Raw genomic sequence first — 60,948 nt, 5'->3', positions numbered from 1 at the left:
GAGTGTGGAGAGTATGACAGTGGGCAGTATGGACATGAGAGGAGTGTGGAGGGTATGACAGTGGGCAGTATGGACAGGAGAGAAGTGTGGAGGGTATACAGTGGGCAGTATGGACAGGAGAGGAGTGTGGAGGGTATACAGTGGGCAGTATGTACAGGAGAGGAGTGTGGAGGGTATGACAGTGGGCAGTATGGACAGGAGAGGAGTGTGGAGGGTATGACAGTGGGCAGTATGGACAGGAGAGGAGTGTGGAGGGTATACAGTGGGCAGCATGTGTTTTTTTATAGAGCACTATAAAGCCAAAAAAAATTCACCATCATTGGATATTAGCTCCATTTTTTAATATGTTTCTTAATGGCTCTCCTAATATCATGATTTCTCAAGCTGTAGATCAGAGGGTTAAATAACGGTGTCAGCAGGGTGTAAAGCAAAGACAGACCTTTGTTGACATTAAGGGAATTGTCACTTGGTGGAAAAATATAAAGGAAAGACAAAGTTCCATAATAAAGACAGGCAATGGTCAGGTGGGAGCTGCAGGTAGAGAAGGTCTTCTGTCTCCCAGTGGCAGACGGGATCTTTAAGATGGCCTGAAGAATGGAGATGTAGGTGGCCGAGATAAATATAAATGGAAAAATAAGGACAGGGAAAGACAGTAGAGAGGTGACCAACATAACAAGGGAAGTGTCCGAACATGAAAGCTCTATGACTGGAGCAATATCACAGTAGAAGTGGTTGATAATATTCGGACCACAGAAATCCAACTTATCTAAAAGAATATATATTACTAATGAGAAAGTGAAGCCCACCAACCAACAGGAGAGGACTATCTGAACTTGATGTCCAAAGGTCATGATGATGGTATAATGCAATGGTTTACAAATGGCTGAATATCGATCGAAAGACATTGCAGCCAGCAACAAACATTGATTAACAGTAGGGACACCCAGGAAATACAACTGACATATACATCTGCTAACTGACACTTTCCCACTACCAAGTAGGATCAGCCATAACATGTTGGGCACAATGTTGGCAGTGAAGAGGATTTCACACAAGGAAAGTTGACTGAGAAAGAAATACATGGGAAAGTGGAGGCTTTGGTTCACGAAAACCAAGACGATGACAAGAAAGTTCCCCGTTACAGCAGTAATATGAATGAACAAAAATAGGATGAAAAGTAAGATTCTGAGTTCATGAAGATTTCCAAATCCAAGAAGAAGAAATTCTGTAACTAAGGTCCGGTTCCTCTCCAACATCTCCTGAACATAAGAGACGGCAAAGTCATAGAAAGGTAGGAGAACAAATAAAGGAAAAAACGTTTTATAGATAAAATATCTAAAATATGCAGGTCTATATAGACAATTTATCACATATTATACTATAGCAGATATTACAACTTCTGAACGTGAAAATCACTAATGAGCAAGCAATTGTAAAGTTCATTCTGATATTTAACCACTTCAATACCGGGCACTTTCGCCCCTTCCTGCCCAGCTACTGTGATCGTAACGCCCCCCCCCCCCCCCGCTCAACAACCTTGATCGCGGTCGCCCCCCCCCCCCGCTCAACAACTTAGATCGTTTACCCCGCCCAACAACTTCGACTCCAGGGGGCCCCCTCAATCAACTCTCAAGCCCAGGGGCCCCCACCACCCTAAGTCCTGCCCTGGCGCCAATGGGGTTGCACTGATCATCAGTGCCCTTATTATCAATGTAAATAATGTACTCACTGTGCCCTGACAGATTGACTCCACTTTCCTTGCATGCTGTCTCTGTGTGAGGAAAGGAGAGCTGATAACCGGCAAGTCTGTTTATATTTGTGCGAGCTTTGATTGGACGAAGCTGATCACATGGTAAACGTACGCTGTGATTGGCCCTTTAACCAGATCTGTGATCTGCTGCGTCCATACTAGCACATTATGTGCCACTTACTTGCAAACGAAGTCAGCGCCATCCCCATTGCAGGCCGCATCCATGTACGCACCTCATCCTTCCGGGGCCGCGGACTCTGGCACTGTGACTGGTCAGAGCCACGTGATGTCACTCCCGTGGGGAGCCGCCAGTCATCGGTACAGTACAAAGTAAATATCTCTTAAACGATGCACGTTTAGGAGATATTTACAGTACCTATAGGTACAACTTGCAAATGGAGGTTTGCAACCCTTTTAAATAAGCCTGGTAATGTTCATTGAAGTGCAGCTGATATTTTCCTTCCCATCATTTTTAACATTAAATTACTTGCCGACCGCCGCACAAACATTTACGTTGGCAGAATGGCATGGCTGCGCAAAGGGATATACCTGTACGTCCCTTTGAATCTGCCCCTGCCGCGAGCTCCGTGACCGCGGAATCAATGTCCCCCGCGATCATAACGGGGAGCTGCATGATGATGGGGGGGGGGGGGGGTCCCTGTGGAAACAAGGCATTTCCCTGTTCTGCCTTGTGACAGGACAGAGATCTACTGCTCCCGGGTGCAGCGATCACTGTCGTGTTACTTGTAGCCCCACACAGTCAGAATCACTCCCTAGGACACACTTAACCCCTTGATCGCCCCTAGCGTTTAACCCCTTCCCTGCCAGTGTCATTTACACAGTAACCAGTGCATTCTCATAGCCCTGATCGCTGTACAAATGACAATGGTCCCAAAATAGCATCAAAAGTGTCCGCCATAATGTCTCAGTCATGATAAAAATCATAGATCGTTGATATTTCTAGTAAACAATTATTAATACAAATGCCATAAATCTATCCCCTATTTTGTAGACTCTATAACTTTTGTGCAAACCAATCAATATACGCCTATTGTGATTTTTTTTTTTTTTACCAAAAATATGTAGAAAATAACTATCGGCCTAGACTAAGGAAAAAACGTTTTATATATTTTTTGGGATATATTACAGCAAAATGTAAAAAATATAGAATTTTTTCAAAATTGTCGTCTCTATTTTTGTTTAAAGCACAAAAAACAAAAACCGCAGAGGTGATCAAATGCCACCAAAGGAAAGCTCTATTTGTGGGGAAAAAAGGACGTCAGTTTTGTTTGGGAGCCACGTCGCACGACCGCGCAATTGTCAGTTAAAGCGACGCAGTGCCGAATCGCAAAAAATGGCCCGGTCATTGGGCAGCCAAATCCACCGGGGGTGAAGTGGTTAAAGGACATCTATAAAAAAAATAAATAAAAAATAAATACTTTTAATACAGTACAACTTACTAGACCACAAACATCCTTATATTAGTTGTGTAAACTACTAGTCTTCTCAATTTAGAATGTAATGGAGATGGAGGAAGGCTGACATGTTTGATGTCCAGCCTGAGAGACAACCCTGGCTTCTTTCAAAGACACAATGGAGGGGAAAAAACAAACTCAAAGTTCCAAATGTTCCAGTAAATGATTTCTCATGCGATATCACATTTAAACACCTACCGTGTCACTTTTCATATGATAAATGTTCATATCTGTTAAGGTGTTTTTATACAATTTCTGTCATCAAGAGGATGAAATCCCCAGATACCTAGACAGATGAATCATTTATTATCAGGAGACTTATTAGTGAATGTTATTCCTTAATAGCCAAGTGGATTGTTGCAGAGACTACCTAAAAGTGTCTAACAATCTATTTAGTATGCTGTACATTATGTGTAGCTCTAACCTCACAGGGGCTGGTGAATGGTCACCCTATTCTTGTACAGCCAGACACCAAGCATTTTCCACTTGCATCCAGCCATTGAGCTTGGTTTTGTTTTCTTAGAGTGATAACTTGTATGGGGTAAAGGGGTTATGAGATTCCCAACTTGACTGGGATGACAAATGGAGACAACGTCCCCCTATGTTTTCTTGAGCCGACCTGTAAGTATTTATTTTATTTATTCTAAAAGGCAGTTACCTATTGTAAATTTTATATATAATTTTTAATTCTTTAAATTTTACCTAGCATCAACCTTCTGACGAAGCGGACTCAATCCACGAAACGCATTAAGCCTCAGGACGCCAAAATATTTTGTCTATTAGAATGTGTCTACCATTATCAATTATGAATGTATTCCATTTATTATGGATTTCTTATGTCGGTTTGTATTTTTATTTCGTTTTTACCATAATGGAATGTTTAATCATGACTGTCTTAGAATACATGTAGTTACATATTTATTATGTATGATTTATATTATTGATTTAAGTGACATGCCTCAATTAAAGTCTCAGAACCTTTGCTAGATTGTACAAAACAGGGACGGAGACATGTTGCCATGGGTGTGCTGGGTCACAACTTGTTTTTTCTGTGTACAAAAATCCTGTTCTGTTCTCGCTCCTGGCCTCCAACAGTCTTTGACGCACAAAAGCCCCTTAACCACTTGCTTACTGTGCACATACACCCCCTTCCTGCCCAGGCTAAATTTCAGCTTCCGGCACTGCGTCGCTTTAACTAACAATTGCGGTTGTGTGACGTGGCTCCCAAACAAAATTGACACCTTTTTCCCCACAAATAGAGCTTTCTTTTGGTGGGATTTGATCTGCTATGCGGTTTTAATTTTTTGTGCTATAAAACAAAAAAAAGTGTAAATTTTGGAAAAAAAAATATATATACATTTTTACTATAATAAAATATCCCGTTAAAATAAGCGTATAGTGACTTGTTTGCGCAAAAGTTATAGCGCCTACAAAATAGGGGACATAATGATTTTTTTTTATTACTAGTAATGGCGATCTGCAATTTTTTTATTGGGACTGCGACATTATGGCAGACACTTGACACATTTTTGGGACCATTCACATTTATACAGTGAACAGTGCTATAAATATGCACCAATTACTGTATAAATGTGACTGGCAGGGAAGGGGTTAACACTAGGGGGCGAGAAAGGGGTTAAATGTGTAGCCTAGTGAGTGTTCTAACTGTAGGGGGAGGGGACTGACTGGGGAGGTGACAGATCTGTGTCCCTATGTACAAGGGACACAGCATCGGTCTCCTCTCCGACAGGACGTGGAGCTCTGTGTTTACACACACAGATCCACGTCCCTGCACAGTTACTGGGCAATCGCGGGCACCGTGTTCCCAGTAAAGCGGCGGGTGCACGCCCCCTAGCAGCTTTAAAAGACGAGAACGTCATGTCAGAACAACTGAGCCAATATGCCGCCGTCAATTGATGGCGGCTGGTAGACAAGTGGTTGTACACCCTACCCTGTACAACCACTTTCACCTACAGTTAAGCCTAGATTAAGGCTTAGCTGTAGGTGCAACAAATATTTCCTAAAACCTACATGGTTTAGGAGATATTTCCAATTCCCTGTGCGATCATTTATTCAGCGCAGGTGCACTTTAGAAAGGGCATGCTGTGCCGTTTATAGCTGGGGTCATGCCGTGACCGACGGCTCCCGCATGCATGTGCGGAAGTGAAGTCCTGCGAGTCCGGCCAGTCAGAGCCGGAGTCCACGGCCCCAGAAGGAAACTGAAGAGGATGCTTCCTGCAACAGCGGACACCGGTGACATTGCAGGCTTTGGTTTCAGGTGACACTTTTACCCTAAATAAAGTAGAAAGGGCAAAGTCCACCTTGGGATGAACCCATACTATGAAGGATGGGGTGATTAACAAAAGTTAGTTTTTACTAGTTGGTCAGATCTTTGATCTAGTACCCTTCAATTTCCATTCCCAATCTAGAGTACATTCCCTTCAGGGGTGGAGGAACTTTTGACCTTTATAAAATTTAAATGTAGCGCTGGTCTCCCAACGAGTTGGGTGCCATTGTAAATTTAGCAGTGTCTGAGCCAATAGTTGGGCTCAGACTGTTAATTCTATTTAAATTAGCCTCTGTTCTGGCTATGGGTGTGAAGTTTTCCCTTGTTGCCTGTAGGTGTCATTACCACTTCAGGCCTATGTTGAACTCAGGCAAACAATAGTGTGTTGAGTGCCCCTTCTTGGCAGCAGCCCAGTGGGAGTGGAGCCCAGCTGAGCATGCAGGGAGGGGATACTTAAGGGGCAGACACCATTTTCTGGGGTCCTTTGCCTCGTGGACCTCCTGGCGCGAGGTGGGTGTGCGATTACAGTCTCGGGACCACATTGGTCTGAGGCAGTGTTCCTCAGAAGTAGGTCCAGCTATGCTACAAGGGATCCCAAGCTGTCCATCTAAGTGAAGGAAGCTTCTTAGCAAAGGAAACAAGGGGAGGACCTGCCCTGGAGGAGACAAGCCGATGTCTCAGGATAGGCCTGGTAACCTTGTTAAGGAACAGGGATCCACTATGCAAATGGTCTTACAGTCCGCCGGATTGGCTTAAAGGCTCTTTTGCCGCAAGGCAGGAAGTTCAGGACTTTAAATCCTGTGGCAGAGGATTCCTGACTATCCATTTTGTGTTCTCAGACAGTCTGTGGCAGAAACTGTTTCTCTACTCTCTGTGCATCATTCCGGCTGCTAGGCCATGTGAGAGGGGGTCTATCTGGGTGAGCAATACTCACTCGTGAGTGGCGAATATTGGAACTTTGAATACCTTTGTGCATTCTGTACCTGAACCTTCCCCTTCTCTCTATACTCTCTTCACAAGTTTATGCAGCAAAAATAAACTGAACAGTTGAAGGTTTTACATCTTGTGTGGACATTGCAATTACTAAAGACTTTCTATCCTAGACAAACAAATCCCAAAGTCTAAAATCGAAACCAGCAGCTCATTTGGGGGTAATGCTACATACAAGATTTGTGATATAGCACCCCCCCCCCCCCAATTCTGTCCTCTAAAATTAAAAGCAATAGACAGGATGAAAATTTGTTTATTTTTTCATAGACAGCACATACTGTGGCTTTTTCAGAGATTTCCCAATGAACACTGCACACACCATGACAACAAGAAGACTAAGACATCCGACAGCCACCAACACCCAGAGCTCCGCAGGGGCAGACTCTTCCCTCGTCACTGCAGCCGCAACATTCCTTTGTGAAGGTCCAATCACAAGCAGAGGTCCCAGAGTGGTCCCAGTTTGTCCCTCTTCTGTGTGGGGTTCTTAACAGGAGAAAAGTGAGAGGTCAACAGACAAACTGCATGGAATTGTACAGAAATGTAAGAACTTGCAGTCAACAATCTAGCTTTTACACACACACACACACACGTCTAGAAGTTAACACCCATTTTAGACCCTCAAATCCTAAAATAGTTTCTTCAGTCAATAGTGGACAGAACTGGGAAGATAATGCAACTTCCTAGGTTGTGGTATGAGCAGTTGGAGATTCCCTCCCCAATCTAGTCATGTTAGAAGTGGGAAAGCTTCCACTAGTGACAAATATAAAGCCATCAGGATTCTAGCCTTACCATCCAGGTTTTGGATCTTCCACTTGTCTTAGTGAAAGATTGTCAGCCACAGAGGCTCAACTAGAACCTTGAGGGCCCTGGTGCAAGAAACCAAGAAGGTCCCCCCTGACTACTGCTGGGGCCCCTTCCATCAGTTTATAGGGCCCTTTACATCACACGACTTGGTTGTTAGCCGTGTGAACCAAGTCCTATGATCCAGCATCTTGGGGCTCCAGCACAATGGCAGAGCACCAGGGCCCAGCCACCAAGTGTAACCTTGGTAGCGCCGCTACTGGTCAGCCATGTTAATCTGTACGAGAGAGATTCTCCAATTCTTAAACTCGAATTTAAAAGCCATCAGAACCCTGGTGAAGAAAGATGCATAGCAATTTAAGAATTTAGAACAAACATCCTTTGTCCTGAAAGGACACTTTGTGGCCAAGAGGCAATGCTCCAACAATGAATTAATATTTAGCAACATGAAGCACTCTACGTTCTGGGCTAGACATTAAAATTAGCTTATAGTTCAGACAGTATTTAGGACAATGATAGGAAGCCATAGGGAAACACTCTTCAGCCTCCAGACAGACACTTCAACCTCAGGGAAGCCAAGCCACAGCTCAACAAGATACCATTTTGGAAAGACAGCCCTTTTAGGAGACTTGCAAGCCAGCTGCCATTTTATAAAACGGCGATCTTTTTATGAGTCATTGCTTACTTTGTTACACTGTAACCATTGTGGATTTCTTGTGATACTTAGATTGTTCTTCCCAATATAATAACCATTTAGATTTCCTTAGTTTATCCCATTTTGAATGTTTGGAGCTATAGTAATGTACCTTTATAGTTTAACACCCAATCCTTGTGCAGGGGAATTACTGTTGGGCTTCGTAAAACAGACCATAGTCTGATAATTACACGGTTAGTTTGTCCATGGGGAGAAATTGGTCCTTTAGTTTATATGCACCAATATACCTTAGCGAGTGTTGCATACGATCTTGTTATTTTATGCAAGATTGTGGTCTCTGCCCATCTACAAATTTGTGAATGCATGTCTAGTGAATATTAAGGGGGTTACAAACCCTCAAAGGTTTTACCTTCCTGCCGCTTTTACTTACCTGAACCCGGTCTTTCCAGGAACATGCACAGCAGCTCCAGCCGCTGTCTCAGGTCCTCATTGGATAGATTGACAGCAAGAGGAGCCAATGGCTCCCCTGCTTTCAATCAAATGATGTGGGAGCTGGGACTGAGTCTTGCCGTCAATGGATGCAGCAGGACTTGGGAGCAGGCCTGCATGAGTGCCACTAGGGAAAGCGCTTCTGTGGGGGGGCACTCAAAATGAGCATAATGGAGGGACCTCAGAGGAGAATCAGGGCCACTCTGCAAAACCCTTCCTTGCACAGAGAAGGCAAGTATAGGCGTGTTATTTAAAAAACACCCTTTATAACCTATTCAATATTGATCTGTGTTATTCAAAGATTTCTGCTTTGGGCAAAATTAAAAGTTGTTCAGGAAATTCCTGACGCAAATGCATTACTTGAAACCCCTTGGCAGGGATCCAGCCACAATCTGTACCCCATTGGTTTCTTCCATTCCTGTATCAAAAGTAGTCTGACATCCCCAATAGAGTTCCCTCTAGTCCTGTTCTGACACATTTCTCCCCCTCACAGGTCACCAAGACCAACAAACTGAACAGGGGGGGGGGGAATAAAAAATTAACTACTGTCCAAGGGGAAACATTGCTTTAGGTAGACTAACCCCTTAATTGGAGCAAAATGCCAATTTAAAATGTTATGTCAAAAGTTTAATGCGTTTACTGAAGATCACCTTTAGGAGACATCTCTAGCGATCACCTACATTCACAACATGGCTGCAAGTTAAACTCACCATTCAAGACTTCTCTCCTGCCTCTTGGTCTTCCAAATCTGCCCCTTCCTCCAGAAACCAGAGCAGTAGGGTTGCTGCAGGTGCCTGTACCACAACACTGGCAGATACTGCTGGGGCCCTCAACTGCAGACCAACTAGAGAAGACAATTGTTAGACAAGTCTACATTTAGAAGACTTGAAGTTTTAGTGAAAAAACAATGCTGTAGAATCGTACAGTGGGGGGGGGGGGGGGTGGGTGGGGGTGGATGCATTTGATCCCCTGACAAAAACACCATTAAAATGCAGACTGATTATTTCAGACAGTAAAAAATTTGTGAAATTTTTGATCCCCTTGCGAACAAGGGTTTTGCCACCAAGTACCGAGGGCAGATGTTTCTTGTAGTTGGCCCACAGGTTTGCACAAATCTCAGGAGGGATTTTGTCCCACTCTTTGCAGATCCTCTTAAAGTCATTACGGTCAAGGCTGACATTTGGCAACTTGAACTTTCAGCTCCCTCCACATATTTTCTATGGGATTAAAGTCTGGAGACTAGGGCACTCTAGGACCTTAATGTGCTTGAGACACCTTGTTTCCTTGGTCATGCATTTTGGATCATTGTCATGCCGAAATACCCCATCCATGACCTGTTTTCAACGCCGAGGGAAGGTTCTCACACAAGATTTTGACAGAACATTGTCCATTGTCCCTTTGTGTGTCAGGAACACTTCCATTACATCAGTTTCCACCTCCATATTTGACAGTGGGGATGATGTTCTTGGGATCATAAGCAGCATTCCTCCAAACATGGCAAGTTGATGCCAAGGAGCTGGATTTTGGTCTGGCCACAACACTTCACCCAGTTCTCTGAATCATTCAGATGTTCATTAGCAAACATCAGACGGCCCTGTACATGTGCTTTCTTGAAAGGCACTTGTGCTCAAAACACACACCTGAAGTTTGGACTTTGTGGGCGCAGCAGGATTTCAGTCCTTCAATGTAGTGTTACCAATTGTTTTGGTAGCGAGAATGGACCATAGTCTCAGCTGCCTTGAGATAATTGACAATCCCTGGATCCGAGTTCTGCAGTGAAACTAGCAGATTAAATCTGAAACCAGCACAGCTAGAACAATGAAAACCACCACATTTGTGATGCAACACAAGTGGCAAGGCATTGAGCCAACTTGTAGGCTCTTGGATACTGGGAACAAGGCTAGGTGTATGAGCACATGTGCATCTGCCATGACACTGAAAAATGTAAGCCCATCATGATACGATCCAGGGAATAGAACTAAGCCAATCCTCTGCCTAGGGGGGGGTGGATAAAATATACAGTAAAGACACATTCAAGAATTCCAGTCTTGAGCAGAAAGTCAAAGCCCCATTAGATATGCCCCATGCATGCTCTACGTTCCTGAAAATGGTCCACCAAGCAGTGCTCATGTGATCTACAAGATTCTGATCAAGTGACATCTGTGGAGCTGCATGCACATCACAGCAGTGAGCATGTGCTCTGGCAGATCACCCAAAGGCTACACTTTGAGATGACAGGTGTAGAACTGCCACCTGTGCATAGACTTCTGGGTTGGAGGCAGGCATCAGACACCATTGCAGATGAATTATCACCAGGGTTAAGGAACTGAAGGCATTATTTTTATCATGAAACAGAGCTAGTGTATGCTCTTACACCAATGGGGGAGTAAGCAAAATGTAGTTTTACTATATTCCAAGGATTAAAGATTTATCCCTCACTGAGAAGAAAATATGGAGTTACTTACCGGTAACGTCCTTTTCCAGGAGTCTTTCAGGACAGCCACCTTAGAGAGATCCCGGCTCCTCCCCTCTCAGGAAACACCGCCTTCAATCAGAGATTTAAGCCTCATCCTCCCACTGGCCCTTCAGTTTATCACGAGCACCTCCGGCCAACTGGGGAGACACAAGAACACGTCATACAACACAAACATTACAATCTTACCTGACGGTCTTATGTGATGAGTCCTCAGACGTCCAGTACCTGGGTGGGTACCGGTGCTGTCCTGAAAGACTCCTGGAAAAGGACGTTACCGGTAAGTAACTCCATATTTCCCTGGATCGTCTTTCAGGACAGCCACCTTAGAGAGGATAAGCGAGCACCTTACCTTAGGGTGAGACTACTGCTTGCAGAACTTTACGACCCAAGGCTTGGTCCTTTGCTGACAGCAGATCCAATCTGTAGTGCTTGACAAACGTGTTGAAGCTGGACCACGTTGCAGCCTTACAAATTTGCTCAGGAGAAGCACCAGCCCATTCCGCTTGTGAAGCTGCAGCCGCTCTAGTGGAATGTGCCCTGATCCCATCTGGGGGGGTCTGACCCTCCTAACTCATAAGCTTGAACAATAGCCGATTTAAGCCATCTGGCTATAGTCCGTCTGGACGCCCTGGATCCTTTCTTAGATCCTGAAAATACAAAAAGGGACTCTGACTTTCTAAATTGTCTAGTGCATTCTAAGTACTGGAGAATGCACCTCCTAACATCTAAATTATGGAATGAACGTTCCTGTTCCCTCACAGGATTAGAACAAAAAGTAGGTAAGATGATTTCTTGGCTCCTATGAAATCTTGAAGCCACCTTTGGCAAGAAGGCCGGAACGGTTTTGAAAATAACCCTATCCGGAAAAACTTGAAAATAAGGGGCCCTGATGGAAAGGGCTTAGAGTTCGCTGACTCGTCTTGCCGTGGTAATTGCCACCAAAAACACAGTTTTGAGGGTAATTCGTTTCAAAGAACAGGATTCTAGTGGTTCAAAAGGCTCTTTTGTAAGAGCCTGTAAAACCAAAGAGAGGTTCCAAACTGGAAGCGAAGAGGTTCTAACTGGCCTCTGTCTACTTAGACCCTTGGGTAGCAAGGTTCTTCAAGGGTCTAACGCTAGTTGTTTTTCTAGAAAAACGCTCAACGCAGAAACTTGTCCTTTCAATGTGCTAAGTCTTTGTCTGCACCTGACTGTAGGAATTCTAGCACTGCCACTGAACTATGAACGTCAAAGGAGCCTTCTGAGCACCATATGTTAAAACGTCTCCACACCTTACAGTAGATGTTTTGAGTTGCTACTTTCCTACAATTTAGGAGAGTCTTAATTAGACGCTCAGAAAAACCCCTGCCCCTCAACAATGACTCCTCAGAAGCCAGGCTGCCAGGTTCCACCTGTCTATGTGAGGGCAGCAGAATGGACCCTGAGAAAGAAGGTCGGTCTGGGCCGGAAGGATCCAAGGAGGTTCTATTGCCAGGTTCCTTAGAATGGAGAACCACGGTCTCCTCGGCCAATAAGGAGCGATCAAGATGAGGATCGTATTCTCCCCTTGCAACTTCCTCAAAACAGCCGGAATCAGGACCGGAGGGGGGGAAGGCATAGCACCTTGAAAATGCCCAAGTCTGGGCGAGTGCGTCTATTCCTAGCGCTCCGTCCCATCTGTTTAGGGAGAAGAAAAGACTTGTCTTGGTATTGTGTTTCGAGGCAAAGAGGTCTATGCATGGTGTTCCCCATCTCTGAACAATCATGTTGAATACCTCCTGCTTTAAGATCCAATCGCCTTCCTTCAGAGTTGTTCGGCTGAGGAAGTCCGCTGTCTGGTTCCGATCTCCCTTCAAGTGGGTTGCAGACAGGGACAATACATTGAGTTCTGCCCACTTCAGGATGGCTTCTGCCAGAAGCCATAGGGAGCAACTTCTTGTACCCCCCTGCCTGTTGATGTAGGCTACTGTTGGGGAATTGTCCGAACGGATTCTCACATGTTGTCCCTGAAGTTCCCCCTGAAAGGCTCTGAGCGCTAGTTCTACTGCTCTCAGCTCCCTCCAGTTGGAGGATCTTAGAGCGTCCTCTTTCCTCCAGGTCCCCTGGACCCACTTGGGACCCAAGTGTGCTCCCCAACCTGAACCGCTGGCATCTGTTGTGACTGTCTTGGTCACTGGCAGGATCCACTCGAGACAGATTTGCTCCCTTTCTCCACCACCAGAGTGACCTTTTGACCTGATTTGGGATGGAGATTAAGGCATCCAAGGAGGTCTGACTGTGGTCCCAAACCTTCAGAATAAATAACTGAAGAGGACGAAAGTGCAGTCCCGCCCAATGTACTGCCGGAAGTGTGGATGTTAGTAATCCCAATCCTGACATGGCCTCCCTGACTGAAACCTGACTGTTGCTCTGCAACCGCAACATGGTCTTGTCCACCTTTAGGACCTTTTCGGAGGGAAGAAAGACCCTTTGAATCGTTGAGTCCACCACATAACCCAGGAAGGTGACTCTCTGGGCTGGGACTAAACTGGACTTTTCTAGGTTCAGAAGCCATCCCAATTTCTCCAGGATGTCTCTTGCTACCTGAAGATCCTGAACCAACTGATCCGCTGAGGGTGCAAACAGGAGGAGAAGATCGTCTAGATATGCAACTATCGAAAGACCTTTGAGTCGCAGAAAGGCCAGAACTTCTACCATCACTTTTGTGAAGATTTGGGGAGAAGATGATAGCCCAAAGGGGAGAGCTTTGAACTGCCAATGCAGTACCCGATTCCCAGTCCTTACTGCTAGCCTCAGATATTTTTGATGATCCTCGGCTATGGGAATATGCAGATATGCATCCTTTAGATCGATCGATGCCATGAAGCAGTTTGGCGGGAGTAACGCTCTGACCGAATAGATCAAATCCATTCTGAATCTCCTGTACTTGATGGAGACATTCAGAGGCTTCAAATTCAGGATGAGCCTGAATTTCCCTGATGGCTTGCGGACCACAAAAATGTGGGAGTAAAAGCCTCTGTTTGTCTCCGGACCTGGCACCTGGACAATCACCTCCTGCTCTTCCAATTCCTGTAAAGAGGATAGAAGAGCGGAGGCTTTTTCCCCGCATATTGGTAGGTTGGTAATTAGAAACCTGAGAGGTGGGGGATTTGAGAACTCCCAACCTGTAGCCCCGTCTGATGATCCCCAAAACAAATTGATTTGTGGTGATCACCTCCCACTGTGGGAGAAAGGCCCCCAACCTTCCTCCCACTGTTACCGTGTCACTGGGCCTTTTTGGGCTGTTCAGGAGGGCGAAAAATCGCCGCCCCACGCCCTTTCCCCTTAGGTCCCCAAAATTTCTTTTGTTGACCTGTTTTAGGGGTCTCAGATTTCCTCGGAAACTGAAATTTTCTTTTTGTCTGTTGCCCAAATTTCCTTTTAAGGGGAAAAGCCTTTTTATCAGCCGTCCTATCCAGGACGGCTTCCAGACCAGGCCCAAATAATAAATCTCCGGTAAGCCACAGAGTTTTATCTTAAACGCACTGTCCCCCTGCCACGTCTTAAGCCACAAGGCTCTCCTGGCTGAATTGGTCAGGGCTGAAGATCTGGCGGACATGCGTACTGATTCGGCCGAGGCATCTGCCAGATAGGCCACCCCTTTAAGGAGCGTGGGAAAAGAAGCAAGGATAACATCCTTTGCTGTATTAGCTTCGATATGTGCCTTGATTTGCGTGAGCCAAAACTCCATATTACGGGCCACTACCGTGGCTGCCATGGCGGGTTTGAGATTTGTCTGTGATGATTCCCAGGCCTTTTTCAAAAGGGAATCCATCCTCTTATCCATGGGGTCAGAGAGTACCCCCATATCCTCGAAGGCCAGATCTGTATTTCTGGATACCTGAGAAAATGCTGCGTCTAGTTTTGGAGTTTTATTCCAAACTAAACTATCTTCACCTGCAAAGGGAAACCTTTTTAGTGCATTAGAGAAAAAAGGTTTCCTCTCTGGGTCCTGCCATTCTTTTTTAATGGCATTGACCAACACATCATGGACTGGAAAAACTTTTTTTCTGTTCCTCCAGACCCTTATACATTTGGTCATGTAATGACAACATTTTATTTTCCTCCTGGATACCTAGAGTGGTGTGGATGGCATCTAAAAGTTCCTCCACATCCTCTAGAGAAAGTTTGTACCTTGAGGCTTTGGAGGACTCCCCGTCCAGCCCCTCTATATCTGATTCCTCCTGGGAATCAGAAATGGCGCTACCCGCTTCTTCCTCAATGTCCTCCGCTAGACCCTCCGGTTTCTCGCCACTACTAGGGAGAAAATCCGTGGGATTAGGTGAAACAACCTGCTGTGCTGGTGGGACACTGCTTTGGGGCTGGGGCAGTTGAAAAGAGGAAAAAAAGAGCTTGAAAGGACTGAAAGGTACTAGAAAGCTCCTTAACTGACGCCGCTAGATCTGCCCCCTGTTCTGCTGTCTGTTCTCTTAAAACATCCCCAATACAACGCTTACAGAGCGTTTTCAACCAGGTTTCCCCTAGTGTTGATCTGCACACAGGGCACTTCCTTTTAGAGCCATGGGCTGATTTGCTTGAGGCTTTCTGAAAAGAGAAGCAAACAAAAGACAGCAGCACATTAGCTGGGGCCCACCAGCAATAAACACAGGGATCACCAGGAGTGCCCCCCAGGACCAACCACCACCAGGGTCCCAGAAACTCCTATCCCCACCGACCACCAGGAAGGGAAAACACCCGTGGAGCTAATAGGGTATAGGCAGGTGAACACCACCCCAGGGTTCACTTACCTGCGGCTGGCTGGCGCTTTCCTCGGATGGAGCTGTCCTCGAGACCTGTCTCCGACATTGCTGCTTAGCGGAGCGGTGGTCCGTTGTCTCCTTTGCCGACACCTCAGACTGGAGAGACTGCACCAGCCAGCGTGCGTGGTCCGCTTTCCTAGGCCGCGTCCGGAACCGGAAGACGCGGCCTCGTGTGGCTGTCCCGCCCCCAACCGGAACTGACATCGCCCATCTCCGGACCAGCGAGCTCCAAGCTGGCTGCAAAGCAGGGGGGCCTGAGACAGCCCACAGCGCCACCCTAGGCAGAGAAAACGCCGGACCTCCCAGCTTACTCTTTTCCCCAAAGAGACGCTGGGACGCACATGCGGCGCTGCAGGCGACGACTCACTAGCCGGCCTGAGCGCCAAATTCAAACCATAAAAAAGTAAACTTTTTAGGCAGAAGAACTCAATCTTCTAAAAATTGCCCAAATAAGCCTCAGCTTCCCCAGCCATCGGCTCCTGGTTCCACAGCGGTGTCTCCCCACCGGAGGAAACACCATAACTGAAGGGCCAGTGGGAGGATGAGGCTTAAATCTCTGATTGAAGGCGGTGTTTCCTGAGAGGGGAGGAGCCGGGATCTCTCTAAGGTGGCTGTCCTGAAAGACGATCCAGGGAAAAACACCCTATGTCCAACAGTGCTTCAGTAGGGGGGGGGGGGTTCCCAAATTTAACAACCAATTTTTCCTAGGTTGTGGCACACATGTGCTACTGGGTCAGTCAAGACAGATGCATGAGCTTTTTACCCAAAACATTATAGGTTTAGTAGTGAGCCACTTGATGCCCAATAAGTGTGAATCATGATGCCCAGAAAGTGTGGATCACAATTTGCGAGCATGCAAATCTTTGACACAGAACAGCGATACCTTATACATTGTCCATACTCCCTCATCCTTGTAATGTGGTCAATCAGAATTTGAAAATTACTGTCCAAAACATTAGCAAGACAAAGTAGTAGAGAAGCACATAGGCTTATCCCACCCAGATGTTTGCCCTTTCCTACATATATTGCGCTTTACCATCCCTATTCCCCAATCCATAAAACTGCATAGGCCATTAAAACCTGAACAGCTGAAGGCAGCTTATGTCCAAATGGTTGTTCCCAACCCTTCCCCCAAGCTCAGACTGGCCATAGGGCACACCAGGCATTTGCCTTGTGGGCCAGGGCAGCATATACCAAGATGGCCATTGCAGGTGTCTAACATTGACAAAAGGGGGCACAACACTGACACGGCAGTGATGTCACTGAGGGGCTTCCTTCTCCCCTGGCTAATAGGAGAAAGGAGTGGGGCATGTGCAGTAGGGTTCCTGGCGTGAAACCGAAAGGCTACACTGCCGCCATTGTGGGCAGGGGAACCCGGCAGTGTAGCCTTTTGGCTTCACGCCGGGAACTCTGCCAACATGGCTGGACTCCAGGACAGGTAAGTGTCCATTTATTAAAAGCCAGTAGCTGCTGGCTTTTATTTTTTTATTCAACCAGCCCTTCTCTCTAAGGCCTCATGCACATTGGATGTTATAAGAGACATGTAGTGTCGGAATTTTAGCAAGAAAAAACACTCAAGCTATGCGATCAAAACCCCATGGTTAGCCACATTTTGAGCTGTAAAAATGGCAAGACTCTAGTTCTTGGGTGCCCCCCCCAGATAAAAAAAAAAAACAAAAAAACCTGCAACCAAAAACTGCCAACAGCCTATATGTGCATGACACAGGATAACATGCTGGGGATTTTTTTGGTATCTTTCTACAGCCAGTAACCAAAGCTGTAAAAAAAAGTGGCCAGTGTGCATGAGGCACCTCCAGTCCTACTGTTGGGAAGTGCAACCACCAAGGTTTCCGTTCCAAACAGATACACTGCACCATACCCATATGGATCATGCTGGCAGCAGGCATGAGTTATCCCATGGATGTCCCCCCCCCCACATGTACAATGATTGCTGGCCAAGACATGACAGCAGGTGACCTGTGTACACTTGCCCATCAAAACCTGCTGTTTAAACCATCAATTTCAGAAATCCACTAGGTTATTGATCCACAAAGTCATTGTTCTGTGAAACTGGACCTTGCAATCAGTAACTAGAAGTTTGAATGTGCAGTAATCCATGAAACCACAAGCAACCTCACCTTTGTGTGGCTTTGCTATAGGAACAGGCCTTGGTCATGGCATCAGGGACCTGGGTAGTTGCAGCAGCTCTCAGGTAACAGGTTATGTAGATCTGGATTGGGAAGTATTTAAATTAGGTTATCGGTTCTTACAAGGCACCCATCTGTACCAGTCAATGCAAACTGTCCTCACCAGAGAGGCATCATTTCCTAGAAATCGGAAAGCATCCACTGTGAACTGGAGCTTGTCTGGCTCAACCCTCGGGGTGATGAAGGCTGAAGAGGAGTCATCTTGCATTCCATCAACTAGACAGCTGTAGAAAATGGTCAGTTAAAAGTAAGGCCATTATGGCAGCACCCCACCCTTCCCCCGGAGAAAAAAAAAAAAAAAGAAAACAAACACCCCATACCCATTGTTTGCAACAAGGTCATAACTGGGATTGGAGGTGGAATCAGGAGATATGGTGGTCACACATCGGTCAACATACAGGATCAGTCCAACATGGTTCTGAGTGTCCACAGAGGCCTCTATGTAGAGAATATCTCCAAGCTGATAGATGGGAGAACTTCTAGGGCCACTCCAGTCCTCTATAGACAAGACAGGAGATTACATGTAAAGTTCAGACAAGACCCCCCCCCCCCCCCCTCCCAATTATTTTCTTAACTCACCAGTCATTAGCCTCAAGGAGAAGGACAGCCTCTCTTCTATGGACACTGTGGTGCTGAATGGAACCCATGTTGGCTCAATGGCTTTGCTGCTTACATTGGCATGCCTATACAGGAGAACAGAATAAAGTGTCAGTGATGAGCCGGGGTGAAATACTAATTTCAGAGATCCATATTAATGGCAAGTGTCACTTTTCAAGGGAAAAAAAAGTTAAGACAGCAGCATGCTAGCTGCCATTGTCAACCTGCAACTTACCGACATAACCAATATGAATGATGGCAATTCAAAAAACGGATCATTTCACAAGATAGTGATGCCAGATTCAAGAAAACATACCTTAGGTTTATACTTCTAGAGTCAAGTGAGCAAGCGCCTAAATTTTCAAAAACTAGGTGCCATGAGAATATGAAGTGGTTATTTTAATATGACCACTCTTGCACCAAGGAACTTGGATAATCTAGATCAGTGGTTCTCAACTGCTGTCCTCAGGACCCACCAATAGGCCAGATTTTAAAGTGGTTGTATAGTCCATTTTTACACTTTGACCTACAAGTAAGCCTAAAATAAAAACGTACCTTAAGAAAAAAAAAAGAGATATAGATATAGACACTAGACCTTTACAGTTTAGGAGATATCCCCCTTGCAATGATCCTCTGACTGCAGCAGCACATGTGCACAGGGGATTCTCGGCTGAAGGCCCGGCTGACCTTGCCAGAAAGAAGTCTTGTGGGAGCGACAACATCGCAGCTCCAGCCACTCACAGCGCTGGAGCAGCGATACTTGGAAGACACGCCAAGGCAACATTTCAACAATAGTGACCAACAGGAATGAACCCAAGGGAAACCCCCAAACATTTTTTGGAATGGTCAAAGAGGCCTAGGAGGCAATCACCACAATGGATGCACTTGCAGTGGAAAGTCATTGAAGAGATTCTCATTTCCTGTTTCATTTGTCAAAACAGAATGTGAAGGGGGAATGCCTTAAATTGGGACAGTAGCAGAAAACTTGACAGGGGGGGCTGTGTATCTGTGCAAATGTTTTTTTTATCTCAAGATATTTACCAGGAAAGATGCATTGTTAGGACCTGCATTTCATCCTAGTGTAGACTCACCGGTAGTAGTAGCACATTATGGGGACCACGGCTGGGTTGGTTCTGATGATTGGAATGGAGGAGGTTGGGCTGTAGGTCAAGTTGGTAGCATAGATCACCCAGTCTTCCATCATCTGTAGATAAGATCAGAACATTACATACACTGGGGTAATAGCTAGAACCTTCAGAGCCCTGGTGCAAGAAGCCATGATGGGCCCCCCAGGCTTACAATTTTGGGAGGTGTCCATGGGATGAAATCTGCAAGCGGTTGGGATTGATTGCACTGGCAATTTGTCACTCAAGTCAATCTATGCCCCCTCAAGAATTCCATGCCTCCAGGAAAGCCTTGGTCTAATGGGGGACTCCTCAGAGTGGAGAGCTCCTACCCTTCACACGATTTGTGTCAGCTGGCTTTCTTTTGCCGTGACCAACCCCGACTCCCTACATGGATTCTCTGGAGTGGAGATAGGCAGGGCAGTCCAGACTCAGCTCTGCCTCCCCTCTGCGGCCAGCAGGCAAAAGACACCCGCTCCGTATAACAAATGGACAGGCGGGCCTCAGTAGCACAGCCAGAATGGACAGATGGGCCCCTCACACTGGCAGATGGTTGAACAGGCCCCCCTGAAGTGGCAGAACTCCAGGGCCCAGTCGCATTTGCGACCCTGACACACATACCGCAGGGCGACTTATGAGTTAAACATGTGACACACCCATAGTCTGCATTTCCAAAGCCTAGTCACCCAACCATCATGCTTATGAGGATTAACATTCCGTGATTAATAAAAACAGGCTAACAACTCAGAAAAATCCAGGCAATTACATTTCTAGACTCCAACAGGTCTGCTTTAAAATGGTGTCAGGTTCTAAAGACACGGTCACCTACTTAATAAAGCAGATGCATTGGTCAATAACTTTTAAACTTATTTGAGAACAGGTTAACTCTAGCAATTCCCTCCTTACACCTTGTAAGTTGTAGCCCTCTAAGAGAAAAAATAAAATTATGCAGGATACCAAGTAATGGCACCTAGTCTGCTGACATCACATCCAAGATGGCAGCAATAACACACACGCAGCCACACACACACACGCAGCCACACACGCAGCCACACACACACACGCAGCCACACACGCAGCCGCAGCCACACACGCAGCCGCAGCCACACACGCAGCCGCAGCCACACACGCAGCCGCAGCCACACACGCAGCCGCAGCCACACACGCAGCCACTTATTTTCCGGCATATAAGACGACTTTCGGGATGCAAAAAAAATGCATCCAAAGTCGGGGTTCGTCTTATACGCCAGGTACGGTCTCTGCCATCACTCACTTTTTTTCTGAATAGGCGGTGCGGTGACAGTCTGCGTGCGTCAATGATTTAAAAGACGCTCCTTCTCAGCGTGTTCTGTGATAGGTGGAACACAAATCTTCCCAGCAGCGCCTCTGTTCTGTGTTCCTCCTATCACAGATGCCTTCTCATCCTCGGACGAGATGAGAAGACGTCCCTGATAGGCGGAACACAGAACAGAGGCGCTGCTGGAAGTAATGTAATGGCACAGTGAGATTTGAAAAAGCCTGTTTCTGTCAGCGGTTCTGGCTCCCCCTCAGCTTCCAGAAATACTAGTAAGAAGGGGGTAGTATAACACACACACACTTTTTTTTATAGAAAGGAAAGCATTTAAAAAGAGCCTTTTGCCAGACCATTGCAACAATCTTCCAGTAAAAGGGTTCCCAAAAAAAAAAAAAAAAAGTTCTTGAGCTACTAGGCCCATACTTAGGAACCCAGCAACAAGATAACATTCAGCAAGAGCATTGTGTGCTTAGACTACTTTTCACAGCTTTGTTACACCCCCCCCCCCCCCATTGTACATGTGAACAAGGTCAACAGCATACACACAGGTCCCCCTCACAGAAGTAAAAGAGCAACAAGGGTTTTTAACAGTGGAAAGTGAAGTGAAGTCTTGAGGCCAATCATCTCCTGCTAATTTGCAGAGCCACGGAATATCAGCTACACAGTCCTTAGGACTGCACTGCGGTAACCCATAACAACCAGGTTTTTAGTTTCCTAAAATAAATACAATTATGGAATGGAAAGGGAAGGGAATTACCTGCACAGTGTTGCCACAGTCCTGGAGACTAATCTGGAAGATAACTTCATCAGCGCTTTGTGTGTTGGGCTTGCAGCCTTGGGGTCCCAGGCTCAGATCAGAAGATTTCACCAGCTTTCCATTCCCATAAAAATCCATCATGACACTGACCACCATGCGGTCCTCTTCACACTGGACACTAATGGGGGAACTAGATGAAATTACAGTCGGGGGCTGCTGGCGGAGCATCCCACCAGCACGTCCACCTGTTGAACCCCTCTGAGCCCCACCTCTAGAAGCCCCAAACCCGTATACCGCATTAGTGCCTGAGTAAGTCCCTCCAGAACTCCCTCTAGAAGACCCCTGGCTCTGGCCAGGTACAACCCGCTGGTTATTCCTCCACCAGTCTGATTGGCGCCTATGTCTCACCAAGGCTCCATCCCCACTACATCCAAACCCTGGTCCATAAACCAGGGCCAAAAGCAACAACCAACTACAGCAGCTCCTCACTCCTAGACCCATCCTGCCTGCAAAACCAACACCACAATGAGGCAGGAAGACAGAGCTTCCCTTTATACCCCTCCCACCAGTCACTAATACCCCCAGCTGGGGCAATTCATCACCACACCCAAATGGCTGCCTCATTCAGCATTTGGCTAAACTACACAGTTGATCTTTTGATGCTGAGACAGTTAACCACTTGCTGACAGTCACCTCATGTGAGTGGAGCTACACAGGAGAATTTCAGTAGCTTATGCCGCATACACAGGACCATTTTTCAGGTTGTAAAAAATTATTATTTTTTTTTAATGTCATTAAAAACGATCGTGTGTGGGCTCTAATTTTAGATACGCCGTTTTAACTCTGAATCTACGCCGTTAAGCGTATTCTGGAAACCAGATACGCTTAAATTAGGCTAAGATACGAGCGGCGTAAGTCTCCTACGCCGTCGTATCTTAGGGTGCATATTTACGCTGGCCGCTAGGTGGCGCTTCCGTTGTTTTCCGCGTCGAATATGCAAATGAGCAAGATACGCCGATTCACGAACGTACGTACGCCCGTCGCAATTAGTTATGCCGTTTACGGAAGACATACGCCGGCGTAAAGATAAAGCTGGTCTCTAGGTGGTGCAGCCCATGCAAAGTATGGACGTCAGAACAAGCGTATCTTTTTACGTTGTTTGCATAATTTGTACGCGAATAGGGCTGTGCGTAAGTTACGTTCACGTAGTTGGCAGTGTTCGACGTATCTTAGGCATTCTATCCGACGCATGCACACTGGGATACGTCCACGGACGGCGCATGCGCCTTTCGTTCAAAACCTAATTTACGTGGGGTCATGGTTTATTTACATAAAACACGCCCACCTCAACACAATTTGAATTAGGCGGGCTTACGCCGGCCCATTTGCGCTACGCCGCCGTAACTTAGGACGCAAGTGCTTAGCGAATACAGCACTTGCTTCTCTAACTTACGGCGGCGTAGCGTATATGAGATACGCTACGCCTGCCTAACGTTAGGCAGGTCTTACTGAATCTGGCTAATAGTTTCCAACTTTGTTCCTGTTCACTTGGAAATGTTGGTTTTCCCTGCTAACCTTTCTGTGTCCTAGCTCCTCCAGTTACTTTGTCCATTATAGAAAATCTCAGCAGGGATGGTGAAAGCTCCTCATAATGGACCCAGCAGCTGTGCAGACCTGGGAAGTCAATGCAAGGATGGTGGGAGCCCCTCATGATGGACCCAGCAGCTCAGTAGACCTAGGAAGTCAGTTCAGGGATGGTGGGAGCCTCTGATAATGGGCAACATAGCTCAGCAGAGCCAGAAACTCTGGAAAGTCCAGAAAGTCCCTTATAATGGGTACAACAGGTGTTCAGACCCGGGAACTCAGCACAGGAGTGGTGGGAACCCCTTGTAATGGCACAACAAGTGTCCAGACCGCTCAGACCTGAAACTCCGCACAAGAATGGTAGGGAGCCCTTCATAATGGGCACAGTGGCTGTGAATACCTGGAACTCAGCACAGGAATGGTGGGAACCCCTTATAATGGGCACAACAGGTGTGCAGACCTGGGAACTCAGTGCAAGGATGATGGAAGCCCCCTGATAATAGACTAAATAGGTGTGCACAGCCAGAAATTCTTCTGCGGATGGCGGGAGCCCCTCATAATGGGCAAAACAGGTGTTCAGACCTGGGAATTCAGCACAGAAGCGATGGGAACTCCTTATAATGGGCACAAGAAAAGAAGTTTGGGACTTTAAATGAGATGCGATTTGATGCAAACAGTAGTAAAGTAATAAATGCGTAATAACCAAGCTCAAACTTACCACCCAAACAGCAAGCCACCTTCAACTGTCTAACTGTATGTTAAAAACAGAGGATTGGTTGCACACATTTGCAAATGCATGGATAAGCTACAGGCCACTCCACGGCTCTCTGCGTTTCTGTAGTCCTAACTAAACTGATATAGTTTCCTCAATAGGAGGCATACAAATACTAATGAGTAGATGGAGGACAGGTATGTGTCCCCGCCTCCACCTAAGAATGGTATGGTAGTGAGAAGCATTGGAAAAGACGCATTAGGGTAAATATATAAAAAAATATCAAAATCGCATCTCCGTCCCTGTAATATGACATAGAAATGGTTGGGGACTTTGAATGAGGCATGTAGACTGCCGCACCAGCACATGTGCTGGTGCGGCAGTCTACATGCCTCATTCAAAGTCCCCAACCATTTCTATGTTATAATGGGCACAAGGGTATAGACCACTCAGGCCTGGAACTCTGCACAGGAATGGTGGGGGGCCTATATAATGAGCTGTGAATACCTGGAGTGCTTAAAGCGGAAGTTCCAATTTTAGGGAGCCAGTTTCTGGAGTGCTTTACGTACATAGTGAAGGAGAACACTAGTTACAGACTGCAGGTTTCTGGAGTGCCTTTTGCATAGGGAGCAGGGTTCTGGAGTGTGTTATGCACTGAGTGCAGGGTTCAGGAGAGTGCTAGATACAGAGTGCAGGGTTCAGGAGAGCATTATGTAGAGAGTGCAGTGTTTTGGAGTGCGTTATGTACAGAGTGCAGGGTTCTGGAGTGCGTTATGCACAGGGTGCAGGGTTCTGAAGTTATGTAGAATGCAGGGTTCTGGAGTGTGTTATTCCCAGAGTGCAGGGTTCTGGAGTGTGTTATGTACAGAGTGAGGAGTTCAAGAATGTGATATGCACAGGGTGCAGGGTTCTGGAGTTATGTACAAAGTCCCGGGTTCTTGAGTACATTATGTACAGAGTGCAGGGTTCTGGAGTGTTGGATCCAGACTGCCAGCCCCTCACATCTCAGGCAGGACACGCAGAGGGCCTCCACGCTGCCACTCTTGTAGAGCACAAAACACCCCCGCGTCTTCATGCGGATCCCAGTGTCCATCAGCGAAGCTCCGGTTGGAGCGGGACTTGCGCTAGCTTCAGTGAAAGACATAATAGGCCTCAGCCTCTCGGATGGCGTTGGATACACTGACATACTTGCGGACGATCCTCTCTCCAGAACGGGCAAATCACACCGTCTCTTGGCGCCAATCTCACCTATGTCTCACGCAGGGGTGGGTAACTCCTCCCACTTTGAGTTCTTTTCTGGGCACGTCGCTTGAGCACGTCACTCTGTTGCACGTGCAGCCAACATCTTTAGTAAACGACCTGACCTTAACCCCTTCTTCACAAGCACAGTCCAACACCTCAATAAATTTCAGACTTTCAATGGCGAAATAAAGTCTTAGTTCCATTGCCAGAGGTAACAGCCAATCCTGGATGAGCCCTCATGTAGCACTACCCCGAAGGAGCTGCTGAATAGTTTTGGGTGGCATGTTACCTCTATTCCTTCGCCGTCTAGGGTATACGATGAGAGTTGAGAAGAACTGCAATGTCCACAATTTAGGTGTCTTTTTCTGTGCTTTATTACCCAACGGGGTATAAGGTTAAAAGGAGTAGTAGTTGAAGAGGTAAAAAAGGTAATAGGTAGTAGGTTCAGGTGTATAACTTTGTTCGGAAACAGTCCTGCTTCCAGCAATGTAACTTTCATCGGCACTCTAGCCAGGGTGGGTATTGGGCACCTGGATAGGCCTCTCTCACCAGCCTAGCAGCCAGAGTGTCACACGGAATCTTTAGCAAAGTCTCTGCCACAGACCTTCCCAAAGATGTATTCCGTCCAGAATCCTTCTCAACACAGGATTAAGCACCCGGATCTCTCTTGAATAAACTTTGGCGAATTCAGAACGGACAGGCGACCATCATTCAGCCTTTCAGTAAGCGTGCATCCTTTGATGAAGTTCCATGCCTCTTCTGAGATACCAGCCCTGTGCTTGGTACTCTCCCAGACAGGTTCTTCATTGGGTGGACAGACAGCACAGGACCACTCTGCGATTGTCTGACTACCAGGCCTACACAGTAGATCACAACCCCGGACCAACCTGGTCCCGGAGTCAGGAACACTTGAACACGCACCCCCGGCCATGAGGGCCACACACGGGGGGTGGTGGGATGACAGACCAGCGATCAACGACCGCAAACGAATGACGCCAGTCCCTTAAGTACTCTCCCCCAGCATGCACAGCGAGGTGATCAACGCCCACTGATTGGCTGCTGAGGTAAAACACCCAATACGCCCTGACTTGACTGCTGCCACCCTTGGCCTGGGGTGGTACCAACACGCCAGACAGCAATAATGGACACTCACAGTACAGCCATAGCTGGAACAAAGGCCCAAATTTGGTAAAACAATACGGTCAGAGGTAATTAAGTATCGGACTAATCTCTAAATTTAAGGCACCGCCAGCTATAAAAGTAGCAGGGCGCTACATACCTCATACTCATTCATATAGGGGGGTAGGGATCTGGGGGCTCCCTTGTTAAATGGAGCGTCCAGATTCTGATAAGCCTCCTGCCTGCAGACCCCTACAGTCCAGGGTCGTGGGGAAGAGGCCCTTGTCCCCATCAACATGGGGACAAAGTGCTTTGCGGTATGGGGCGCAGAGCACCCCCATGTTGAGGGCATGTGGCCTGGCATGTTTCTGGGGGGTGCCTGCCAGGCTGCATGCTTGGATAAGTGTTTGGGATGGATTTTGGAGGATTACACTTTTTTACATATTGGCGTAGGGTTCCCCTCAAAATCCATACCAGACCTAAAAGTGTGCTCATTATGAGGGGCTCCTGCCATCCACATGAAGAGTTTCTAGCACTGCAGACCTAGGTTGTCCATCATCAGAGGCTTCCATCATTCTTTCCCTGAGTTCCCAGGTATTCACAGCTGCTGTGTCCATTATAAGAGGCTCCCACCATTCTTGTGCTGAGTTCCAGGCCTGAGCAGTCTGAACACTTGTGCCCATTATAAGGGGTTCCAACCTCCCCTGTGCTGAATTCTCAGGTCTGCACACCTGTTGTGCCCATTATAAGGAGCTCCCGCCATCCACATGAAGAATTTCTGGCTCTGCAGACCTATGTTGTCCATTTTCAGGAGTTTCCATGATCCTTGCACTGAGTTCTTAGGTCTGCACACCTGTTGTGCCCATTATGAGGGGTTCCCAGGTATTCACAGCTCATTCCTGTGCTGAGTTACAGGACTGAGTGGTCTGGACACTTGTGCCCATTATAAGGGGTTCCCATCACTCCTGGTCTGAATTCCCAGGTCTACACACCTGTTGTGTCCATTATGAGGGGCTCCCGCCATCCACATGAAGAAATGCAATATAGCGATATAGCACATTTAGGAAATGCAATGTGGATTTTGCGGAAACAATGTGCATTTTGGGGTCTGCAGAAACGAATGGTAATGCACAGGGCCATAACTAGATGTCAATTCCTCCCCTGACACAGAGCACTAATTATGTCCAAACCAACTGTGTTTCCAAACTATATTCAGTATAAATTCCATTTATCAAATGTATTTGCCAAGTGCTCTGGCTGTATAAATCACTGTGCAGCCAGACAGAGCTGGGTCCCCTGTGCTCCTGGGCCACCTATCAGTCACAGGGTCTAATATAGATATTCTCACACTCTTGGTAATGTAGTTTAGCACACATGGAGTATATTTTACAGTGGTGTACTATATGACCAGCAGACAGATTTTCTTATCTGGACAATCAATGCAAATGGAGGCAAAACACAACAATGCAATGCCACTATCTATGTTATAACTACACAAGTCTGCAAGCATATTCACAATGCAGAATGTGAATCCATGCAAAGGTCCTATTCACATATTGTATATGTTCATAAGTATTATTTGATGTGCACACATGGCAATGCAAGAGTTTTCTGTTGGGTGCACTCATAGACATGAATGGGTGGGCACCCCATAGCGCATACAACACATGTTGCTGCAAACAGCTCAGCAATAGGTACAGAACCATGTGAATGAGTCCTAAGACTAGAGCTATACAGGAGAGTTTACAAACCCAATCCTGCCAACAACATCGCTAGCTGTTAATCGCTAGGACTAGCAAATGATCACCAAGGCCAGATTTACATTGTCGTTCTGCCATTCTGAATGGCACCCCAATGTGCCTTGCTGACGCATCTTGTTTATTTAAAATTGGTACAAATGTAATGGGCAGCTTAACAGAAGGATCTTTGGCACATGTGCATTAAACACGCCCCCAAATATAAAAATGTGCCCTGAAATATATCGCCCCCTATGGTATAAGCTACACTGGTAGTATTCAGTAGCATCTTGTAGCTTTCAATTGCACATGATTGAAACATTGATCAGTCATGTGAGATTATGCTAATGCATGTTGGTTGTATAGTGTACTCCATGGAAAGACATTTGTATCATCAGTTTTTTGATCACTTGCTACTCCTAGTGATTAATCCATAACAAATATAGTAGCGGGACTAACCTACTGAAATTCTCCTGTGTAGCTCCACTCAAATGAGGTGGCTGTCAGCAAGTGGTTAACTGTCTCAGCATCAAGAGATCAAGAATGTTTTTCTGAGGCAGCCATTTGGGTGTGGTGATGAATTGCCCCAGCTGGGGGTATTAGTGACTGGTGGGAGGGGTATAAAGGGCAGCTCTTTCTTCCTGCCTCATTGTGCTGTTGGTCTTGCAGGCAGGATGGGTCTAGGAGTGAGGAACTGCTGTGGTTGGCTGTTGCTTTTGGCCCTGGTTTATGGACCAGGGTTTGGATGTAGTGGGGATGGAGCCTTGGTGAGACATAGGCGCCAATCAGACTGGTGGAGGAATAACCAGCGGGTTGTACCTGGCTACAGCCAGGGGTCTTCTAGAGGGGGTTCTGGAGGGACTTACTCAGGCACTAATGCAATATATGGGTTTGGGGCTTCTAGAGGTGGGGCTCAGAGGGGTTCAACAGGTGGACGTGGTGGTGGGATGCTCCGCCAGCAGCCCCCGACTGTAATTTCATCCAGTTCCCCCATCAGTGTCCAGTGTGAAGAGGACCGCATGGTGGTCAGTGTCATAATGGATTTTTATGGGAATGGAAAGCTAGTGAAATCTTCTGATCTGAGCCTGGGACCCCAAGGCTGCAAGCCGAACACCCAAAGTACTGATGAAGTTATCTTCCAGATTAGTCTCCAGGACTGTGGCAACACTGTGCAGGTAATCCTCCACACTCGCTTTTGTTTTTTGTTTTCCTTCTTTATTGGCCTCAGTAAACTAAAACCTGGTTGCTTTGGATTATTGCACTTTGCAATGTTGTCTTAAAGTGGAGTTCCGGCCACAATTTCACTTTTTAAATATAAATACCCCTGTAATACACAAGCTTAATGTATTCTAGTAAAGTTAGTCTGTAAACTAAGGTCTGTTTTGTTAGGTTGTTACAGCATTTAGAAACTTTATAAAATAGAAATTGACTGGGGCCATCTTAAGTGTGGGCATCATGAAGCCAGACTGTATGACTTCCTGGATTTCAGCCTTAGAGATATCGCACATGCTCAGTGCTGTACAAGCAGTGTCAGATCAGGTTTCAGCACCTGTGCTGTCCAAGTCACATGATTCTTTGAGACTGGGGAGTGCACAGACTCCTGGAAAGTTACACCCACTACATTCCCAGGAGTCTGTGCAGTGTAGGTTAGGAAGCATTAAGCACCTAGGTGCAGGAAGTGGGAAGATAAACTATTCTGCCTAGCAACACTTTGAAGGCATCTAAAAAAAAATTTGTGTGTGTCTCCCCCCCATCTGTCAAGTTAAATTTGTTCAGGGGAGGTTGTGTCCAGTAAGCCTAAAAAATGCTTTCCATACGATAACCTACTTGTGTAGATGTCCTAAATTACTTCTGCCATCTTGGATGTGATGTCAGCAGACTAGGAGCCATTACTTGTGTAGCGCCCTGCTCCTGTTGGGTAGGTGCTATTTGTAAATTTAAATTGTCTGATCTGTAATTTAGCTCAGAATGACTATGCCAAATTATTGGTTTCTATTCCAGTTCAGCTGCGTTGCACATTTTCCACTTGACTGTGGGTGTTGCTGTCGCCACAGGTCAAGGTTGGAAATGTAACTGTGTATGTTTTTTTTCTGAAGCAGCTCAGTGGGTGGGGTCCCCACCACTGTGCATTCTGGGAGAGGGTACTTAATGTACAGACACTGTCCTGGCGGGGTCTTCCAATCCTGACCTGATGGCCCTCCTGGCCTCAGGGATGTGCTAGCAGTGTTTTTCTGGCCTCGGGGGCCTGCTGGCCCGATGCTCCGCCACTGAAGTAGGCCCAGGAGTTTCTGGGGCCTACTGGTCCAGGGATGGTCCTGTGCTGTCTTCTCTGCAGGAAGAAGCCGAACAATTGAGGATTAAATTGGAGGATGCATCCTGGCCAATCTACCTCAGTGCTGCAAGCTGAAATGTAGAATAGAAACAAAAAAGTGTAGCGCTCTGATACAAAAAAGGTATGACAGTAAAATCAAAAACCACGCATGATCAATATGCAACAATGAGAAATGCACATATGTATGGAGGTACAAATGTTGGAAGCAAATGACTAAATGTCCAAAATGAACCAAGTGATGGATGAATACAAAGTTCAAAATTGAAGGGTGAGATGAAATCTTCAAAAAATATATGAATATAAATGAATTTCAAAAATAAGGAATATCCCGTCACCAATGTGGATGCAGGCTTACCGGAACTTGTGGACTCTGCGAAATGTATATTTCCAGAGTCAATCAGGATTGGTATAGACTGGAAACCACGGTGTGGAGCTGCTTCAGGAAGGGGTCCACAAATGATCCAAATATCATGACCTGGGGGGAACTGGAAGGTCTCTCGCTCAGGGAATGCAGGAGATGGTCATCCGTTAGTGAGGGTTACATGTGAACGTGGAAAAGAAAAGAGGGGACGCCATAGTGTAGTACCGTCAAAATCAGTTTAGGTTTAATTAAAGATTGCACTTACATGTCAGTTGAGAAAAAAGCGCACTTCAATAAAATGATGGCAACATTGGAGTCATCCCTGACGCGTTTCGTGTGAGTACACGTTGTCAAAAGGGTATCCCTCCTATGTGGCCAACAGACAAATTTATAATGAGCCCCCAAACACATACAACTCACCATCTGGGAGGAGTCACTCAGAACAGCAACACTTCCGGGTAGGAATCAGATCTGAACAAAATGTTAAATGTGAAATAGCACTCTGAACATGTAATGAGCACATGGGTGGCGAAAAAAAGCAACAAAAAAGAAGAAAAATGGAAAATCAGAACGTCTGTAATGCACAAGTGCTTGAAACAAGCACTTCCTGGATGTGGCAAGATGGCGGCGGGGCGTGCGCTCCAAGCCTCATCTTGACACAATGTTCTGATAGGGTGTATAGAAAAGAGGAGGCGCTCCGAACGGGCGCTTCCTAGTTACAGCAAAATGGCGCCAGAGCGTGCGCTCAAAGCCTCGTTCTGAGTACATGTGCTGAGCAGGAAGTAACGCAGCACATAACGGCAAGCCGATACAGACTAGAAACGTCAGGATGGGGGGCGGATCAAAATGCAAATCTATGTAGTTCACCCCTCACTGTGGTTAACGCTGTGCGTGTCAAGTGGACCGGAAGTAATAACTCAAGGTTGGTCCACGTGATGCTCCGCAGTAAAAAAGATCAAAAAAAAAAAAAAAAAAAAGGGGAAAATGTAAATGCACTGGCTAACAGAGAGGCCGGCTGATTTTTGGATGACTGAAACACCACACAATATTTGGAAGTATAACTTCCAAATGCATCGGAAAGCCAAAATGCATTAATAGACAAAAAATCATTAATGGAATAACCTAAAGAAAGGAAAAGTTCCAAGTAAGAGTCTAAAAACATAAGTAAAAAATCGTGTAAATGACATATTTATAAAAAATGACCTTTAATATTAAAAAAAAGGACAGTGACGGAAATCAACTGTAATAAATAGTGCAGAGTTGTGGAATCTAATAATGAAAAAATTCCGCAAACTGCAACAGATAAAAATTGTGTAAAAATATATAAAAATCAAAATATATCTGTAAAGCAATGCTGAGTGAGTCATCCAGATGATAAGTTGGAAGTACGGACAAAACATGCATTAACAAATAAAATAGTCAATATATCAATTTTATATTTAACAATAAATGTAAAAATTGTTAAAAAGATGTCAAATGAATGAGCATATTTATTGAATGACAAAAAAAAAAAAAAAAAAAAAAAAAAGGGGGGGGGGGGGGGGTTGTGTACACAAAGTTCCTACGAAATTGAAACATGACAGTTCATGCCTTATCAATAAATGAATTGATATCCCATTCGACGTTCAAGCCGGAGGGATGATAAGATTGGAGTTCATATATCCAATATGTTTCTAATTGAGAAACCCCTCTTGTCTTAGCCCCTCCTCTCCAGGGAGGTATGTACCGGTCAATAATTGTAAATTGTGTACCGGAAGGGTTTCTATCATGACAATGTCTGAAGTGGCGAGGAACCGTATGGTTCGTATCTCCACTTATAATTAAAGCGATATGTTCACCCACACGTATCGAATAGGTACGGATCGTGCGGCCGACATATTGCTTACCGCATATACAAGTAATGAGATAAACAATGTAATTTGTTTCACAGGTGCAAAAATGCTTAATCTCATACTGTTTGTTGGTCACGGTGGATGTAAAGTGTGTAATTTTACGTCCCTTTAATGAATTGTGTAGGCACACCTTACATTTCCTACATGGAAAAAAACCAATAAGATCATGAAAGAAGGAAATCTTTGATGGGGGATTGATGATGTTGGGCGCAATCCGACTCTGTAACGAGGGTACACCCCACAACTCTGCACTATTTATTACAGTTGATTTCCGTCACTGTCCTTTTTTTTAATATTAAAGGTCATTTTTTATAAATATGTCATTTACACGATTTTTTACTTATGTTTTTAGACTCTTACTTGGAACTTTTCCTTTCTTTAGGTTATTCCATTAATGATTTTTTGTCTATTAATGCATTTTGGCTTTCCGATGCATTTGGAAGTTATACTTCCAAATATTGTGTGGTGTTTCAGTCATCCAAAAATCAGCCGGCCTCTCTGTTAGCCAGTGCATTTACATTTTCCCCTTTTTTTTTTTTTTGATCTTTTTTACTGCGGAGCATCACGTGGACCAACCTTGAGTTATTACTTCCGGTCCACTTGACACGCACAGCGTTAACCACAGTGAGGGGTGAACTACATAGATTTGCATTTTGATCCGCCCCCCATCCTGACGTTTCTAGTCTGTATCGGCTTGCCGTTATGTGCTGCGTTACTTCCTGCTCAGCACATGTACTCAGAACGAGGCTTTGAGCGCACGCTCTGGCGCCATTTTGCTGTAACTAGGAAGCGCCCGTTCGGAGCGCCTCCTCTTTTCTATACACCCTATCAGAACATTGTGTCAAGATGAGGCTTGGAGCGCACGCCCCGCCGCCATCTTGCCACATCCAGGAAGTGCTTGTTTCAAGCACTTGTGCATTACAGACGTTCTGATTTTCCATTTTTCTTCTTTTTTGTTGCTTTTTTTCGCCACCCATGTGCTCATTACATGTTCAGAGTGCTATTTCACATTTAACATTTTGTTCAGATCTGATTCCTACCCGGAAGTGTTGCTGTTCTGAGTGACTCCTCCCAGATGGTGAGTTGTATGTGTTTGGGGGCTCATTATAAATTTGTCTGTTGGCCACATAGGAGGGATACCCTTTTGACAACGTGTACTCACACGAAACGCGTCAGGGATGACTCCAATGTTGCCATCATTTTATTGAAGTGCGCTTTTTTCTCAACTGACATGTAAGTGCAATCTTTAATTAAACCTAAACTGATTTTGACGGTACTACACTATGGCGTCCCCTCTTTTCTTTTCCACGTTCACATGTAACCCTCACTAACGGATGACCATCTCCTGCATTCCCTGAGCGAGAGACCTTCCAGTTCCCCCCAGGTCATGATATTTGGATCATTTGTGGACCCCTTCCTGAAGCAGCTCCACACCGTGGTTTCCAGTCTATACCAATCCTGATTGACTCTGGAAATATACATTTCGCAGAGTCCACAAGTTCCGGTAAGCCTGCATCCACATTGGTGACGGGATATTCCTTATTTTTGAAATTCATTTATATTCATATATTTTTTGAAGATTTCATCTCACCCTTCAATTTTGAACTTTGTATTCATCCATCACTTGGTTCATTTTGGACATTTAGTCATTTGCTTCCAACATTTGTACCTCCATACATATGTGCATTTCTCATTGTTGCATATTGATCATGCGTGGTTTTTGATTTTACTGTCATACCTTTTTTGTATCAGAGCGCTACACTTTTTTGTTTCTATTCTGTTTTTTGCTTCTTGTTTTTCAGTAGCTGTGTTTAGCAGCTTGATACATGCACATTTAGCAGCGCAATAATTTACACTATACCATCTGCAAGCTGAAATGTGTAGCTGTGTCTTTGGTACTTTTGCAAAGTGTGTTTGTGGTTGCACGGTCCTGTGGCAGAGGACCGTGTAACGGCACTCAAGTCTGTAGCAGACTTTTGATCGAGCTTCGCATCTGGTGCTAGGTCAGTGAGAGGCCTATCCGGTGGTTGCTGAATCCAGTGTGGAAACGGCTTGTCCTCTGGATCCAGGAACGTACCCGTTGATCTGCAAAAGCAAGGTACCTGAATCTCCCCTAACCCTCTATTCCTCTGACTTTTGTTTGATAAAACCTTGGAAAAAGACTAAATGTTGGTGCATACATTTGTGAATAACTCTTCAAGGAGGACCCCAAGACGAACACGGTAACGACAGGCCCAAGTTCAAACCAGCAGCTCTACTACCAGTAGTGCTACACTTGGTAGTTTGGTATCCTCCACTTTTCATAGTAGATAAAAGGTTATGTAGGGAGGGGATGAAGGAGCTGGGCCAGCAGAGTAAATAGACCTTGTTTTAGGAGAGGACTACAAGGTGTAAGGTGGGAACTGTGCTAGGGAGTTGGTGTGCTCTTGAATGGGCTAATCGGTTAGTAAACAATAGTCTGCTTAAGTTGGTGATGGGGTCTCTAGAACCTGAAACCACTTTAAAGCAGACCTGTAGGAGTCCTCCAAAAAAAAAAATGCAGTTGCATGGCTGAGTTGCTAGCCTATATTTTTGAATCCTATAAGGTTAATCCTCATAAGCATGATGGTTGGGTGACTAGTCTTGGATATGGGACACATCCATTGTTTCCATTTCCAAACAATTGTTGGGCTCCTTGTCTAACTCATGAGTAGCACCGCAGTGTCTATAATGTTCTGATCTTATCTACAGATGATGCAAGACTGGGTGATCTATGCTACAAACTTGACCTACAGCCCAACCTCCTCCATTCCCATTATCAGAACCAACCCAGCTGTGGTTCCCATAATGTGCTACTACTACAGGTGAGTCTACGCTAGGATGAAATGCAGGTCCTAACAATGCATCTTTCCTGGTAAACATCTTAAGGCAAAAAATTTTTTATCAGGGAACACCCCTGTCAGGTTTTCTGCTTCTGTCCCAATTCAAGACATTCCCCCTTCACATCCTGTTTTGACAAATAAACTTCAATGACTTGCCACTGCAACAAGTGTCCATTGCGCTGATTGCCTCCTAGGCTTTTTTTGACCACTCAAATGTTTGGGGTTTCCCTTGGGTTTAGTCCTGTTGGTAACTAATCTGCTTATTTGGGTAAGGATGGGCTCAGGTGTGTTTTGGAAGCTGCATGTGCAGAGCCCACCAGGAAGTTGGCACAGTGCGAATCATAAGCGGTAAGACATTGTCCTGTTGCATGGCTGCAGAGATCGGGAAATGTCTCAATGCTTGTTTTTTGCACTGTGCAGTGTCTACTTCCTGGCGGGCTCTGCACATGTGGCTTCCAAACACGCCTGAGCTCATTCATATTTTTGGGGGCACGGGCATAAAAAATACCTGATTGGCTTCAAGCCTTCTAAGCTATCAAACTTGAGGCCTATTCACTTATCAGTTGTGGGGACAATGACCCCTACCAAACTGCTGAAGGCCATGCACCGAAACCCAGAGGTTTGGCTTAAATCTGTTTTTTGTCTGGTTGTATTGGCAACCAATTTAGTTAAACTTGTCTACCTTGATCAGTGCTGGTGTCATTTTGGATATTTTTCATATTCCAATAAACTTTACTTGGAGCCCACGTGAGGTGCAGCCGTTTCTTATTTTGTATTGGCAAACCATTTTGCTACTTAAGTCTAAATGGGTCCATAAGTCTTTGCTTTTAGGTACAACTGAACTCCATCTTATGTAACAAGTGGTGATTGTCTGCGCTGTGGTATGGCTTGGCCGGATGAGTGAAATGAGGGAATGGTGAGTGAACGGGCTAATAGGGCCTGGGGAGTGACAGGTAATGCAGACACAAATTAACCTTAACGGTTTTAAATAGGTACAGTCCTAACTGGACTGTAAAATGGTACAGTGGAGTCTTGAAAAGAAAGGTATGTGAAAATCAAAGCAAAAACTTAAAACGTGAACATAAAGTCTTAGGTGAGGGCAAACCAAAAGAAAAGGACCGCAGTTCAACACTGGGACTGGTGCAGCAGTGAGGAAATGGTTAAAATGGAAAAGGTTCCAAATTCTACAAGGGGTATTCAGTCCAGACAAATCCAAACAAACGCATGCAGCCCACACCTCGGTGACTAGAACTCCATCTTAGTCTGTACTGATGTAGGGATTTGTAGACCTGTGGCCAGCATTGACAATGATGGGATTCCATTAGGTGACCTCATGGCTTTAGCAAACATCATGGTAAAAATGGCAGTGCTCAGTTGTCCATCTGTATTCTCTCTCACTTTCCTTGGTGTACGAGTGACCATAGTAATGTGAACTAGAAGTTGAGGTAATATGAATCATAATTTGAGGATGGATGCTTTTTGCTCACTTGAATTTAGAAGTACAATCTTCAGGGATGTTGTACTGAAACTGGCATTGCTATCTTGTGAGTTTTCCAGAAAAAGGAAGGGGCCATTTTGAACTGCCATCCTTCATACTAGTTATGTCAGTAACTAACTTGCTAGATTGTTACCAGAATGACAACCTGTAATCTAAACCAACAAGTTGGCAAAGGCAGCTACCATGATGCTGTTCTTTTAAAAGTGACACCAACCACTTGCCTACAGGGCACTTGCACCTCCTTTCTGACCAGGACATTTTGTTCAGCTTTCAGCACTGTCCCACTTTGAATGACAATTGCACGGTCATGCAACACTGTAGCCAAATTACATTTTTTTAATTTTTTTTTTTACTCAAATGGCACTTTCTTTTGGTGATATTTAATCACTGCTGAGTGTTTTATCTTTTAACCAAAAATGTTGTGAATCTGAGGTTGAATCTGAGGTGGCGCTATAATGTAATCAGGGCACTGATGATCAGTGCCCTGATTACATGTTTTGTTGTCCCTATGCGAAGAGATGCCACTGATCGGTTAACCTCGCCACATACTGAGGCAAGGAGCATCGATTACTGGCATCTGTGTTTACATGTGACCGGCTGCGATTGGACACAGTCGATCACGTGGTTAAAGAGCTGCGGCTGTTTAGAGATCGGGGTCGTGCCATGTCCTAGCAACAAGGTGCAGTCGCGCTGCATGCCTGTTTTGGGACGCCGTCATATGACTGCATCCCAGAACAAGAGCCACACAGCCCTGCTATCATTTGACGGTGGGTGGGCAGCAAGTGGGTTAAACGGTTAATATGGATCTCTGAAATTAACATGATTTCGTTACTGACACTCCTGTTCTCTTTATAGGCATGCCAATGTAAGCAGCAAAGCCATTGAGCCAACATGGGTTCCATTCAGCACCACAGTGTCCATAGAAGAGAGGCTGTCCTTCTCCTTGAGGCTCATGACTGGTGAGTTAAGCAAAGAAAATAATTGGGAGGGGTGGTTTTGTCTGAACTTTACACTGTAATCTCCTGTCTTGTCTATAGAGGACTGGAGTGGCCCTAGAAGTTCTCCCATCTATCAGCTTGGAGATATCCTCTACATAGAGGCCTCTGTGGACACTCAAAACCATGTTGGACTGATCCTGTATGTTGACCGATGTGTGACCACCATATCTCCTGATCCCACCTCTTCTCCTAATTATGGCCTCATTGAAGAAAATGGGTATGGGGTGTTTTTTTCCTGGTGGGGGTTGTTTGTCGCCATAATGACCCCACTCTTAACTGACCGTTTTCTACAGCTGTCTAGTTGATGGAATGCAAGATGACGCCTCTTCAGCCTTCATCACCCCGAGGGTTGAGCCAGACAAGCTCCAGTTCACAGTGGATGCTTTCCGATTTCTAGGAAATGATGCCTCTCTGGTGAGGACAGTTTGCATTGACTAATACAGATGGATGCCTTGTAAGAACTGATAACCTAATTTAAATACTTCCCAATTCAGATCTACATAACCTGTTACCTGAGAGCTGCTGCAACCACCCAGGTCCCTGATGCCATGAACAAGGCCTGTTCCTATAGCAAAGCCACACAAAGGTGAGATGGTGACCTAAAATGGTTGCTTGTGGTTCCATGGATTTTTGCACACATTTCTGTGGTACTGTGTCTAGAACAATGACTCTGTGAACCAATAACATGGTGGATTTCTCTTTATGATGGGTAAAGACAGCAGATTTTAATGGGAAATTGGCCAGCAGTCATTGTACATGATATGGAGAGAACATCCATGGGCTAATATCTGATTCCAGCATGATCCATATGGTGCTATGCATCTGCTTCTAGGATAAACATTTTGGTGTTTGCACTTCCCAAAAAAAAAGGATTGGAGCCACCCCACATGCACACTGGATGTGTTTTTTTTTTTTGTTTTTTTTTCTCCCTGGGGCAGTTACTGATGGGATATTCAGAGTCGGTCAGTGCAGTTCCCTTATATTAGTCCGCCCCCCCCCCATTTCGGTTGTACCCTCTTCTTTAATTGGTGCCCCTTTTACTCTCTGCCTCCCTTGCAGTCCTACCTTTGGCAGGGCAGAGGCAGGTTTCAGCCTGCCCTGCCAAAAGTGTGATATCAGCAGGGCAGGAGGAGCTGCAGATCTGGATCATATTAACATCTCCTGAAGACAAACCTTGCCGCATAGTGTTAGGGGAGTGGTGACTGCAGTCTGGCCATGTTCGCCTCTTGCTTCCCACTGTGTGGCCCAGTCATCAATGGGCCACAGACCAATAATGTTCTGGGTGTTGGAGACCACTGCATTGGCTGCCTCTTAGAACATGCAGCCATATATGGGGGGGAAGAGGTCTACAAACAACCATTTGGACACAAGCTTCCTTCTGCTGTTCAGGTTATAATTGCCTATGGAAGAGGGATGGTAAAGCGCAATATATTTAGGAAAGGGCAAACCTCATGGGTGGGATGCTAAGCCTATGTTCTTCTCCTTCGTCTTGCCAATGCTTGAAGGAACTGCAGAAGCTAATGTTTTGGGCAGACCTGTAATGTGGTCAATCGGAAAACAAAATTGCTCGCTTCCTATTGGTGTAAAAAAAACATACAGTAAGCCCAGTTTCAAGATAAAAAAAAAAATCATTCTGTTCCTTAACTGGTAATAAAAGACATCTACAATGGGGTCAAACAGCTCTGAGTGGCTATCTTCATACTCGTCACTTATGGTGGAAGATCTAGAAGTTTTATTCAGAGCATTCCATTTTTGGTGTTGGGATTTATTCACTTATGGACTTTATGCGTACTTATTTCATTTTTGTGCACATTTAAATTTGATGCAGTGTTTTACTTTGTGCCAGTTTTTCACACGAACATGTATAGCGCCTTATTCTTTACTTTATAATTCTACACAGTTTAGTGATTAGTTCACTTTAAAGAGGGCAGCTGTTGGTTTATATGTTCTTATCCCCACAAGGCTCTTCTGTTGGTTTCTTCTGTTGGTTTCTTCTGTTGGTTTCTTCTGTTGGTTTCTTCTGTTGGTTTCTTCTGTTGGTTTCTTCTTCCTTCAACCCAGAAGTTTTATACACCTGTCACCTCAGTGGAAGTGTAGCTATTGGCCGATCTGCCAGTGAACTGCTGTGATGTGTATGCTGCTCCTAGTCCATCCACAGATACAAATTGATCAAAACCTTTGAGATCACATGAGCACTAATTGGTGGACAATCTTCAGGGAAGAAGAGCATGCCTAATAGGCCTTCAATTTGATGAACTTAATTTTTCTATCTGTGCTGGTTTCAGATCGCATTTGCTAGTTCCACTACAGAATTCAGATCCAGGGATTGTGAAATATAAAGCTTCTCAGAAAATATCAGGTCTCTGCGGTACTGAGGTCATGCATTAACCTGTATAGTGCCATGCCTCATGTCTTGAGTACAAACTATAAGGAATGGGGGAAATACTTTTTTGCCAGCACATGACATCATTAAACTTCACAAAGGTAAAATTTATAATGCCTTTAATGAAAATATATCTTTAGCTCTTGTTGCTGTAGCTCAAGTGCACTAGCCTATATAGTAGGCATTGGCCCCAAGAAGTTAACAAATGCTACTCTACAGCATTGGTTCACCAGAACTTCAAGTCTAGCTTCTAAATGTAGACTTGTCTTACAATTGTCTTCTCTAGTTGGTCTGCAGTTGAGGGCCCCAGCAGTATCTGCCAGTGTTGTGGTACAGGCACCTGCAGCAACCCTACTGCTCTGGTTTCCGGAGGAAGGGGCAGATTTGGAAGACCAAGAGGCAAGAGGGACGTCTTGGATGGTGAGTTACTAACTGGCAGCTGCTACCTTCAATGTTATGAATGTAGGTGATCCTTACCTAAATGATAGAGTCCATAATGAGCATAAACAATGGGGGGGGGGGGGGGGGGGCTCAAAGATAACCCAGAAAGGAAAAGATTTGCCATAGTGTGAAATTAAATTTGAAATGTATTTAAAAAATAAAGTAATGCAGATACTCTGAGTGTAAATAGGACAGCTAAAAGTGTAAACGCCCATCCTTCTTGGATTCTAGCGGTGAGGTCGGTATGTCCCTCCTACAACGTGTTTTGCCTCAAACTGAGGATCTCACATTTGCCATAATGGGGGAGGGGGGAACTATAACATACCTACTATAACTAGAATAGGGGGGGAAATCCCCAACACTTCATACCACAAACTAGGAAGTTAACCATTTCTTTCCTCCCAATTCTGTCCAATATTGACTGAAGGAACAACTTTAGGACTTGAGGGTCTAAAATGGGTGCTAACTTCTAAACACTTGTGTAAAAGCTAGACTGACTGCAAGCTCTTAAACTGCATGGAATTGTACAGAAATGTGTCTATTGACCTCTCACTTTTCTCCTGTTAAGAACCCCACACAGAAGAGGGACAAACTGTGACCACTCTGGGACCTCTGCTTGTGATTGGACCTTCACAAAGGGATGTTGCGGCTGCGGTGACGAGGGAAGAGTCTGCCCCTGCGGAGCTCTGGGTGTTGGTGGCTGTCGGATGTCTTAGTCTTCTTGTTGTCATGGTGTGTGCAGTGTTCATTGGGAAATCTCTGAAAAAACCACAGTATGTGCTGTCTGTAAAAAAATAAACTCATTTAATCATCTATTGGTTTAATTTTAATGCTGTGAGCCTGAAATGGACTTCTTACTATTGGTATAAATGTATTTTTCTGAGTCCCTAGCTTTGTCTAACATGCTCAAAAGGTATAAACCTGGCTCCATCGGCATCTTTGGCCCGAAGATTAATAGTAGACAACCCCCCCTGACAATATCAATGGAGTTTGTGGCATCTCCATAACGTGCATGATGCCCATTACATCTAGGGCATAGGGTTGTGTCTCTACGCTTCTGTTTAAATAGATTCTCGGGTGTATATGTCCTATGTTGGACCTTGCATATGGGATAAAAAGACCATGGGGACTGCTGATGGTACCGCTGCCCATTGGTCATCTGATATAGACGCCCAAGTCTCCTACCCAATGTGTCCTTGATGGGCAAGTCCATCGATTTCTTGGAACTTATTATAAAGTATACCATATTGTGAAATGAGACCATGTTTAGTATTCCTTTTATCCAGTAGTGATATTTAGGGATGGCCCCGATGTTGAGTCGCATGTAAGTTCGACTCAAACATCTGACATTCGTTGGTTCTACAAACATATTGGGGCGTTTGCCAGCCAGAGTTCCCCCATAATGCACTGTTAAATCGCAGTGCATTTGATGGCTGCTGATTGGCCAACGAAGGCTGTTGCTTACATGGTGGCCGTATATAGTGAATGGAGGTGTGTGTGTGTGTGTGTGTGTGTGTGTACAAAGGAAAAACCACAGCGCACAATTGTCAATTCCTTTAAAGTGTCCTGCGATGTCGTCAGATCTTCAGTGAGAACAGTTATTGGATTAACTTTTGACACCACTTTCAAATTGTGCTGTGAAATAAGCTGCTCTATTTACCTAAATGATGAATTTACAGTCCTGCTAGACCTGTAAAATTAAAGCTCCGCCTTGATGGGAGGCCTCCCGGTGACTGCTGTTACTTGGTTTTGACGGCTGATAGTGGCAAGGGTGGGGCCACCCGGTGACATAACCAAGTGACATCGCCCCGACTGATGTCATGTGACAGAGGTTGGGATCATCCAGTCGCATTAGTGGGTGACCCTGCCCTTGCAAAAGCTGTCACTGCTAAAAGAAAGCAGTTGGCGGGAGACCTCCCATGGAGGGTTTCATTTTATTTTGTATTAGTACAATCTACACAATACCAATTCACATATTGAGGGGGGCTTCCAGATTCCTGTAAGACCCCTGACAACCAATGCCTAGGGACTCCTCGGGAAGATAATCTTGTCAAGGTGGGGACAAGGTGCTTTGGGGTGGATCCTATGCAGGTTTTTTGCCTTGATTTTACTTGCATCTACATTGCTGGGAGTCGGCAACACATTACAGCCGCGAGCAAATAAACATTTTTTTTTTTTTTAGTAAAATTTTGCTGCAGGACAGAAACATGAGAAAGATGCGCTACTTTACAGCCAGACTAAGGAGACCACCCCCAGACACATTATTTAAAGAAATATTTCATTTTTCACGTGAAGCATTTTTTAAATCGCTGCACCGGGGGAAAACATTTTAAAAAATTTTTTTTATTTTTTTAGCTGTTTTCCGCTGCTCCATTGCCATGGTTATATCTTCTTAAAGCGGTAGTTCACCCCCCCCCGACACATTTTACCATCGAGACAGGCATTGTAGCGCGAGCTACAGTATGCCTGTCCCGATTTTTTTTTTTAACCCCGTACTCACCTTGTAGTCGTCCATCGTAGATTTCGGCTCCCGCGGGGAATGGGCGTGCCTATGGAGAGGGAGGATGATTGACGGCCGGCCCTGGCACATCACTCTCCCCGAAGACAGCCGGAGTAGGTCTCGGCTCTTCACGGCGCCTGCGCACAGGCTATGCGCACGCGTCGTGAAGACCAAGCCTATTTCGGCTATTTCCGGAGAAGCGTGACGCGCCAGAGCCGGCCGTCAATCATCCTCCGTCTCCATAGGCACGCCCATTCCCCGGTATCTTCGATGGACGACTACAAGGTGAGTACGGGGGTAAAAAATTCGGGACAGGCATACTGTAGCTCGCGCTACAATGCCTGATTTTAGGGTAAAAGAAAAAAAAAAATTTTCCCGTCGATAGGGTGAACCCCCGCTTTAATCCTCTTCATAAAATTATCAGAAATGTGTGCTTAAAGTAGAACTTCAGGCAATTTTTATTTTTTTCCATTTTGGATAGAGTAAGGGAGTTATAGCCCCTGTCAGTTTATTTTTTTACCATCCCTGTCCCATTGCAGAGATCTCCCTTCCTGCCTCATAGCCAAACAGGAAGTCTATGCAAATTAAGGGAATCCAATGCCGGCCCTAAGAACTAGTGTCCCCACTCGGAAATTTCAGGGTGGGTCTTAAACAGGAAGGGGTGGGTCATATTAAATTAGGGGGTGCATGAGTTTAGTCAAACCTAGGGCAGCACAAAACCTAAATGCACTACTGGGTCCCATATTCAATACTTGTACAAAGGGCTTTCTAAATTGATTGTGCTATATACCTCAGACCTTTTAGTCTTCCAATTTCATTTAATTCCCCATAACTAATATTATCTCATATTGGCAGGGCCGACACTATCATGGGTCCAGAGCGGCACTTTTAGGTGAAGCCACTGCTCTTGACGCCCAAGAGCAGTGGCAGAACTGCCATCAGCCAGCCTGTTATGCCACTCCACTGCATATCCCACTGTGAGGGAGCACGGTGCCAAGGTGATGTGTGAGTGGGGGCAGAACACTCACTGCCCAAGGGGGATCGGTAGGCAGAAGAGTGGGCTCGCTGGTCAGTCAGCAGGACTATGGGCAGGGGAGCAGAGAGATTACATCTCTCACCACCTACCCTGCATCGCTGCAGTTCTGCCCTCACTGTGCTGCAGAGTGATATCATCATCTCTGCTGCCTGACTTCACTCTGGGACACAGCAGGCGGCAAGTTACAATCCACAATGTGTGGCAGGTGATGTGACAATCTGCAATGTGTCAGATGATGACATGGCAGGTGAGTTGCTAGGCGAGTAATGAGGATCCACATTGACACTCATAGGATGCCTAAGTCTGTAGGCAGATGCAGTCTATTCTCCACTACTGGTGGCATTCATCTGTAGCAGCAATGCAGGTGAAGTCGAAGGGAACCTCATTCCTCTAATCTCTTCCTCAGTCAGAGGCAGCATCAGATTAGGTGCTGGTGTCTTTGAGGCAGTTTATCAAGACCCTGGGTTTGGCGCACATTTTCCTTATGGATAAATACAGTGCTTGGAATCAGGAAGAGGTTTCAGACAAATGGGGACACACCATTCATACTGGAACCCCATTTCCGCTTGGGTGTGGCCTAGCCAGGCGTAATTCAGCCCCTAGAGAAATGCTGTCAGCACACCTGAGACCTACAGCTACTACCACTGTCAGTACTACTCTGAAAACTAGGTATTAAAGGAGTTCCACCCACAATTTCACTTTTTAAATATAAATACCCCTGTAATACACAAGCTTAATGTAGTCTAGTAAAGTTAGTCTGTAAACTAAGGTCTGTTTTGTTAGGTTGTTAGAGCATTTAGTTAGTTTATAATCTAGAAATAGACTGTGGCCATCTTAAGTGTGGGCATTATGAAGCCAGACTGTAGGACTTCCTGGATTTCAGCCTTGCATATCTTGCACATGCTCAGTGCTGCACAAGTGATGTAATAGGTTTCAGTCAGGTTTCCATAGCAACGGGAGTGTCAGAGGAAGTTGACACCCCTTCTCTATGCAAATAGGCTATTTGCAAGGACTACTGGGATACATGATGCCTATCCCAGAAACCCTTGCGAATAGCCTTGTGACTTAATAGCCTAGGCTAATAAGGAGGATGAAGTAATGAAGGACTACAAAATAAAGGTATTTACAAGCAACAAAATAAATAAAAATTGTCCATTCCGAACACTATGAGATTAGGGCATGCAGCACAGACAAACATATAAAAATGGGTGGAACTCCACTTTAAGAGAATTAGGACAAATATATGATGGAGGGGCAGCAGGATGGTGAGCCGTTTGTACCCAGTGTACATTTTCTTAACTTGGCTGTGAATTGGTACTAGGAAATGGACACAAGGCCTTTTTAGTGGAGGTTTACTAAAAATAGGGCAGCTTACAGGTTGTCAAAGGCTCAATTGAACATGCTTAGGTTAGAAGCTGGTTATGCACAGTTGCACCAGTTTTGATAAATCTCTCCCAATGTATTGGTACGGATTTGAGTAAGGTACTGGTACATCATGTGCTCCGACTTTGAGCGCACATGTCGCATGACATATAAAATCAATGTTTTCCTATGAGAGCCGTCTTAACTGGTACTTTGGTTTGACTTGGGTCCGATTTCAGCCCATTGCATTTAATGGAAGTCTGATTGCCTCTAAATACGTTGCATCAGTTAAGATGGTAATGTACAATTGATCCGAGTATGCAGCCTGGCAGGCCAGGAAATGGGGCCTCCCCCATGTGAATGAGTATGGGGTACACTTGCCCATTCACCCAGAAAAGTATAAGAAAAACGGGAGACAGTTTCTGACAACTCAGAGAAAGAACCAGAGGTGAATATGGACTTTAATTTGGTAGCCACCAGTAGACCCAAATTAAAGAGAGCACTCCATAGAATAAAAATTGAAATGATTATATAATCATGTTAAAACCATTATGTAAATACAGACATAAAAACAAGTATTCCAATGTATATACATGGTATTGTCCCAAATAAATGTGTCCTAAAGGGAACACAAGAGAACCTGTGGGTATACCCATAGATATGATGGACTCTGTGGTAAGTCTATAGAGAAGGTCCTACATATCGGGGCAAATATCGAGGAAATCGGATTACTGAGGGATCACTACGGGTTTGACTTTGCAGCTTCCTCAGGAGATTCTATTATCAGATTGCAGTTGAGAAACATGGAACACCCAGCCCAAAGCCAACGGGGGGGAAGGAACAGTGTACAGGTAGCCCCAATGTAAGAGTGCATCAGGTATGTTTCAGCCAGAAAAGGGCGCTTGCCATTCAGTGAGAGCATACGCCCTGTGTGTAATGCACTCTACTAATATTTGTGCCAATCCTGGCTGTAATCGAGTCCCCCCAATCAGGTAAAGACAGGTTTCTGACAATGCCTTTATTAAAAATGTAATGTCCCCCGTGGTAGCTCCAACATCAATCACTATGTCCGCAGACCCGATAAAAAAAAAAACACTCCTTCCCTGACGAAGGCTCCCGCCCTTCTGACAGTTGTTGTATAGCTATTGGGTGTTGCCAATTAGTGATGTCAACCGGACACCCCACCCCATGTGACATGCCCGGGCATGATGGGTTTGTGATGTCACAAGGGATGGAGTCTCTGGATTACATCACCACATGGCCACACCCCATACCATATAAGAACTGTCAGACACCGGAGCTGCCAACACGGTGGGAGACTTTGTTATTAATTTTTAATGAAGGACTTGTCAAAAAAATGCCTCCTGTTTTTCTTACACTAAACTTTTTTTGGGTGTGAATGGGTGGAGGTATGTACCCCATACTCATTCATATAGGGGGCAGGGATCTGGGGTGCTCCTTGTTAAAGGGGGCTTCCAGGTTCTAATAAGCCTCCTGCCTGCAGATCCCCCCAGTCCATGGGGACAAAATTCTTTGGGGTGGAAGGGCAGAACCCCCCCATGTTGAGGGCATGTGGCCTGGCATGTTTTTAGGGGGGTGCCTGCCAGGCTGCATGCTCATGTAGCGCCTGTGTACTTTATGGTACCGGTGCTAGTTAAATTTAAGGGTAGATCAGAGTGTAGTTAAACTCTGATCCAGATTGTTAAGTGCAAAACAGGGTCTCTGTCTCAGCTGGGCTGTGCTGTGGGCTATTCTGTTGCACTGGGGTGTTCTTCCAACCCCGGTGCTGCTGGTGGCAGCAGTGGAGTCAAGGTTTGGGTGCTCTTTCCCAGCAGCCAATCAGGAGGGTTTGACCTCGCTGTGCATGCTGGGAGGGATATTTGAGGCAGACGCCATTGGTTCTGGGTTTTCTTCTTCGAGTGTTGGCACCCACCTACCTGGCCGGGGCGTGCGTGCCACGCCGTGTTCCTGGTTTCCGGGACCATGTTGGTCCGGAGCATCTGAACAGCGACGGGGACCCAGTGAGTGACTGGGTTCCCACCTTTGAGGATCCCAAGCTGTATTGCTGGTCGGTGGGGAGTCCGTCTGAGGAGCGCCATTGAGAGGCCGGCGATCCAAAAGGGCCTCGACAAAGCACCGGGGATCAAGGTAGCCGGACACTGAGGGATTGATCACCTGTCAGTCGGTACCTGGGCGACAAGTTGAAGGAGATCCAGGCGAAATTCATCTAAGGAGGGATATCTCTGTGATTACAATCCAGAGAGGGCCTGTGGCAGAGGTGTCTTTCTGAGGCTCACCAAGGAGGGTCTGTGGCAGAGACTTTTCCTCAAGTTCAAGTTCACCAAGGAGGGTCTGTGGCAGAGACTTTATCCTACAATTGTCTGAGTGATACTCCGGCTGCCAGGTCAGTGAGAGAGGCCTGTCCGGGTACACTAAATCCACTCAGGCATGAGTGGCGCAGAGAAGTGTTACGCTTGGGAGCAGGACTGTTTCCCTATTATCACGACTGAATCTGCTGTTCTCTCTTCTTCAACTTTACTTTCCTCACCACAAGTTTATTGTTTTTACCCGGCTGGGTAATAAAGAGCACAGCAAATAACACCTGTTGCGGACATTCCTTTACTTCTACCAAATGCAATACGCATCATTCACCCCTAGGAATTCGGGGGGAGCCATGAGGTAATTGTGCCACCCGAAACAACCAGCAGATCCTCCGTGGGTAATGCTACCCTCATATAAGGGTTTGGTATGGATTTTGGGGGACTCCACTTTTTAAAATATTGACGTAGGGTTCCCTTCAAAATCCATACCAGACCTAAGGGTGTTCTCATTATGAGGGGCTCCCACCATCCACATGAAGTGTTTCTAGCACTGCAGACCTAGGTTGTCCATTATCGGGGGCTTCCATCATTATTTCCCTGAGTTCCCAGATCTACCCAACATAAGGGTCTCTCACCATTCCTGTGCTGAGTTCCCAGGTATTCATAGCTGCTGTGTCCATTATGAGAGGCTCCCACCATTCTTGTGCTGAGTTCCAGGCCTGAGCAGTCTGAACACTTGTCCCAGTTATATGGGGTGTACACCTCCCCTGTGCTGAATTCCCAGGTCTGCACACCTGTTGTGCCCATGTTAAGGAGCTCCTGCCATCCACATGAAGAATTTCTGGCTCTGCAGACCTATGTTGTCCATTTTCAGGGGTTTCCATTATCTTTGCACTGAGTTCTCAGGTCTGCACACCTGTTGTGGACATTATAAGAGGTTCCCAGGTAGTCACAGCTGCTGTGCTCATTATGAGGGGCTCCCACCATTCCTGTGCTGAGTTCCAAGACTGAGCAATGGTTGTGCCCATTATCAGGGGCTTTGACAATTCCTGCACTGAGTTTCCGGGTCCGTACACCTGTTGTGCCCAATATGAGGGGTTCCCACCATTCCTGTGCTGAGTTCACCGGTATTCACAGCTCACTATAAAGGCCTCCCACCATTCCTGTGCAGAGTTCCGGGACTGAGTGGTCTGGACCTTTGTTCTGCCCATTATAAGGGGTTCCCAACGCTCCTGTGCTGAATTCCCAGGTCTGCACACCTATTGTGCCCATTATGAGGGGGCTTCCACACCCCATGAAGAGTTTCTGGCTCTGAAAACCAATTTTGTCTATTATCAGGGGGCTTCCATCATCCTTGCACTGAGTTATCAGGTCTGCATACCTATTGTGGACATTATAAGAGGTTCCCACCATCCATGTGCTGAGTTCCCAGGTATTCACTGCTGCTGTGTTCATTATGAGCGGCTCCCACCATTCCTGTGCTGAGTTCCAGGTCTGAGCAATGGTTGTGCCCATTATGAAGGGCTCTGACAACTCCTGCATTGAGTTCCCAGGTTCGTACACCTGTTGTGCCCATTATAAGGGGTTCCCACCATTTCTGTGCCGAGTACCCAGGTATTCACAGCCACTGTGCCCATTATGAAGGGCTCCCGCCATTCTTGTGCTGAGTTTCAGGTCTGAGCAATCTTTACACTTGTTGTGCCATTACAAGGTGTTCCCACCACTCCTGTGCTGAGTTCCCAGGTCAGCACAGCTGCTGAGTCCATTATGAGGGGCTCCCACCATCCCTGCTGAGATTTTGTATTATGGACAAAGTAACTGGAGGAGCTAGGACACACAAAGGTTAGCAGGGACAACCAACATTTCCAAGTGAACAGGAACAAAGGCTGAAACTATGGAATCTGATCTCACTGACTAACTCAGCCTACCAGTAGGGTTGCCAACTCATCCCTTTAAAACAGAACACATATGTATTACACAGGTTCTGTGACTGATTAAGGAGGTAATTAAACTCACTTGGTGCCTTATTTGCATTAAATTAGCCGAAGAACCTGTGTAATTAATATGTGTTCTGTTTTAAAGGGATGAGTTGGCGACCCTACCTACCAGTCTCCACTGTGAAAATATCAGTTTTTGGTGTACTGACTTTTTGAGGTGACAATAAATAGGACCTTGCTGGAGAACAAGATCTAAGCAGATCCCAGAGATATAGCATATTAAGGAAATGCAATGTGTATTTTGCTAAATCAATGTGAATTTTGGGTTCTACACAAGATGATGGTAATGGGCCTATTCACATATTATATAGGTTCATCAACATTATTTGATGTGCACACATGGCAATGCAAGAGTTTTCTGTTGGGTGCACTCATAGACATGAATGGGTGGGCACTCCATAGCGCATACAACACATGTTGCTGCAAACAGCTCAGCAATAGGTACAGAACCATGTGAATGAGCCCCAAGACTAGAGCTACACAGGAGAGTTTACAAACCCAATCCTGACAACATCGCTAGCTGTTCATCGCTAGGACTAGCAAATGATCACCAAGGCCAGATTTACATTGTCGTTCTGCCATTCAGAATGGCACCCCAATGCGCCTTGCTAACGCACCTTGTTTATTTAAAATTGGTACACATATAATGGGCAGCTTAACAGAAGGAACTTTGGCACATGTGCATTAAACACGCCCCCAAATATAAAAATGTGCCCTGAAATATATCGCCCCCTATGGTATAAGCTACACTGGTGGTATTCAGTAGCATCTTGTAGCTTTCAATTGCACATGATTGAAACATTGATCAGTCATGTGAGATTATGCTAATGCATGTTGGTTGTATAGTGTACTCCATAGAGAGACATTTGTATCATCAGTTTTTTGATCACTTGCTACTCCTAGTGATTAATCCATAACAAATATAGTAGCGGGACTAAGCTACTGAAATTCTCCTGTGTAGCTCCACTCCAATGAGGCGGCTGTCAGCAAGTGGTTAACTGTCTCAGCATCAAGAGATCAAGAATGTTTTTCTGAGGCAGCCATTTGGGTGTGGTGATGAATTGCCCCAGCTGGGGGTATTAGTGACTGGTGGGAGGGGTATAAAGGAAAGCTCTTTCTTCCTGCCTCATTGTGCTGTTGGTCTTGCAGGCAGGATGGGTCTAGGAGTGAGGAGCTACTGTAGTTGGCTGTTGCTTTTGGCCCTGGTTTATGGACCAGGGTTTGGATGTAGTGGGGATGGAGCCTTGGTGAGACATAGGCGCCAATCAGACTGGTGGAGGAATAACCAGCGGGTTGTACCTGGCCAGAGCCAGGGGTCTTCTAGAGGGGCTTCTGGAGGGACTTACCCAGGCACTAATGCAGTATATGGGTTTGGGGCTTCTAGAGGTGGGGCTCAGAGGGGTTCAACAGGTGGACGTGCTGGTGGGATGCTCCGCCAGCAGCCCCCGACTGTAATTTCATCTAGTTCCCCCATCAGTGTCCAGTGTGAAGAGGACCGCATGGTGGTCAGTGTCATGATGGATTTTTATGGGAATGGAAAGCTGGTGAAATCTTCTGATCTGAGCCTGGGACCCCAAGGCTGCAAGCCGAACACCCAAAGTGCTGATGAAGTTATCTTCCAGATTGGTCTCCAGGACTGTGGCAACACTGTGCAGGTAATCCTCCACACTTTATATTTTTATCCAACTTCATTGGCTTCAGTAAACTAAAACCTGGTTGCTATGGGTTATTGCACTTTGTAGTGCCGTCTTAAGGACTGTGTAGCTGATATTCCATGGTTTTGCAAATTAGCAGGACATTTGCCCCAAGACTGTTTTACTTCTGTGAGGGGGACCTGTGTGTGCTGCTGACCTTGTTCACAATGGGAGCACCCAATGCTCTCTTGCTGAATTTAACTTTGTTGCAGGGTTCTTAAGTGTGGACCAATAACTTTGTATACTGGCAGAGTAACCTTTACTGGCAGATTGTTGAAATGGCCTGGAATCGGCTTTTCAAGGTTTCATGTACACTGCTGGTAGACTGATGTTTAGGAGCAGTTGGGTGTTTACAGTACCCCCCCCCCCCTTCCAAAAGTGGCAACATAAACATTTTTAAATGTAATTTTACTATCTGTCAAGTTAAATCATTCAGTGGCGGTTGTAAAATGTCCCGTGTACATTAAGCCTAAAATGCTTTTCATTTGATAACCTACTTGTTTACACATCCTCAATTACTGCTGCCATCTTGGATGTGATGTCAGCAGACTAGGAGCCATTACTTGGTATCAACCTTTTACCTAGTAGCTGTATAAAAAGTGGCGATGTAGGGAGGGGTGGAGGAGCTGGGCCAGCAGAGTAAATACACCTCGTTGCCCTCTCTGTGCTAGGGAGTTGGTGTGTTCTCAAATAGGTTAATCCTCATAAGCATGATGGTTGGGTGATTGGTCTTGGCTATGGGACACATCCATTGTCTCCATTTCCTCACAATTGATTGTCTAACTCATGAGTAGCACCACAGTGTCTATAATGTTCTGATCTTATCTACAGATGATGGAAGACTGGGTGATCTATGCTACCAACTTGACCTACAGCCCAACCTCCTCCATTCCAATCATCAGAACCAACCCAGCCGTGGTCCCCATAATGTGCTACTACTACCGGTGAGTGTACGCTAGGATGAAATGCAGGTCCTAACAATGCATCTTTCCTGGTAAATATGTTAAGTAGTGGGATCAATGCCCCCCCCCCCCCTACCAAACTACTGCAGGCCATGCACCACAACCCAGAGGTTTGGCTTAAATCTGTCTGGTTGCATTGGCAACTCATTTGGTTATACGTGTCTACCTTGACCACTGCTGGTGTTTTTTTTTTCATATTCCAATAAACTTTACTTGGTGCCCACGTGAGGTGCAGCCGTTTTCTTATTTTGTATTGGCAAATCATTTTGATACTAAAGTCTAAATGGGTCCATAAGTCTTTGCTGTGTGTGTGTGTGTGTGTGTGTGTTCTCTGAAATTAACATGTCACTTCTGGTTCATTACTGACGCTCCTGTTCTCTGTATAGGCATGCCAATGTAAGCAGCAAAGCCATTGAGCCAACATGGGTTCCATTCAGCACCACAGTGTCCATAGAAGAGAGGCTGTCCTTCTCCTTGAGGCTAATGACTGGTGAGTTAAGCAAAGAAAATAATTGGGAGGGGGGAGTGTTGTCTGAACTTTACAATGTAATCCCCTGTCTTGTCTATAGAGGACTGGAGTGGCCCTAGAAGTTCTCCCATCTATCAGCTTGGAGATATTCTCTACATAGAGGCCTCTGTGGACACTCAGAACCACATTGGACTGATCCTGTATGTTGACCGATGTGTGACCACCATATCTCCTGATCCCACCTCTGCTCCTAGTTATGGCCTCATTGAAGAAAATGGGTATGGATATTTTTTTCCTGGTGGGGGGTTGTGTTGTCGCCATAATGACCCTCACTCTTAACTGACCATTTTCTACAGCTGTCTAGTTGATGGAATGCAAGATGACTCCTCTTCAGCCTTCATCACCCCGAGGGTTGAGCCAGACAAGCTCCAGTTCACAGTGGATGCTTTCCGATTTCTAGGAAATGATGCCTCTCTGGTGAGGACAGTTTGCATTGACTGATACAGATGGGTGACTTGTAAGAACTGATAACCTAATTTAAATACTTCCCAATCCAGATCTACATAACCTGTTACCTGAGAGCTGCTGCAACCACCCAGGTCCCTGATGCCATGACCAAGGCCTGTTCCTACAGCAAAGCCACACAAAGGTGAGATGGTAACTTAAAGTGGTTGCTTGTTGTTCCATGGATTATTGCGCACATTTCTGTGGTACTTTACCTAGAACAATGACTTTGTGAACCAATAACATGGTGGATTTCTGAAATGGTATAAACAGCCGATTGTAATTGGAAATTGGCCAGCGATCATTGTACATGATATGGAGAAAAATAATCCATGGGCTAATGGTAATGCATGATCCATATTGTACCATGCATTTGCTTTTGGAATAGACTCCTTGGTGTTTGCCCTGCCCAACAAGATTGGCACTGCCCCTCATGCACACTGGATGGCTTTACAGCTGCAGTTAAGGTTTTTTGTTCTCCCAGGAGTGGGGCAGTTGGTGATGGATATTCAGAGTCTGTCAGTGCAGTTTGCTTCATATTGGTGCCCCTTTTACACTTTACCTCCTTTGCAGTCCTACCTTTGGCAGGGCAGAGGCAGGTTTCAGCCTGTCCTCAACAGGGTCACCCAACCAACAATGTCATGGGTGGAAAGGAATCTGCAGCAGGGATACAGATGGCAATAGAAGTCTGACAAGTAGTGCTAGTCTCCAAACTTTGACCAATAGTGTTTTATGGTCTATGTTGTGAGGTTTTGTCTAGTTGATTTCTCAGTGAGAATTCAATCTTTAAAGTGATTAAAAAGGCTTTCATTTGTTTAAAATAATAAACATATCATACTTCCCTCCACTGTGCAGCTCGTCTTGCACAGAGTGGCCCCTGACTGCCTCTTGTGCCCCCCCTCAGCAGAAGCGCTCTCCCAAGGGGTTTACCTTGCAGGTGCATTCCCAAGTCTAGCACTTAAAACATGAGGGTTTGCAACCCACTTTAAGCCTTGGACTACAGTAAAACAAATTTTGCATGCTTCCCATTAGTATAAAAACATACACTAAGCTTGGTTTAAAGACTAAAAAAATGTAGCGCTCACCCCCGAAAGAGCCGCTGATTAGTTTGGGATCGACTTACTGAGTTGCCTTCTTGACTTGGTCTAGGGGTGATTTCTGTAAGTGTGAATAAAGAGCGAGTGTCCAGACATCAATTCAGTTTTTATTGCTTTATTCCAAGGCCCAACACGGCCAACATCAACATGGCACACGACAGAGGTTGAGCGTCGAGAAAAACTTTTGTATCAGGCCTTGGATAAGAAAAGAGAGAGCAAGCTTGCTCTCAGCAATGATATAGCTCAATTCGTCGCCACCCCAATCAGGGTGGGTAAAGTGCCCCCGGACAGGCGGTTACCTCAGGCCTGGCAGCCAGATCGTCACTGGGAGGAAACAGACCTCTGCCACAGGCGCGACTCAGGGCCTCTGCCACAGGCCGGGCAACTTGGGATTTGTGAGATCAATTTGAGAAAATCCTCCCAGTTCAATCAGTGTCGCCCACTGACAGCTTGAGCATACCTGTCATATGGTGTGGTGACTGGATCCCCGATGGTTCGTCTAGGCCTCCCGGACAACGTCTAGTTCTAGGTTCCCCCGAGCCGATTTCCCCCCCCCCCCTCATCGCACAGCCTCCAGCTTGGGATCCTCTTAACAGAAGTTTGGGACCCAGCAAGTTGCTGGGGCCCCTCAATGTCAGGATGAGGCTCCGCATGGTACACAACCTCAGCAAAGCAGGCCACGGTGGCGGGGCCCATGGATGCGCGTACCCTGAAGGTGGGTACCGCACCTGGAACTCGGGGCCCTGCATAGAACAACCCGCCACAAACGGCTGCCCCAGATATATACCCCTCCCAGCATGCCCAACGAGGGAAGAACTCCTCTGATTGGCTGCTGGGAGAAGGTGGGTCTGTCAGAACCCCTCTAGCGCCAACTTCTGCCCAGGGGTGACAACACACCCCTGGAGTACAGACTGACCCAGAGGACCGATTCTGAAGTGGGCAGCAGCCTGAGTTTCCATAAATCATGAATGGCAGTAAAACTAACCCTTCCATTCCCCACTAACTTTTAGTGTAGTGCCCACACTGGAAGTAAGGGGGGTGCTACAAATACATTCAGTTCCTTCACTCTGGTGGTAAAAGGCATCTACAATGGTGTCAAATAGCTGCCTGCCTCCAACCCAGAAGTTTATGCACCTGTCACCTCAGTGGAAGTGTAGGTATTGGCCGATCTGACAGTGAACTGCTGTGATGTGTATGCTGCTCCTAGTCCATCCACAGATGCCACGTGATCAAAACCTTGGAGATCTCGTGAACACTGCTTGGTGGCCAATCTTCAGGGAAGTAGAGCATGCATGCCTAATGGAGCTTCAATTTGATCAACTTCATTGTTCTAGCTGTACTGATTTCAGATCGCATTTGCTAGTTCCACTACAGAATTCAGATCCAGGGATTGTGGGATATAAAAAGCATTAACCTGTATAGTGCCATGTCTCATGTCTTGACTGCAAGTTACAAGGAATTGGAAAAATACTTTATTGCCGACACATGACGCCATGAAACTACATGATCTATGCACTCGTGAAGGTAAGGTTTATAATGCCTTTTTTTTATAAAAGCATATCTTTAGCACTTGTTGCTGTAACTCAAGTGCACTATTGCATCTCGTAGGCATTGGCCCCAAGAAGTTAACAAATGCTACTCTACAGCATTAGTTCGCCAGAACTTCAAGTCTTGCTTCTCAATGTAGACTTGTCTAACAATTGTCTTCTCTAGTTGGTCTGCAGTTGAGGGCCCCAGCAGTATCTGCCAGTGTTGTGGTACAGGCACCTGTAGCAACCCTACTGGTCTGGTTTCTGGAGGAAGGGGCAGATTTGGAAGACCAAGAGGCAAGAGGGACGTCTTGGATGGTGAGTTATTAACTGGCAGCTGCTAGATACAATGTTGTGAATGTAGGTGATCTCCAGTGAGTACATTAACAGGTATTGGAGTAACTTTTGACATGACTTTCAAGTTGTGCTGTAAAGAGCGGCTCTATTTACCTAAATGAGCATCAACAATGGGGGGGCTCAAAGTTTACCCAGAGGTAAAGACTCACCGTAGTGTGAATAAATTTGACATTTATTATAAATAAAGTAATGCACTCAGTGTAAAAAGGCCGGCTATAGTGTAAACACCCATCCTTCTTGGATTCTAGCAGCACAGTGAGGTCGGCATGTCCCTCCTACCGACGTGTTTTGCCTCAAACTGAGGTCCTGGGGCACGGGTGGTGCACTGACTCGCCACATTAAATACCATATGCAACTGAATCCCCACCTCAATCTGGGGGGGTAGACCGCAAATTTGCCATAGGGGGAGGAGTAACTATTACCTACTCTAACTAGAATAGGGGGGAAATTCCCCCCCAACACTCCATACCACAACCTAGATAGTTAACCATTTGTTTCATCCCAATTCTGTCCAATATTGACTGACGGAAATATTTTAGGATTTGAAGGTCTAAAATGGGTGCTAACTTCTGGACATTTGTGTAAAAGCTAGATTGTTGACTGCAAGCTCTCAAAACTGCATGGAATTGTACAGAAATGTCTATTGATCTCTCACTTTTCTCTTAACAACCCCACACAGAAGAGGGACAAACTGTGACCACTCTGGGACCTCTGCTTTTGATTGGACCTTCACAAAGGGATGTTGCGGCTGTAGTGACGAGGGAAGAGTCTGCCCCTGCGGAGCTCTGGGTGTTGGTGGCTGTCGGATGTCTTAGTCTTCTTGTTGTCATAGTGTGTGCAGTGTTCATTGGGAAATCTCTGAAAAAGCCACAGTATGTGCTGTCTGTGGAAAAATAAACTCATTTAATCCAATTGATTTAATTGTAATGTTATGAGCTTCTTACTATTGGTATAAAGGTGTGTTTTTTTTTTTTTTTTCTGGGTCCCTAGCTTTGTCTAACATGCTCAAAGGGCATATACCTGGCTCCATCAGCATCTTTGGCCCAAAGATGTTAATAGTAGAGAAAAACTCCCTGACAATCCCAATGGAGTTTGGGGCATCTCCATAATGTGTATTAAAATAGCCGGGCGCTCATTACATGTAGGGAATAGGGTTGCGTCTCTAAGATTCTGTTTAAATGGCTTCTCGGGGGTGTATATGACCTATGTTAAATCTTGCATAGGGGGTGAAAAGACCATAGGGACAGCTGATGGTACCGCTGCCCATTGGTCATCTGATATGGCTCCCCAAGTCTTGTACCCAATGTGTCCTTGAGGGAAAGTCCATCGCTTTCTTGGAACTTATTATAAAGTATACCATATTGTGAAATGATATGAACAAACATATGGGACGCTCACAGCAAGTTTGCCAGCCAGAGTTCCCCATAATGCACTGTTAATTCACAGTGCGTTTGATGGCTGCTGATTGGCCAACTAAGGCTGCTGCTTACATGGTGGCCATATATAGTGAATGGAGATTGTGTGTGTGTGTGTGTGTGTGTATTGAAGTGGTTAAGGTGAACACTATGACAGAATTAATCAGCATGGGGTCTGCCAATCCATACCAGGCCCTTTGGGTCTGGCATATCCTTTTAAGGGATCTCCACACAAATCAATACCAGACCCTTATCTGAGCAAGTGGTCTGGCAGGCCAGGAAATGGGGGAGGGGGGGGGTTCCTGAACCATACCAGGCTGCTTGCTCTCAACATAGGGAGGGTGCTTTTGGGCTTGTTCCATGTTGATGGGGACAAGAGCCTTTTCCAACAAACCTGGCTGGTGGTTGTCAGGTCTGTGGGCGTCTCAAAATCTGGAGTCCCCTTTTTACAAGGGGACCCTCCCCATTTGAATGGGTATCAGTACTTTTTTGTGTGGGTACAAAGGAAAAACCACAACACACAGGTTTGACAATTCCTTTATTAAAGTGGCCTGCGATGCCATCAGTCTTCAATCACGCCGCCTGCTAGACCTGTAAAATGAAAGCTCATCCTTGATGGGAGGTCTCCCGGTGATTGCTGTTGCTTGGTTTTGATGGCTGATGGAGGAAAGGGTGGGGCCACTTTGTGACATTAGTGACACCGCCCCTACTGATTTCATGTGACAGAGGGTGGGATTATCCAGTTGCATTAGTGGGTGGCCCCACCCTTCACTGTCTAAAAGCTGTCAAAGCTAAAAGACCGCAGTTGGTGGGAGACCTCCCATGAAGGGTGTTATTTTTTTTTTTTTATATATATATATATATATATATATATATATATATATATATATATATATATATATTTATATTGATTCCTATAAGCCCCCTTCACCCACAGACCCCTGACAACCAATGGCTAGGGTTCTTGGCAAGAGAATCTTGTCCAAGGTGCTTTGGGGGTGGGTGATGCAGGATGATCCTATGCAGGTTTTTTGCCTTGATTTTTACATCTATTGCTGGGAGTCTTTGAAACATCACAGCTGCGAGCAAGTTGAAAACTTTTTTTTTTTTCCTTAAGTAAAATTTTGCTGCAGGACAGTAAAACGTGAGAAAGATGTGCCAATTTACAGCCAGACTAAGGAGACCCCCCCCCCCCCGACACAATATTTAAAGGAATATTTCATTCTTGTTTCACGTTAAGTTTTTTTTAAATCGCTGCTCCCAAGGGGAAGAAAAATTCAAAAACTTTTTTTAATGCATGTACTCTGGTCCCCCAAAATAGTGTTTGCATGTTCGCTGAAACGTATTGCCAGTTTGCGGTGTTCTGGTGCAACCGGAATCAGGGAGTGTTTATTCCATCCCTAGTGATATTTATAGATTTATAAATGGTAATGGGCCTGCGCCTGTATGGCATGTCTGAGACCTAAAAATTAAAATAAATCTTTGGTATGGGGTCCCATATTCAATACTTGTACAAAGAGCTTTTTAAATTGATTGTGCTATATACCTCAGACCTTTTTAGTCTTAACCAAATCGCAGCCTTACAATTTTATTAATTCCCCATAACTAACATTATTCCATATTGGCAGGGCCAACCCTACCATGGGTCCCGAGTGGCACTTTCAGGGGGAGCCACTGCTCTTGTTGCCCAAGAGCAGTGGCAGAACTTCCGTCAGCCAGCCCATTCTGCTACATATCCCACTGTGAGGGGGACAGGCACGGGCAGAACACTCACTGCCCAGGGGAGAGCAGTAAGCACGTGAGTGGGCTCGCTGGGCAGCAGGGCCGGTGCAAGGATTTTTGCCAACTCAGGCGAAGGTGCATTTTGCCAGAACGCATGCATAGTGCCGCAAAAATGACAGTAAAGTGCCGCTAAAATAGCGGTGCTTTACTGCCGACGGCGCAACGCCCCAATGTGCTACTGCACGGTTTTGGGGTTCCCCTAATTGCAAGTCTCCTCTCTGTCTTGTCCTCCACAGAAACCTCACCTCATTTTACATTACACAGCACCGCACATCTGGACCCCTTTTTACATTACACAGCACCACACATCTGGACCCCTTTACATTACATAGCACCGCACCTCTGGACCCCTTTACATTACATAGCACCGCACCTCTGGACCCCTTTACATTACATAGCACCGCACCTCTGGACCCCTTTTACATTACACAGCACCTATGGACCCCTTTACATTACACAGCACCCTGGACTCCTTTTACATTACACAGCACCGCACCTCTGGACCCCTTTTACATTACACAGCACCGCACCTCTGGACCCCTTTTACATTACACGGCAACACTCTGCACCCCTAGACCCCCTTTAGATTTACAGACACCCCCCTCTGTCCCTTCCTACATTAAATATGCAGATGGAGAGACAGTGAGCAGCGCTGAACAGAGGGCAATCACCTGCTGGTTTACTTACGTTAGCTTTAGCAGCTGAGAGCTCTCTGCCTCTCTCCCCTGCTTACCGTGCTGGATGCTTCAGATCGATGTAGAAAACCAAATTTGGCGCCGCCGTGCTGTAAACGCAGCATCACGGCCAATCACACCAGAGGCACATCGCCTCCCACTCCGCCGCCCGCCAATCGCACACAAACGAGCATGGGAAAAAAAAGTTTCCGGCGGGGAAACTTTTTTCTATGCTCGTTTGTATGTGATTGGCGGGTGGCGGAGTGGGAGGCGCTGTGGTGATAGGCCGTATGGGACCTGATGCTGTGTTTACAGCATGGCGGCGCCAAGTAGAAGAAAAAACAGAATAGAGCGCCGCCGCGGCTATAGTGTGGGAGGCGGCCGCCCGGTTTTAATTTCTTTTTAACAGG

The 60,948-nt window shown here is 45.7% G+C and overlaps 4 protein-coding genes across 4 annotated transcripts; 2 read left to right on the top strand and 2 right to left on the bottom strand.

Annotated features, from left to right (window-relative positions):
- Positions 1-293: 293 nt before the first annotated feature.
- Positions 294-1,260, bottom strand: LOC120930958 (olfactory receptor 10A3-like). Its single transcript, XM_040342091.1, has one exon. The coding sequence runs from the start codon at positions 1,254-1,256 to the stop codon at positions 327-329; it is 930 nt and encodes a 309-aa protein (XP_040198025.1). The 5' UTR covers positions 1,257-1,260; the 3' UTR covers positions 294-326.
- A 5,479-nt stretch (positions 1,261-6,739) lies between these two features.
- On the bottom strand, positions 6,740-22,180 carry LOC120933605 (zona pellucida sperm-binding protein 3-like). Its single transcript, XM_040346899.1, has 8 exons — positions 21,681-22,180; positions 19,597-19,709; positions 18,488-18,591; positions 18,229-18,406; positions 18,012-18,132; positions 17,840-17,931; positions 9,158-9,291; positions 6,740-6,985 (listed from the first exon to the last, which is right to left on the bottom strand). Exons 1-8 carry the CDS (start codon positions 21,906-21,908, stop codon positions 6,756-6,758), a joined length of 1,200 nt encoding a protein of 399 aa, XP_040202833.1. The 5' UTR covers positions 21,909-22,180; the 3' UTR covers positions 6,740-6,755.
- Positions 22,181-28,712: 6,532 nt separating this feature from the next.
- LOC120933606 (zona pellucida sperm-binding protein 3-like) lies at positions 28,713-41,652 on the top strand. The gene is made up of 8 exons (XM_040346900.1): positions 28,713-29,248; positions 35,389-35,501; positions 37,873-37,976; positions 38,055-38,232; positions 38,309-38,429; positions 38,510-38,601; positions 40,685-40,818; positions 41,408-41,652. The coding sequence occupies exons 1-8, from the start codon at positions 28,748-28,750 to the stop codon at positions 41,635-41,637; spliced, it is 1,473 nt and encodes a 490-aa protein (XP_040202834.1). The 5' UTR covers positions 28,713-28,747; the 3' UTR covers positions 41,638-41,652.
- A 9,528-nt stretch (positions 41,653-51,180) lies between these two features.
- On the top strand, positions 51,181-57,583 carry LOC120933607 (zona pellucida sperm-binding protein 3-like). The gene is made up of 8 exons (XM_040346901.1): positions 51,181-51,710; positions 52,581-52,693; positions 53,098-53,201; positions 53,281-53,458; positions 53,537-53,657; positions 53,738-53,829; positions 56,495-56,628; positions 57,347-57,583. Exons 1-8 carry the CDS (start codon positions 51,210-51,212, stop codon positions 57,562-57,564), a joined length of 1,461 nt encoding a protein of 486 aa, XP_040202835.1. The 5' UTR covers positions 51,181-51,209; the 3' UTR covers positions 57,565-57,583.
- The last annotated feature ends 3,365 nt before the right edge of the window (positions 57,584-60,948 follow it).

The sequence above is a fragment of the Rana temporaria genome, chromosome 3 (assembly GCF_905171775.1).
Source record: "Rana temporaria chromosome 3, aRanTem1.1, whole genome shotgun sequence".
NCBI classification, from domain to species: Eukaryota; Metazoa; Chordata; class Amphibia; order Anura; family Ranidae; genus Rana; species Rana temporaria.
The sequence above is the reverse complement of the archived record's forward strand: the minus strand, read 5'-3'. Positions and strand labels throughout refer to the sequence as shown.

Excerpts from the sequence above, each read along its gene's own strand:
- LOC120933606 (XM_040346900.1), top strand. The coding sequence starts at position 28,748 with ATGGGTCTAGGAGTGAGGAACTGCTGTGGTTGGCTGTTGCTTTTGGCC. Across the intron at positions 38,233-38,308 it reads GGCCTCATTGAAGAAAATGG|CTGTCTAGTTGATGGAATGC; the intron begins GTATGGGGTGTT and ends CGTTTTCTACAG. Across the intron at positions 38,430-38,509 it reads TAGGAAATGATGCCTCTCTG|ATCTACATAACCTGTTACCT; the intron begins GTGAGGACAGTT and ends TTCCCAATTCAG.
- LOC120930958 (XM_040342091.1), bottom strand. The coding sequence starts at position 1,256 with ATGTTGGAGAGGAACCGGACCTTAGTTACAGAATTTCTTCTTCTTGGA.
- LOC120933607 (XM_040346901.1), top strand. The coding sequence starts at position 51,210 with ATGGGTCTAGGAGTGAGGAGCTACTGTAGTTGGCTGTTGCTTTTGGCC. Across the intron at positions 51,711-52,580 it reads ACTGTGGCAACACTGTGCAG|ATGATGGAAGACTGGGTGAT; the intron begins GTAATCCTCCAC and ends TCTTATCTACAG. Across the intron at positions 53,658-53,737 it reads TAGGAAATGATGCCTCTCTG|ATCTACATAACCTGTTACCT; the intron begins GTGAGGACAGTT and ends TTCCCAATCCAG.
- LOC120933605 (XM_040346899.1), bottom strand. The coding sequence starts at position 21,908 with ATGCTCCGCCAGCAGCCCCCGACTGTAATTTCATCTAGTTCCCCCATT. Across the intron at positions 19,710-21,680 it reads ACTGTGGCAACACTGTGCAG|ATGATGGAAGACTGGGTGAT; the intron begins GTAATTCCCTTC and ends TCTTATCTACAG. Across the intron at positions 6,986-9,157 it reads CAGGAGAGAAGTCTTGAATG|AACCCCACACAGAAGAGGGA; the intron begins GTGAGTTTAACT and ends TCTCCTGTTAAG.